Source organism: Tasmannia lanceolata, unplaced genomic scaffold, assembly GCF_043159265.1.
Source record: "Tasmannia lanceolata isolate RefF3 unplaced genomic scaffold, GAP_Taslan_0.1 ptg000026l, whole genome shotgun sequence".
NCBI lineage: Eukaryota > Viridiplantae > Streptophyta > Magnoliopsida > Canellales > Winteraceae > Tasmannia > Tasmannia lanceolata.
Window position 1 is genome coordinate 3,195,693 of NW_027518703.1, and position 72,089 is coordinate 3,267,781.

The 72,089-nt window shown below is 39.6% G+C and overlaps 4 protein-coding genes and 1 pseudogene across 6 annotated transcripts; 3 read left to right on the top strand and 2 right to left on the bottom strand.

Annotated features, from left to right (window-relative positions):
• The first annotated feature begins 730 nt into the window (after window positions 1–730).
• On the top strand, window positions 731–5,714 carry LOC143858664 ((3S,6E)-nerolidol synthase 2, chloroplastic/mitochondrial-like). Of its 3 annotated transcripts, none has more exons than XM_077369366.1 (4): window positions 731–1,089; window positions 3,961–4,225; window positions 4,809–5,180; window positions 5,263–5,714. In XM_077369366.1, exons 2-3 carry the CDS (start codon window positions 3,982–3,984, stop codon window positions 5,117–5,119), a joined length of 555 nt encoding a protein of 184 aa, XP_077225481.1. In that variant the 5' UTR covers window positions 731–1,089; window positions 3,961–3,981; the 3' UTR covers window positions 5,120–5,180; window positions 5,263–5,714. The 3 variants fall into 3 exon arrangements, with proteins under 3 accessions (XP_077225481.1, XP_077225483.1, XP_077225482.1); XM_077369368.1 differs by lacking the exon at window positions 731–1,089 and adding an exon at window positions 1,697–3,853; XM_077369367.1 differs by lacking the exon at window positions 731–1,089 and adding an exon at window positions 1,698–3,088.
• Window positions 5,715–6,451: 737 nt separating this feature from the next.
• On the top strand, window positions 6,452–7,604 carry LOC143858842 (protein FAR1-RELATED SEQUENCE 5-like; annotated as a pseudogene).
• A 10,011-nt stretch (window positions 7,605–17,615) lies between these two features.
• Window positions 17,616–18,269, bottom strand: LOC143858844 (2-alkenal reductase (NADP(+)-dependent)-like). The gene is made up of 2 exons (XM_077369553.1): window positions 18,169–18,269; window positions 17,616–17,991 (listed from the first exon to the last, which is right to left on the bottom strand). The coding sequence occupies exons 1-2, from the start codon at window positions 18,267–18,269 to the stop codon at window positions 17,616–17,618; spliced, it is 477 nt and encodes a 158-aa protein (XP_077225668.1).
• Window positions 18,270–42,263: 23,994 nt separating this feature from the next.
• Window positions 42,264–43,157, bottom strand: LOC143858845 (uncharacterized). The gene has a single exon (XM_077369555.1). The coding sequence runs from the start codon at window positions 43,155–43,157 to the stop codon at window positions 42,264–42,266; it is 894 nt and encodes a 297-aa protein (XP_077225670.1).
• Window positions 43,158–54,070: 10,913 nt separating this feature from the next.
• On the top strand, window positions 54,071–59,715 carry LOC143858523 (2-alkenal reductase (NADP(+)-dependent)-like). The gene is made up of 6 exons (XM_077369166.1): window positions 54,071–54,164; window positions 54,473–54,711; window positions 56,864–57,056; window positions 57,588–57,754; window positions 58,676–58,758; window positions 59,073–59,715. Exons 1-6 carry the CDS (start codon window positions 54,158–54,160, stop codon window positions 59,449–59,451), a joined length of 1,068 nt encoding a protein of 355 aa, XP_077225281.1. The 5' UTR covers window positions 54,071–54,157; the 3' UTR covers window positions 59,452–59,715.
• Window positions 59,716–72,089: the final 12,374 nt, after the last annotated feature.

Sequence of the window (72,089 nt, forward strand, 5' to 3'; positions counted from 1 at the left end):
AGCCTTACTGAGTGACATTCCTTCCAATAGAGCTATGAGCTCAACCATCATCACCATATTAAATGAAAACCCTTATATTTACTTTAAATCCCTCTTTTATGCCTATGGCATTCCCCACTTTGTTCATAAGATTCTTGTTGCATATAGTCACTCAATAGGTAAACCAAATAATATGGATGTTACTAAATTCTCCTTTTTAAACCTTACCTTGTGTAAATGTCCTGTTTCTATTTTAGAATGGTTTATTCATTATGTTAATTATGGCATTTTTTCCAATCATTCTCTTGTGAAAAATAGTCCAAGGTTTGATTTTACCTAATTTTCTTTTGCTTCTTTAGTTGGGGATTTCTAGAGTATATGCTTTGTATTTATATTGCAGGCTAATGGAGAATGTTGATTAATTCCTTCTTGAGGGGTGAGAATGATGATTGTTGCCATGAACCTTTGCGTGAATCATCTTCGAAATTAGATGATCCTGTTGAAGACACGGGGAAGCACTACAAGAAATATGATAATTTCCGACGTTCCAGTACCATCGTTCCAAAAAACCGTCCCTAATTTTGTATTTACACCCAAGGTCATAAAGTAGAGCGACGGTAAAGCGATTATCCCACGCAAGTAACTAATCCCGCCCAAAAATTTGGGCGTATTTATTTACAGACGTTTTATTAACGTCACTAAAAGTAAGTATTTACCTACGTTTCTAAATAAAACGCTGGGGATTAATTGGATAATCTTTGTTTATATTAAGCAACGGTCAGTGCGCGTCGGTGACTGGAACAACAAGCGGCATTTGTTTTCGGAACGTCGTTGAATTGGGGATGAAGAGCGCTCCCTACTTTTCCATGCCCCCGCTTTCTTAATCGTATAAGCTAAAAATCCTCTTGAAAACCAATCTTGTCGCCCTAGTTTTCCAAACCCTTAAGCCTTGTAAAACGTATCAGCTTATCCTCGATAAAAACCCATCTTTTCCCTTCTAAATAGAAACCCTCTAGAAATCGTTCCCTATTTTGTCGATCCCTATTTCCTGCAAAAAAACCCCATTAGAAAAGAAGAGTAAGAAGAAGAAGAAGAACAAGTAGAAGAAAGGCAAGCATTTTTTTTAGGGCAGCGATATTTTCCCCCTTCTGATGGATATTTTCCTCCCCTATAACAGAAATCGTTAACTTTTATTGCTTTTGGAGTTAACGGTGGCTCCTCCACCCTTTCATACGATATCTGCTGTTGAATTTTTTATTGTTTCTTAGTCAGAACCATCTGATCTTAATTTCACAATTATGGCATTTTAAATACTAATCGATACTCTTTTTTCCCCTTTTAATTTGATTGCGGGCGTTCCATCTGTTGATTGGTATCTGTATTTCCTTTTTTCCGCTTGAAGATGATGGCGATTGCCGATTAGGGTTTCAAAGTTCACTGTTTAAAATTTTAAATTTCTAATCCAAGCTGATGACATTACCCTCTGCACCTGAGTAATTTGAATTGTTTCATGTACCCTATTTAGATAAATTTATTGATGCCATGCCTTATAAACACGTCGGAGCATTGCCGTCTCAGATGAGTTTTGAATTCTCTAGCTGCAGTATGTCTCAGATTTCTTATAAGTCATGATACTGTTAAGCCTTAAAAAGACATCTTTTTTATTCTTAAATGTGTTAATAGGTCAATTGGAACCAGAGAGATGGGGGAAACATAGTGGCATTGATGAAATTTTGAGCAATTACTTGTTCTGGAGGGATTGGAATAACAATCCAAATAGGATCTGTAGATGCTATTTCATCTTATTTCCGTAGAAGATCACTTGTTTTTTTTTTTTTTTTTGGTCCTTTTTTGGCTCCTCGATATTTTTAAAAGGATCAGGTTGTTGATTGAATCAGGTTGTTGATTGATTAAATACTTGGGAGTCAGGGAGTCCCTTTTTGAGGATGTTTGCAATTATTAGCACAATGGTCAAAGAAACTCAAGTAGAAGCTATATAAGAAATGATGGAGTTCAGAGGGGATATCTTCTTTACAGAATTCAAAATCAGTTGTATAAGTAGAAGCTGCATAATAAGTGAATCCCTTGTTTTTATGCCTTGTGAAACTTGAAGTATTTAAAGGAGAAGAGAGAGAAGGCCTCATTTTTCACCCTTTTATCCCTGCATTATGGCAGAGCATGTAAGGCATAAGATGAAAACATTCTTAACTCTTCCTTGCACCTGGTTTTATTTTTGGGTTCCTGTACCCACAATGCCCATTATTGACTCGAATAGCCATGACTGGACAACAATCTTTGTTTGGCAAACTTATGGTGGAAGGTGACTCTAGGAACGTGATCATGTGGGCATTGAAGCTATTGCCAGGCCTGTTGAGACTTGCTCAATTCATTGGGTCTGCCCACTGAATGATCTTCATCATGTTTTCATTGTGTTGCAGAGTATTTTGTGTCAACAAAATGATTTTTGTTTAGAACTATAGGTCAACCCATTTACAGGTTTACGCTGTGTATACTTGTTAAATCCTTAGCATTGTGATTTTCATTGGGTACTTGGTGGTTATGAGTTACCAAACCATTCCTATTTGCGACATTGGGACTACACATTAAGTGATATTCATGGTACTGCCAATTCAATGTCATGAGCACTCACAAAACTTTGGACCTTGTTTTATTTCATTTTGGCTGTACAACTTGGAATGAATTTGAGATTTCCTAGGCTACACTTTAGTTTATGAACAAAAGAGGTTAAGAGGAGAGCAGTCTATTGTAGGGGTTTGGGTCATAAGTTGAGGGTATGATTTAACCCACTAGGACAATGGCATTGTGTGTAAATTGCCAAGCTAAAAGATTTTTTTTTAGGAAAGCAAAGCAGAGCACCTCCTTTCATTTTCCTTCAGGAATGTTTAGAAAAGTATCAGAGGTGCATATGAAGCCGTCCAACCTCTTTCCTCCTAAGATTTTTGGATCTTCAAATGACCCTCCTATTACAGCACCTAGAATCAAAAGTCATGGATGGAAAGAATCAGACCTGCAAAGAAAATGGTGTCCCAAAAGTCAACCAAGCATAAGAGGGCCCATGCCCTTCACGTGAACAGCATGGAGGGTTTGGGTTAGCTTCTTCTCTGTTTTCCTTCTTTGTCCAACTAATTTGTCCCTGGTTTTAGATCAGTTTACTGCCATTTTAGTTCGTTTTTTTGCTTGCATCTTCTGTTTTCGGCCAAGATCTGTTTGGATCAGTTTCCAAAGCACAGTTCAGTTCAGCTCAATCACAGTTTCTTACGATGGCTGCTATTGATGATCCTGCTCAAATCCTTCCTCATGCTGTTTCTATTGTTGTTCATGGTGACAATCCTGAAGATGCCACTCCTCAAGCTCTTGTGAATCATAATCATAATTCCTGTTTGGATTCGTCTTCCTGGCCTTCATTTGAAGTTTTGGAACCATCATTGCTTAAGTAGGATTGCAAGCTTGATAGGAACCCCGCTATACATGGACACTCACACCGCCGAGGCAACGAGACTCAATTTTGCAAGGATTTCCATTCAAGTAAAGGCTGGGCAGCAGCTGCCCGACTCTATAAATCTCAAAACCTCCAAGGGAGAAGAACTCCAAAGCATAGTTTATGAATGGAAGCCAAGGGCCTGTTCTTTTTGCAAGGATTTTAGTCATTCCTTTGAGGAGTGTTCTCATCATCCTTCTTATCCAGTGGGCGAAAGAATTAAAAAAGTTTGGAGGCCTATAAAAAAATCTAAGGTTGAAGATGGTATCAAGTTTACTCAAAAGGAAAATGTCATAGATTCTGTGATCCCTATAGCTGACCCCCCTTCTCCTTGCAATGGCAGTAGAGAAACATCCAGGAAAATGAGATAATACAGTTAATTTTATTTTTGGTTTTATTGTCCTTACTCTTCCTCTTCCATGTTTGATGATCAAAAGATTTAATATTCTGTTCTGTTTTCACTAACATTGTCACTCAAATAGGATGGCCTGCGCATCAAACAAATGGAGAAAGTGAAGGAAGTACGGCTTATGCTACGCGAAGCGGGTAACACGTTGGAGGGTATGATTATGATCGATTCTCTGCAACGCTTGGGCATCAATTACCACTTCCAGGAAGAGATCGAAGCCATTCTAGATTTCCATCATTGGAGTCTTGATGTTAGTACTGGTTTTACACATCGTAGCTTGTACGAAGTTCCGCTTTGCTTCCGATTGTTGCGCCAACATGGGTACTATGTATCCGCAGGTGGGTACTTCTATTGACATATCAATATATCACTAAAATTATAGTTAAAGATGAGAGATCAGTTGGATATTTTCAAAATGGCATTATTTTTAAAATATAAAAAATGGGTAAAAGTCTTTTGATTCAAAAGAAACTTAATTTATGAAAGGGTGCTTTTTTTATATTTAAAAAATACTTATTTTAAATGAAAGTATATCTTTCTGTGAAGGTGTGCCTTCATATCCTTTTACTTCCTATAAAAGAAGGCTTTAGTGTCTCATTTAAAAACAATCTCTTAGTAGCGTCTAGGACTCTAGGATTTTGGATTTGTATTCTTCCTTGTCCCTTTCAGTTCCAACTAAGTGGGGGCATACTAGTTCGGTGTTGGACTTTATTTTCATGTGGCCACTTGCAATAGTGGGGAAATAAAAGTCTTTAAAATAAAGCCTTAATAGGCTTGCCTTGCCTAATTTTTATTTATTTTTACCTCATTCCATTTGTCCCTATGTTTCCTAATTTGAACATTTGCATCTTCGTAATTTGATCATTCATCATACCAATTAGTCTCAACTAGATCTCCTACTGACTACTCTGCATGGAACAGATGTGTTTAAGAACTTCAAAGACGAGGAGGGGACATTTGGCCAATACGTAGGTAAAGCCATAAGGGGAATGATGGGTTTATATGAAGCTTCACACCTCAAAATAGATGGCGAGGATATACTTGATGACGCTTATGACTTCACCTCCAAGCACCTTAAGGCTTCGTTGACAGTTATGGAACCGGACCTCGCGGACCTAGTAAGACATACCTTGGAGCATCCTTTTCACAGACATTGCCAAGGTTCAATGCCAACTACTACCTCAAAAACTACCAAGGAGACAATGGGAGGACAGGAGTCTTACAAGAACTAGCAAAATTGGATTTCATCATCGTTCAGTCGTTGCACCAAGGAGAGCTTAGAACCATTCTAAAGTAAGCAATTCTGTTTCCAATTGAATTTTACTTCAGACTAATATCAGACTTTCTAACTTAATGACTTCTCCTTCCAAATCAGGTGGTGGAAAGACCTGGGTTTGTCGAAGGAATTATGTTTTGTTAGAGACCAACCAGTGAAATGGTTCTTGTGGCCCATGGCAATGCTCTCACACCCTCAATTCTCAAAGTACAGAGTCGACCTCACAAAACCCATATCGCTCGTTTACATAATTGGTGACATTTTTGATGTTTATGGGACACTTGATGAACTCATCCTCTTCACAGAAGCAGTCAATAGGTGAGTAAGAAAAAACCCATATCGCTCGTTTACATAATTGATGACATTTTCGATGTTTATGGGACACTTGATGAACTCATCCTCTTCACAGAAGCAGTTAATAGGTGTGTATACAGGTTCTATTAATAAAATTTGTGGATGTAGTTACTTGTACTTGTCAACAGGTTATGCATAATGTAATGGTTGTGTATCCAAACAAGTTGTGGATGTGGATATATTTATGTGGTTGTTTGCATTCAAATGTAAACAGGTGTACACCAGATTAACACATGTGTTGTAGTGTAAATGTACCGAAATTTAGGGAGAATTAAACAATCAGTGATTTAAAAAAAAAAAAAAAAAAACCAAGATTCACCGATGGTCATGTGAACGTCGCTGTATAGTGACGGACTCACATTTAGCGACGGTTATGACCATCGGTAATATTAACGACGGTTACTAAACCGTCGGAGGTTCAAACCATAAACCATAAAGCATCGGTGTAGTTGCCATTTCCGGCATTAGGAAAAAACAATTTGCGACGTTAATAAACGTCGGTAGAAATATATACACCGACGTTTGTTAGAAAGCGTCGGTAAATACCTTTAGGCACGGTTGAATTGGCAACAGTCCATGAAACCGTCGGTGCATCATATACCGACATTTTTTGGTATATACACCGACGGTGAAACTCATTTTTCTTGTAGTGAAGATAATTGAAGAACCACAAATTGGGATGGAATTTAGTTATGATGAGAGTGCGTTCAAATTATATAGTAATTATGGTGGGAAAATTGGTTTTAATGTTAGAAAACAAGTTGTGCATAAAGCCAAAAATGGATTTGTGAAGAGATGTTTTGTTTGTTCAAAGGAAGGATATAAAAAATTGGACAAACGGTGTGAAAAGGTTTTGTGTCGTCAGCAGGTTTCAAGAGTTGGTTGTAAGGCACACATGACTTGCCTACTTAAAAAAAGTGGTAAATATCGAATAATGTCATTTGATTCAAAGCATAATCATGAATTAGTTAGAACACCAATGAAACATATGGTAAGAATCAATCGGGGTATAACTGGGGTTCAAAAAGCAGAAGCAAATGATGCAAATAAGTCCGGAATCCCAATTAAAGCAACAGTAGAAATGTTGAGTAGAGAAATTGGAGGGTGTGAACACCTTGGATTTTCGTATGTGGATTATCGAAATTATATACATAGAAAACAGAAGATAGTAATGGAAAAGGAAAATGCTGGAGCTATATTACAATATTTTCAAAAAAATGCAATTATTGAACTCATCATACTTTTATTCAACACAACTTGATGAAGATGATATGATTATGAACATTGTTTGGGCTGATGCACGATCAATGAGTTATATTTGTCTTTTTGGAGATGTTGTATGTTTTGACACAACTTATCGAACAAATGATTATGGTCGGCCGTTTGCACCATTCATTGATATTAATCATCATAAGCAAACAGTGATATTTTGTGCAGCTTTGCTTTATGATGAAATCATAGATTCATTTAAGTGGTTGTTTGAGACTTTCCTAGGTGAGATGTCTGGAAAGCATCCGAAGACAATTCTAATAGATCAGTATGCTGCAATGGCCAGAGCAATATTTGAGGTGTTCCCTCAAACATGTCATCGACTTTGTGCGTGACACATTTACCAAAATGCCGCAAAGAAATTAAGCCACGCGGTTCATAGATCAAACAAATTTGTGCGTGATCTAAGTAATTTCATATATATATGATCATGAGGATGAAGATGAGTGGCTTTCAGCATGGAATAATATGCTTAAGAAGTACAATCTTATGGATAATAAGTAGTTAAAGGCAATGTTCAAATAGAGGGAAAATGAGCTTTGGTGTATGAGCGACATACTTTTACTGCGGATATAAAAAGCACACAACGAAGTGAAAGTATGAACAATGTGTTAAAAAAATATCTTAAGCCTAAGCACGATCTTCTACAATTCTTTGAACATTATGAAAGGGTTTTAACAAATATAAGATATGAAGAATTAACTACCAATTTCAAGATGAAGCAGACCACTCCTATATTATTCGTTGGTGCAGAGATTTTAAGGCATGGAGCAGAAGTTTACACCACAAAAGTATTTAAATTATTTCAAAAAGAGTAAACACATATACTTGATTACAATATAATAAAGTTGGTAAGTTTGGGACTACATCTGAGTACGAAGTATCTCATGTAGGTAAATCTACGAAGCATGTGGTTAAGTTTGATAGGTCGACAAATTCACTTGTGTGTAGTTTCATGAAATTTACTTTTGCTGGGATTCTATGATGCAAGCCTTTTCCAGGCTTCTTGGACTAAGGATCGGGAGAGTGACAGACACACACTCAAATGCTCAAGAATTCGGATTCAAGAAAAAGAGATTTGCGCAAGTTCGGTAAAATGAGCGTATCTCCCTCGATATAGGTCGGAATGACTTGATTCAAAAGCCAAAATTTTAAGGACTCAAAGATCTACAACTTTGCTGACAAACGTTTGTTCAGAAAAATACTGGAAAGGGCTTGAAATGGTGATGGAAGTGGATGAATGCTAATGGACATGTTTCTGGAAATAGAGCGGGGCAAAATAGAGAAAGATAACTTCAATGGCTACTCTTCTAGGTTGCCAAGGAAGATAGGTAACATTAATTCTTCTAGATTGATGGTTGCAACTCTTCAAGGATGCAAACAACAGGGGAAAGCTCCTACTCTTCAAGGAAGGAGTGAAACTCTTCTAGGTTTCAAGGAAGAACTCTTCAAGGTTCAAGAGAAAATGCACTAAGCAAATTTTCATTCAAATATTCAACTAACTCCATTACATATGTTTGATACTCTTTAAATAGAGAAATACATGAGAAAATTCGTTCAAACTAGTCCACTAACTAGTTTAGGGACTCACATACATCATTAATAGTTTAGGAACTCTAAACACATTAACTAGTCAAAGCTAGCAAACACAGTCTACCAAAATAGCCATAACGCTTCAACCACTGAGCCAAATTAGGACCATGAATATCTGTTGGAAAGATAATTCAAAGACCTACAACTTCCTAGTTAAGCATTTGCTCTGATTCGTCCATTTGGAGGTCCAAAAACGGACTCCAAAAAGTGGTCAGACTCATTAATGCGAGACTCCAGCTCGATCAGCGTGTCCATGGTGGTCTTTATGCTTAATGGATTCAAGTTGGACATGGGCCTTGTGTTGGGCTTGGATGCGGGCTGACCTTCTCACTTGCTTAGGATGGTTCATCTGGGCTTCAAACTTGTCAACCTCATGGGTGTGGGCTGCATCATTCCCCCATTGTTTGAAAGAATTCATCTCTGAATTCGAGGTATCATCATCAGTGGAATCTCCCATATAAGGAGTCAAATGGCGGACGTTAAACACATCATGTATCTTCATATGGGAAGGAAGCTTGAGACGATACGCATTGGGATTGATGCGTTCAAGTACTTCAAGTGGACCAAGCTTTCTATCACTAAGCTTGTTGTAGCTTCCAACGGGGTGACGTTCTGGTGGCAAGTAAGCCCAAACAAAATCTCCGGGTTCAAATATGACTTCACGACGCCTCTTATCAATAGCCTTCTTATAGGTCTTAGATTTACTTTCCAGCTTACGATGAACATCTTCATGTATAAGCTTCATTTGAGATACAAAATCTTCAACTTGGGCAATGGGCTTTTCAGCAAATGGAATAGGTGCAAGATCTAGTGCTGACTTGGGTTGTCGCCCATAGATAACCAAGAAAGGGCTGCAACCTGTAGAATGGTTCACCGAACTGTTATAAGCAAATTCTCCAAGTGATAGGCGGTCTTCCCAAGAACGGGGATTGTCATCAATCAAGGTTCTCAACAAATTTCCCAATGATCGGTTTACAACTTCGGTTTGCCCATCAGTTTGAGGGTGGAACACAGTGCTATACTGCAGTGTGGTCCCAATACTCTTCCATAATTGACGCCAAAAGTGACTAAGGAACTTCGTGTCTCGGTCTGAAGTGATGGTATTTGGTACTCCATGCATTCTGAAGATTTCTTTGAAAAATAAGCTAGCAATGCGTGAGGCATCCATAGTCTTTCGGCAAGGTATGAAATGTGCCATTTTGGAAAATCTATCAACGACCACAAATATGGAATCCATTCCTCGGTGTGTCCGTGGCAATCCAAGGACAAAATCCATGGATATATCCTCCCATGGTGCATGTGGTATAGGCAAAGGCAAATAGAGACCGGCATTTGTAGTTTGTCCCTTACCAATTTGGCAATTTCAGCATCTCATAACATATCGATGTACATCCTGTTTCTGATGTGGCCAAAAGTACTTTGCTGAAACAAGTTGGAGAGTTTTGTCACGACCGAAATGACCTTCATTATGTATCTCACCAATCACCTTTTGCCGAAGAGAGCAATCCGGTACACATAAGCGATTTCCTTTGAAGAGAAAACCATCACATAAGGTGAAATCAGCAAGCTTCTCATCTTGAGCATATGATATGAGTTTGGAGAAGTATTCATCCTCCATGTATAGCTGTTGGAATGAGTCAAAGCCGAGCACAGTAGTGCGCATGGTATTGAGCAAGTTTTTCTTTCGGCTGAGAGCATCGGCAACCTGATTTTGTACACCCGCCTTGTGCTTGATGTTGAAGGTGAAATCTTGAAGATATTCCGCCCATTTTGCACGCCGAGAATTTAGCTTTTGTTGACCTGAAATGTACTTCAATGCTTCATGGTCAGTGTACAAAATAAATTCTCTATGGATTAGGTATTGCCTCCAATGCTCAAGTGTGCGAAACAAGGCATAAAACTCCAAATCATAGGTACTATATTTGAGTTTGGCACCATTCAACTTCTCACTGAAGAATGCAATGGGACGTCCTCCTTGACTTAGAATTCCTCCTATGCCGGTTCCGGATGCATCACAATGAACCTCAAAAATGAGATCGAAGTTGGGAAGCGCAAGGACCAGGGCTGTACATAACTTTTCCTTGAGTTGTTCAAAGCTTCTTTGGGCTTCAATAGTCCACTCAAAAACACCTTTCTTCATACAAGAAGTGAGTGGGGCAGCAATAGAACTGAAGTGTGCAATGAATCGTCGGTAGAAGGAAGCTAGGCCATGAAAACTTCAAACTTCATGTAGGTTTATTGGGGTTGGCCATTCTTGGATCACCTTGATCTTGGCATTATCAACTGAAATCCCTTCTCTTGAAATGTTAAATCCAAGGAATAGGATTTGTGGCACCATGAAGTAACACTTTTCAGGGGATGCAAATAAGCGTGCTTGCCTTAGCAAGCGTAACACATCTTGAAGGTGCTGCAAGTGCTCATTAGTAGTCTTACTAAAAATCAAAATATCATCAAAATAAACAACCACAAAACGTCCAAGATACGGCTTTAGAACCTGTGTCATGAACCTCATGAAGGTGGAAGGTGCATTAGACAATCCAAATGGCATGACTAGCCACTCAAATAGTCCATCTTTGGTCTTGAACGCCGTCTTCCATTCATCTCCGGGCTTGATTCGGATTTGATGATATCCACTCTTTAAGTCTAACTTTGAGAAGATGGTGGCACCGGAAAGTTGGTCCAAGAGATCATCAAGACGAGGGATCGGAAAGCGGTATTTGATGGTGATTTTGTTGATGGCTCTACTATCAACACACATTCTCCAAGTGCCATTTTTCTTCGGCACCAAAAGGGCTGGAACGGCACATGGGCTGAGGCTCTCCCTTATGAAACCTTTGTTCAATAGTTCCATGATTTGCCGTTGTAGTTCTTCATGCTCCACTGGACTCATCCGATAGTGAGCTAGGTTGGGTAAAGATGCACAGGGCAGCAAGTCAATTTGGTGCTGAATGTCTCTCATGGGGGGAAGGCCAGAGGGAAGGTCTAATGGAAATATATCTTTAAATTCTTCCAAAAAAGGCTTGACTTGGTTCGGAATGATTGGTGCAACCACATCTCCAATATCGGACTTGTTAAGTAAGATGTATATAACACTAACCCCTTCCATAGCACTCTTTACATCTTTCATCACAAGAAAATTAGAGGATGGGGAGTTTTCAACCAAAGGAGTTTGAATTGGCTCTTTACTAGGTGCTAAAGTAATCTTCTTTCCTCGATAGTCAAAAGAGTAAGTGTTGCGATACCCGTCATGGATTGTTTTCTTATCAAATTGCCATGGACGGCCAAGGATGATATGACTACAATCCATAGGTATAACATCACACTATATCTTGTCAAAGTAGATGGAAGCAATAGAAAGATTGACAAGACAACGTTTGGAAACGGTTACCTCCATACCTCGCTTTAACCAAGACATCTTGTAAGGGGTTGGATGTTCTTTCAACTCCAATTTCAGCTTGCTTGCCGCCGCCCCAGAAATTACATTTTCACAACATCCGGAATCAATGACTAATCGACATACCTTTCCAGAAACGGTGCATGCCGAGTGGAAAATGTTGTTGCGCAACCAACGATTTCCAGCTTCTTGTTTTGGAGTTAGAAAAATTTTCCGCATCATAAGGAACTCACAGGTATCGGCATTAAGCACTTGCTCATCCTCCAAGTTACTCTCATCATCCTTTGGGTCAATAGCAGTGTCTTCCTCACCTGGATCATCAGATTCATTTTCCACAAGTAATGCTTTACCCGCTTATCGCTTCCGACAATTGCTAGCACGATGTCCTATCTCACCACATGAATAACAACGCATACCGGTTGTAGAGCTTTGACCGGTAGGAGGGGGTTGATTAGAACCCTTGGGTGGGGCAGAGGCTTTGTTGATGCTATTGGTGTGTGCACTTGTGTTTCCGACTTTGTTGGTGCCAACCGCACCTTGAACTGCTCGATTTGTGAAGGATGTGGATTGTTGCTTTCGAGAGCACGAACGCTCCACCTTGAGAGCTCTTTGGTGTGCATCTCCCAAATCCCAGATGTCAAGAACATCAAGGGTGTCTTGGATATGAAGTTGAAGGCCTCCCAAATACTTGTTCACGAGCATCTCCTCCGGATCTTGAATATTGTTGCGAATTACCAACTCATTGAATTCATTGGTGTATTGTTCCACCGATCATGTACCTTGCCTCAAATTTTGGTACCGTTGGTACAAATCCCTCTTATAACCTTTGGGAAGGAAATACTTACGGATCTTGTCCTCCATCTTTCTCCATCGAGTGATAGGATCATTACCGGCGGAGTGGCGGGTTTGCTTCTCACGTCTCCACCAAGCTATGGCCTTGCCTCGGAATCGCATGGCAATGATGCCAACACGACGCTCTTCCGGGACATTTCTATGATCAAAAACTTCATTCACAAGTGTTAACCAATCAATGATTTCATCAGGGGAATCAGTTCCTAGAAATTCTGGAATGTCTCTCTTGATTTCCTTTTCCCAATCCGGTTCACGAACACCTTGTCTGTGGGGTTGAGGGCGCCTACCTTGTCGCAATGATTGAACACTTTCTGAAGAGGAAGAATCACCATTGGTTCTTCCGGATCTGGAATGGGGTGGAGGATTGTGTGCTTCAGCACGAAGACGGTCAACTTCTCGAGTCAAATCATTGATTTGTTGTTGCATATGCTGCTGCAAGTTTTCAGCAAGTGTGTGTACTTCATTCAAGGGGATAGTTCTACCACCTCGACGTCAGGCTTGTCTTGGAGGCATTGTCCTCTCCTCCAAAGCTCTGATACCAAACTGATGCAAGCCTCTCCCAGGCTTCTTGGACTAAGGATCGGGAGAGTGACAGACACACACTCAAATGCTCAAGAATTTGGATTCAAGAAAAACAGATTTGTGCAAGTTCGGTAAAATAAGCGTATCTCCCTCGATATAGGTCGGAATGACTTGATTCAAAAGCCAAAATTTTAAGGACTCAAAGATCTACAACTTTACTGACAAAAGTTTGTTCAGAAAAATACTGGAAAGGGCTTGAAATGGTGATGGAAGTGGATGAATGCGAATGGACAGGTTTCTGAAAATAGAGCGGGGCAAAATAGAGAAAGATAACTTTAATGGCTACTCTTCTAGGTTGCCAAGGAAGATAGGTAACATCAATTCTTCTAGATTGATGGTTGCAACTCTTCAAGGATGCAAACAACAGGGGAAAGCTCCTACTCTTCAAGGAAGGAGTGAAACTCTTCTAGGTTTCAAGGAAGAACTCTTCAAGGTTCAAGAGAAAATGCACTAAGCAAATTTTCATTCAAATATTCAACTAACTCCATTACATATGTTTGATACTCTTTAAATAGAGAAATACATGAGAAAATTCGTTCAAACTAGTCCACTAACTAGTTTAGGGACTCACATACATCATTAATAGTTTAGGAACTCTAAACACATTAACTAGTCAAAGCTAGCAAACACAGTCTACCAAAATAGCCATAACGCTTCAACCACTGAGCCAAATTAGGACCATAAATATCTGTTGGAAAGATAATTCAAAGACCTACAACTTCCTAGTTAAGCATTTGCTCTGATTCGTCCATTTAGAGGTCCAAAAACGGACTCCAAAAAGTGGTCAGACTCATTAATGTGGGACTCCAGCTCGATCAGCGTGTCCATGGTGGTCTTTATGCTTAATGGATTCAAGTTGGACATGGGCCTTGTGTTGGGCTTGGATGCGAGCTGACCTTCTCACTTGCTTAGGATGGTTCATCTGGGCTTCAAACTTGTCAACCTCATGGGTGTGGGCTGCATCATTCTATGTTCTCATTAATTGAAAGTTCTGGACAAGAAGAATATGAAAATGATCCCACCTCAGTATATATTGAAAAGATGGACGACGAGATGTAAAATCTAGGAGTATCGCGGATTATCATAGAATTGAGATACATGAAAATCCTAAAGAGTCCATGGGAAAGCGTTATGGCCATTTGTGTCGCAATTTTCGTGAGATTGCATCATTTGCAGCAGATTATGAAAACTTATCCGCACGTGCACATAAACGTTCAGTCACCATGTTGCTAGTCAAAGAATTCAATACTTTGATGTTTCAACCTTTACTGGGTTCAATAGGCAGAATAATCAGTTCACTCAAGTAAGACACTCTTACATAATTGTCCATTTTCTTCGTATGTTACTAAAGAATTATATTGTGCTTCTTATATGGCAATGTCATTTTAACATCAAAGTTTTGCTAGCACAACTAGTTGGCCAGCCAATATGCCTTTCTCTCAATTACTTCAGGTAGATGATATATTTGACTATTGTTAAATCTTTGTTATATCCATTTCATTGTTTTAATATTTTGTTGGAAATGTTGTACGCGCAAAGTGAAGAGAAAGGACAACAGTTTTGGAATTGAATGCCATATATGAAAGAGCCTGTTAGGCTTAAAATCGGTAACAGATATGATAGTGACGTAAGAGCCGAGCTAGAGGACCCGAGAGACCGAGGTGAGGGAGCTGAGTAGCTGAGTCCTGCGTAAAGAGCAAACGAGGTCAGAAGACCAACCCGGAGTGTTACTCCGGACAGGCCCTTCGACACTCAAGTCAGTATGAGCAGGAGTGCAGAGCGAGTTTAAGAGTGGTGGGTGAGAAGTTATTACCCTTTTTATGAGCTTTGGAAACCCTTTTATAGAGGGAAAACTGGGGTAGTTGGGGAGTTATTACTCCAGGACAGGTGTCGGCCAGCTATAGGTTCGAGCTCACCTACTCTGCTGTAATTACCAAACTACCCCTGCTGACGCGGGGTCTGCGGTGGGCCATCCTCGGGCCACGTGTCGATAGCTAATGGGCTGCTGTTTTCATACCCCATTAGAGCCGAATATTATTGAAGGTAAGATACTAGTTAAAGGATATCAGTCAATTGCAAAGGATTTTGAAGAAAGGCTCTTAGACTTTTTATGCGATAATGAGAACAAAGCAAACTTGTTCTTGATGCTTAATAAGATGCGAGTGGCTGAAGATTCATTTTGGTCGTTGAAGAATCTTTTTTTGGTACATATTTACAATTCACGTTCGTTTTATCATCTTCTATTTAACGTCCTAGATGTTGAAATTTCTATAATGACATGAAAGTTATTTGGATTTTGTCCTTGCAGTATATCAAATAGCATGTATTCAATCTTGGTGCGTGGGCTTATTTTGAGGATATATTGTTTATTGACTTTGGAGTATACTTTTGCATTGTGTATGTTTGAAAATTGAATTTTCTTTTGTCTTGATTAGTTTAGAAGAAAAACAATTGTCATAGGCGGTTTCAGTCTGTTGGTATAATTCACAGCTGATAAACCTTCTTATCAATATGGATAGAATGAGTTAGTGAAGGTGACATTGATCTTGAAGACCATTTAACTGCATTAGAAATCTTTGTTTACATCTATTGGCATTAAATCCATTGACGATTTTATGTTGTTTCTTCAAATCATTTTCCTTTATTATTGAAGTTCGCCTTTTGATATCCATAGGGAAATGATAAAGGCACGACCATGTTTTAATAATTGCATAAACTCAGTTTGTGTTTCTTTTTAAATTGGCTTGTCAGAGCTTTATGGGAACTGTAATAACCTTTGGCAGCCCTCTCCATAAAAAGGCAAGACGAGTTAGTACAATTAATAAAACATGATTGCGCTGAATTATTTCCTTATCCATATCATTATATTTGTTATTTCAAATATAATGTGGTCGTGGTAATTTAATCACAAGAGTGAAGAATTGAAAGAAAAGGCCTCTAATGGTTTTCATTATTTTCTTCTATGTACTGTGTGATTAGGAAGGAAACAAAAATTCAGGGCAGACAAACCTGCTACCAATTAGTAGGATTTAAGATTCAAGGAAATTGTTGAACGCAAGCCAAATCTGAGAAACAAAATTTAGTGAAAATTTGTTCCTTGTAAAAGCTTTCTAGGTAAAAGAAAAATTCCTTAAAATTACTGTGATTTAGAAAAGAAAAAACAAGAATTCATTGTTAAAAAAAATTTATTGGTGGCCAAACATGCACATTGTGATTTACAAAAGAAAAACGAGAATTCATAAATTTGCGCCTTTTTGTCTTAGGCCATCCTCTTGCAGTGTAAAAGGGTAGTCATAGATACATTGGAGTGGACTGGCCCAAGGAAGAAAAGGGGGTAAATATATCATTACCCTTTTCAAAACTCACTTGCGCAAACTGTGTAAAAGTCTATTTTGGATGAACAATAATAAGGCAAGGGGTATTATCGTCCTCCTGATAGTTAAGTTTTTTCCGACTAAAGTGCAGGCTGCGTTAAAGGGTTCAGGGGTACTATTGTCCTCATGAAAGTTAAGTTTTTTTTTTTGCCTAAAAGTGTGGCTGCGTTAGAGGGCTTAGGGGTACTATCGTCCTCATGAAAGTTGAGTATTTTTTCCGTTAAAGAGTCCTCAACGTGGAAGAATCTTACTCGCCCACATTGAATTTCGCAGGAGTTTCCTCCTCAAAGTTGAGGAGCCAAGTTGAATAGCACTACAAAGTTGCCGATTCATTTTCAATCTTGAAATGACAGAATTCTACTCTATTTATAGAGCCTCTGGTTACTTTTCTATGTGAAAAGCACCTCTACATGACACCTTTCCATATTGAATTCCGATTGTTAGATTGTGGATGCGTAAGTGCGAAGTGCAAAGTGTGCCAAAAAGCGTCACTAGCACCCACGTCGCGCACGCGGTGCGATGGACCGTCTTGTGGTTCCACCTATGGCTAACCCATTGTGCAATAAAGAAAATAAAAGATGTTGGTCAAACTATATAAACTATCTCTTTCCTTTGCCACATCCGATGTGGGACTATTTTTCGCATTACACTTCTACATTCCTTTGCAAAAATTAACTTTTTCAAAGAAAAGTTTTTCTTTTTTCAAAACACTTTTGAAAAATATTTTCCAAACACGATGTTTTGAACAAAAAACACACGAACACAATCTCTAACAATTCACTTAATTCACCACAAAAGTGAACTGTGAAATGGCTTTCCGCAAAATTGCATAGCAAATCCCAAATCTAAAACACAAGGGACAAAAAAAAGTTGGCCTTGGGGGCACAAACATATAAACACCACTAAATGCTTATGCTCATCAGACTGAGATTTCATATGCCATTATTTGAATAGACAATCATGTAGACCACCTTCACTACAAAACAATATATAGATCTCCACATCACAAGAATGAAGGATCTGAGCCGTCCAAATCACTCACGCGCTACTACAACAACCTGTTTCCCGACCTTGCTTCCGGTGAAGAGTCCTATTAGAGCTGCAGGTGCTTGTTCGAGGCCCTCGACAGTATCTTCAACATAAAAAATCTTCCCTTCCTTGATATACTGATGGGTCAACTCCAAGAACTTGGGGTACAAGTGGTAGTAATCTAATACATTGAATTCCATTCGAATGCGCTTTGAAACGAGGCAGAACAAGTTTTGCACACCATCAGGTTTTTCAAGGTTGTATTGAGAGATCATCCCACACACCGCAATGCGGCCTTTGATTCTCATGTTCAAGAGAACTGCATCGAGCATCGGGCCACCCACATTCTCAAAGTAGATGTCAATGCCTTTGGGGAAATACCTGAAAGTAGTGACCTTGCACTTTTATCAAGCAAGCAAATGGAATAAACATGCAAGAGATGGGTGTAAGTGGTCTTCATAGAAAACAAGACTAAGCTGTTGTTTTCTGTAGTATCAAAACTGAAATTGTTTAAGAGAGGATAATGTTTAAGAATCACATATGAAAATATGTACAGACCTTTTCAAAGCCGCATTCAAGTGAGGCTCTTCTTTATAGTTGAAAGCCTCATCATATCCAAACTTGTTCTTCACTAGATTGACCTGAGTAGGCAATGACATTAGTGAGAAGCAGCAATCTAAATTAACACGAAGACAATGCTTCCTAAAAAATTACAGATCAGAAGTATACAGCAATACTTCTTCGAGAAAAGAACATTAATTTATCCACAACTACCGCAAGAAGTAACTTTTAACATTAATGATAAAAGGCAATTTGTGGGTTCTACCAAAAAGGGCATGTATGTGAAATCAAGAAGGTTGATCATGTAGATTATCATGAGATGACATGTATGGTCTTGTTCCTAAGGCTGCAACTCGAGCCGGGTTTTACCCGACCCGCATCGACCCGACCCGAAAATAGCCTGGGTTGGGTTCAGGTTTCATGGGTTTCGGGTCGAGCCGGGTTGGGCATTCAAAAGCCCGCATGAATCTCGGGTCGAGCCGGGTTTGAAGGGGCCCGACCCGACCCGACCCGAGTTACATAAGTTATAGTATGTACATTTTTTTCTATTGTTAGTTAAAAGTTAAAAGTGAAAACCCACGCACCCACTCTTATTGTGTGTGAGTGTAATTTCTGCTTCTATGAGTTGAGTTGATTCAAGTGTTTGATTCAGCGTTGTTTGATTGTAATTACAACATTGTTTGTTTATAGCATTGTTTGATTCAAGTGTAATGTGAGTGTAATTACATCATTGTTTGATTCAAGTGTAATGTGAGTGTAATTTCTGCTTCTATGAATTGAGTTGCCTTGCCAAACAAGAATTTTCCTTAAAAAATTGCGTCAACGTGAAAAAACCCGACTCAACCCGACCCGACCCGAGATTTATCATGGGTAGGGCCGGGTTTGGGAATCGTGGGTTTTCCGAAACCCGACCCGCCCAACCCGAGTTGCCACCCTACTTGTTCCCACTATAAATGCGTGTTTAGTTGGATGTAAATGCCTTTCCACATACAAAGATCGCTTTCCCCGAAAAGTCTTCTTTCATATAACTAGTGTTTGGTTCAACAAATATTAGAGCTGCCAACAGATTTATTCGAACAGTATTTTTGGTATATAGTAGTAATACTAATAACACATGGATATTAATTAATAATCTAATAGTGAGGCCAAGATGGAGGGTCCAATAATAGAAAACCAATTGGACATACGTGCGCACACACTCACCCACACAGATATAGTAACAAATTATATACTAATTCCAAAAACCAATGGACCACGCATGTGTAGCACTAAAAAAAATGGACTACGCATGTGTGAATGTATCCCAACATTTCTTTTCAAACTGTTAACTTATAAATGATAAATAATGCCTTTCTCCAGCAGCTTAAGCTTTTGGAGAAGTCGGTAAGTTAACATGGTATCAAAGCCAAAGGTCTCGAGTTCAAACCTCCCGGATAGCAAAAATCCACATGTGATAGTCAGCCCAAAGTGGGACCATATGTGCGTGTTTGCCAAGTGGGCCACAAGTGTGGGGGAGTGTTAAAGAATAAAAGATAAATAAAGAGTTTTAAAGTATAAAAGATAAATAACGCCTTTCTCCAACAGCTTAAGCTTTTGGAGAAGTCGGTAAGTTACCATAAACAAAAAGGAAAGACACATCTGAGGTTTTTAGATGACAAATTTTAAGACAAAAAATTGATGTTTTCCCTTTACAGCTGGAATGGTCTTTCCATCTTGAAAGTGTTACCTGGCCTAACCTACCTACCCGAAGGAAAATGATGAAAACTTGAAAATGGTTTTCCTTTCCACTAGCTTCCTTCACGTTCATGCCAACCAAACCGGGAACATCCCATGCATAAGATAAAAGAACAACAAAAATCAATGGTGTAGCCTTTCGTACCACAACCCCAAACAAGACATGTTGGATCAACGGATTTGATCATATAAACATAGAAGTAAGGTCCAATGAGTGCCTCTTAGAAAGGAGCATATAAGTGACTCCTTTAGTATTTTCCTAATTTATCTTATGTTTTATTTCAGTCTTATTTTTGCTAGGTCAGAAACTGGTTATTGGAATAGTGAGAGGCAAAATCGTTTGGATGGTTTGTCCCCATTTGTACTCCAGGCTGCTCAAATATTTCAAAGAGCAAAAATGATCATGCATCATATATGATACCGTTCGGATCGACGATCGCAATACTTAGGGTTGTGGAAAAAAAAATACAAGAAGTAGAACTCTTATTAAATGCTTAGAACCACATAGATGTGCCACATGGATGACAAATGGCATTAACCTACGGTGCCACTTGGATATGCCACTGCATCAATATAACATCTCTACTCTAAATATATTTCTATGTCTCATGCATCTATGGACTACTATTTTTATGAACATATCTAGGTGTCAAGGTTTTCAGTCAAGCAAATGACATCAAAATGCATGCTCATGTCTAAGTTACATATGGCATGCAAATGGTATGGGCATGTATAGGCAGGAACCACTTCATCGGTGGTCAGCTAATAGGAAAACGAAAACATGCTGGTGCGGAAAAGATGTAACATGCCATAAAATTTAGGCAATGCAGAAATTGATAAGAATCAAGAAAATCATTTCTACATAAGCTATATAAGAAAAATACATGTTTTTACAAAAACAGTTCCAACTACTCGGTTATGCAGTTTTCCACTTTGAAATCAATGACAAAGAATATATATTTTCAAACACTTGGTTTTGCATTTTTCCACTTGGAAATCAAATACTTAACAGTCTTCTCTGTGGCCAATTTCCAACCTTATTGGCAAGTAGCGTAACCCAAGGCGAACACTCGTTCGCAGGACTCACAGGTCCTAAAGCGCGCAATGTCACAATATCAATAGCCAGAGGACTCCCTACTGGCCGCCTGAGATCAACCTTACGGGCAAATAAACTCGACCGGTCTACGTGATCACGTCCAGTGTACTCACCCACTGGCAGGTTGGGCACTAGATCCCCACCAGAGATCAACCTTACTGGCGGAATCCATTCCATACAAAGACTGTATACAAATATAGAGAAAAGCAATTTAATATTTTCAATACCGTGCCATAAAATTTGAAGACGTTTCAAACCATTGGAGGCTCCCCCGTTCCAAACCATTGAAACCATATCATATATAGAATGCTTTTCAATAGTGTTTCATGAATTTGAGTTTCCAAAAACATGTTAGTCACAAAACTCTTTTTTGTATAAATAAGGAAGCATGTTAAGACTAAAAACATTTCATGGATAATGACAATTCAACCATTTAGTATGACATGCTAAAAGATATCAGTGAGAAACCTTTTCAAAACAAGTTCCATAAAATGAACTGTAATAAAAGCTTGCAACAAATCTAAATATATGTAAATATACGTAATACACTGACATAGGGTAGGATCACCTACCTTAAGCGCAATCTCCAATAATTACTTTGCAAGGTCAAGATTGATGCAGGTGTAACCACTAGCTCAGTTAATACCCAAGTCTAAGGAAGGATCAACTTCTTTAAGGAATTCCGTCGAACACCCTATGTAGCATCAAATTCCAATAAGGATTTTATTTTAGAAGATATCAACTAGTAAAAATCATTTAGGCCTCGGATATGGTTCAAATATGATCACCAAAACCACTAAGCTCCATAGTTTATGATAAAAGCCAAAGGTCAGACTAAGGAATTCAACTTCCTGGACATTTTAGTACCCATAGCTCAATTGGAGACATCATAACCAATGTTGGTTCTATTATTAGAGAATAGCCATAAGGCATAGCATGATGATCTGAACCGTCCAATTCATGCCTAGGGTAGCCAAATGCCTTATGGAGTGAAATTAATTCCCTTTTGGTTCCATTTATGAAAACTTAATGATCAGCTATAGTGGAAATTGAGAGGGCTTTTACAATCAATTTGTACTGTCCAAAGAAGACATTTAAATTAAAATGCCGCCTTTAAACAATGGCTAGGGATTTGTTAATTTTTAAGACAAATTACATTTTTTGAAGCTAAGTCTCAAGATTAACAAAAAGATCCCCCCTAAAGCATAGAGAGATGAGAAAGAGGTTGGTGGATGAAATGAAACCTAGAGTTATCAGACTGTTGGGGTGGAAGGTTACTCACCTCTCGCTGCAAAGACCAAGCAATAGTAGGCTTTTTCCCGGTTGAGAAGGAACGGCGACAACCAATTGTGGTCGTGTCAAAGGCGACTACAAGTATGAGATGGAGGGTCCAGAGACAACAAGCTTCCTCTTGCACTTTCCACCAAGACGACACAGAACTTCCAAGGTATTTCAAAACCCCAAGAAATGAGGCTAAATAATGCAAATGAATGGCGGACGGGGCTGAAACAACTAGCAATAGGGGCTGCTAGTATTGAATTAGAATCCATTGGCATTGATTTTAGGGGATGTTTTAGATGAGGGCACAAATACAAAGTGGTTGTTGTCATTCAAGGAAGAGGGGAAAAATGATGCCTTGAAAGAGAACTAATTTAGTCTCTGATATTATCTTCAATTGAGAGAAAAGACCAACAATGGTCTCTCTTGTCCAAAGTCAATCCTCTTCATACATGCTAGGTGACTCATTTTTCCATAAGGCTTGATTTGTAAGAAAGGCAACTGCCTTGATCGACCATGCAACAATTAAATTTGATTTGGCAAAATTTCCTTCCTTGCATATGACAAAAAGGTAAGCAATTTAATTGGGTTAGGTAACTTGCCTTCCTTGCCCATGACCAACCCAACACACCAATCCAAATTGCCTTGCTTGCCCACCATGCTATATTTAGTTAAGAAATTAATTGGCTATTCTTATGGCAACAAATCATGGCCATCCAAAATTCAAAGAAGGCACTAACGGATTTGGTCATCTCTCCTACTTTCCCTTTATAAACAAGATTGATATGGGAATATCATTCTTTACACTTTCCTTTAAGAACTTCTATTTAGGATCCTACAGTACCTTACTAGTCCAATAATCATCATGGCCTTTAAAAATTAAAACACTTCTAATTCAATTTCTAGTCACCGAAATTGAAATCCCTAATGAGCACACAAAAATCTTGTCCTTACTTTATTTATGGCATTTGCTTAAAAGCATAGCTACTTTTAATAAAACATCAAATACCTGATTTTGATAATGACACCCTATTAAAAAAAACTACCACTTTTAAAATTACCTTATTCTAGAGGCATGAGTTTTGGTAGGGACACTCATTTCCAAGCAAATATTCCTAATTTTGATTTTACTAACGACACTCATTCTAAGGAAATTAATCATAAGTCCATTTGATAATAACACCCATTACAAGTAGTTAAAACATGTTCAAGCATTGGGGCTGGGTGTTACAATACTGATCTATTAGAATTGTCTTCGGATGCTTTCCAGACATCTCACCTAGGAAAGTCTCAAACAACCACTTAAATGAATCTATGATTTCATCATAAAGCAAAGCTGCACAAAATATCACTGTTTGCTTATGATGATTAATATCAATAAATGGTGCAAACGGCCGACCATAATCATTTGTTCGATAAGTTGTGTCAAAACATACAACATCCCCAAAAAGGCAAATATAACCCATTGATCGTGCATCAGCCCAAAAATGTTCATAATCATATCATCTTCATCAAGTTGTGTTGAATAAAAGTAAGATGAGTTCAATAATTGCATTTTTTTGAAAATATTGTAATATAGCTCCAGCGTTTTCCTTTTCCATTACTATCTTCTGTTTTCTATGTATATAATTTCGATAATCCACATACAAAAATCCAAGGTGTTCACACCCTCCAATTTCTCTTCTCAACATTTCTACTATTGCTTTAATTGGGATTTCAGACTTATTTGCATCATTTGCTTCTGCTTTTTGAACCCCAGTTATACCCCGATTGATTCTTACCATATGTTTCATTGGTGTTCTAACTAATTCATGATTATGCTTTGAATCAAATGACACTATTCGATATTTACCACTTTTTTTAAGTAGGCAAGTCATGTGTGCCATACAATTTTTTATATCCTTCTTTTGAACAAACAAAACATCTCTTCACAATCCATTTTTGGCTTTATGCACAACTTGTTTTCTAACATTAAAACCAATTTTCCCACCATAATTACTATATAATTTGAACGCACTCTCATCATAACTAAATTCCATCCCAATTTGTGGTTCTTCAATTATCTTCCCTATGTCTTCAACAGGATCATCTAATTTCGAAGATGATTCACGCATAGGTAGGCAACAATCATCATTCTCACCCCTCAAGAAGGAATTAATCAACATTCTCCATTAGCCTGCACTATAAATACAAAGCATATACTCTAGAAATCCCCAACTAAAGAAGCAAAAGAAAATTAGGTAAAATCAAACCTTGGACTATTTTTCACAAGAGAATGATTGGAAAAAATGCCATAATTAACATAATGAATAAACCATTCTCAAATAGAAACAGGACATTTACACAAGGTAAGGTTTAGAAAGGAGAATTTAGTAACATCCATATTACTTGGTTTACCTATTGAGAGACTATATGCAACAAGAATCTTATGAACCAAGTGGGGAATGCCATAGGCATAAAAGAGGGATTTAAAGAAAATATAAGGGTTTTCATTTAATATGGTGATGATGGTTGAGCTCATAGCTCTATTGGAAGGAATGTCACTCGGTAAGGCTAGCCTGCATGTAATGCAAAAGGAAACACAACATCTACAACCCTTAAACCAGCTCCTCCATCTACAGTTTTTACACACAATAGGTATGGAGCTGAAAATCTAATTTGACGTGTCCAAAACCTAGGTTACACACTCAGCCCAACGGCCATGGAGGCAAAAATCTTGCAGAGTGAGAAAACCCACTAGTTAAAGCCCTTTTTAACACATCAGATCTAATTTACACTATTAGTTTCAAAAGATGTATAGTGAAAGGGATAATACCCAGAAACATGATCCCTTGTAAAAGGAACATTGCATTCAAAAGGCAAACACTTAATTTGTGTTTAAAATGCATTTATTTTTTACTAAATAAAACTCAAATATCCACATTCAACCAAAACTTCAAAGAAAAAAAAGTTAAATATGAATGTAGGTGACATATATACCAATATGGAGTGCTACTTGAAAAAGTGAGAGGTTTTAGCGATAAAATTTTCATCAAGGGTATCGGCTTGGAGCATCTAGAAGGTTCAAAAGAAAAGAAGATATGTTATTTTCTGTATAGAATTCCATACAAACCTATGTTTACATTTATCTATACCATATAAGGAAAAATGACTTCATTTTTAGGAAAAAACAAAGGGGGTGAAAATATCAATTTCAATATGTATATATATTAAGAATAGACCAAAAGAGGGACACAATATCTGTCTTTAATATTTGATGTAAATAAAATAGTAATCAAAGCTCTTGCATTAGATGTAGATATAAATTGCTAATCCTATATAAATTTAAATTAAGAGAGATTGGGTGAAGAAGGCTCCGAAAACCCTAGCCCTAATAAAAAAAGAAAACAAAATTCTGCTTTTGTTGCTGTAATGGTACCTTTTTAATGGAACCTTAGTTTTCCTTTCTGAGAGGTGAGAAATTGAAGGTTGAAGAGTCTGAGAGGTGAAGAGATTGAAGGTCAGAGAGGAGAAAGATTGAATCGAAGAGGAATCGAGAAGGAAGTAAAAAAGAAGGCGTAGAAAGAAGGTATAATAGGGCAAAGGGTACGATTGTCCTATAATAGGGCAAAGGGTACGATTGTCCTAAAAAAGTTTAGTTTTTTTCATCTAAAGAGTGTACACTGCGTTCAAGGGTTTAGGGGTACTATTGTCCTCGTGAAATTTAAGTTTTTTTTGCCTAAAAGTGTGGATGCATTAAAGGGTTTAGGGGTACTAGCGTCCTCATGAAAGTTGAGTATTTTTTCCGTTAAAGAGTCCTTGGCGTGGAAGAATCTTACTCGCCCACGTTGAATTTACACACTTCTACTCTCTTTCAAAATCCCCTAAGTCTTTTACGTACTGTTTTATTCTTTTTAGTGTTATAGATATTGTTATTTTGAAGAAACAATATCTAGAAATTTCTCTAATGCTTGAAATTTCTGAAGGGCGTTTTGGGTTTGACTCCGCTTGTGCTGGGTTTAGGGGTCCTAGCGCACTCATGAAAGTTGGGTATTTTTTCCGTTAAAGAGTCCTCAACATGGAAGAATCTTACTCGCCCACGTTGAATTGCACAACAGTTTCCTCCTCAACGTTGAGGAACCAAGTTTTGTTCATCCTCACTGATTCAGTACACACATCTACTCCCTTTCAAAATCTCCTAAGTCTTTTACATACTATTTTATTCTTTTTAGTATTCTAGATATTGTTATTTTGAAGAAACAGTATCTGGAAATTTCTCTAAGGGTTGAAATTTTGAAGGGCGTTTTGGGTTTGACTCCGCTTGTGCGAGGTGTTGTCAAACATTATTAGAATTTTCCTACTAGGCTTCATTGCATCTTGGAGGCAATTCACGGAATCCCCTCTGCACACTTCTAGTGCGGGTGGAATTTGTCTTAATGAAAGTGATATCACAACTTGAAGCGATTATGTTTATGATTTTCATGATCAACAGTACCATCATCTCCAACATGAATAAGACAAAATCACTAAAAAGTGAGCCTGTGTGCCAGCAGCGAAATTGCCTAGCAAATCCCGGTTTGGCTTTATATGAAGTATGCAGTTCATGTGGACGGTACATAATTTTTTAAAATTTATAGTAGTACATATAAATACATCATTACGGAACTATAATTTTTTAAAATTTAAAGTAGTACATATAAATACATCATTACGGTACTATAATTTTTAAAAATTTATAGTAGTACATATAAATACATCATTAAAAAAACGTCAACCTGGGGGCTCTATCGTGGAAAATACAGCAGTGAAAATAGCAAAAATATTTTTATTTAAGAATTAAATTTTCAAATAAATTCTATCAAATGACCAAATAGTTCTTATTTTAAATTGAAAGATTTTGCGGTGCTAGAAAATCCAATTCTCATATAGTGAAACCAAAGTTTACACTAGCCCAAGATCCACAACCAAAGCAAGATGTATCCCTTATATGATATAGAAGAACAGCGTACAAGATAATTAAGAGAAGAAAGCTTCAAAATATGGAGAAAATAGGGCAAGTTAGCTCTTTCCTTCAATCACAAGCTTGCACACAAGAGATCTTCAATGGAGATCGTGCTAGAGGAGAATCTCTACAAGAATGAGTAAATGAAGATAGACTTAATCATTGGAAAGTGCAGAATAAATTGCTCTGGTAAGTGGTACTAGGTATGGGAAAGTGGAGACTTACGGGCACATTTGGATCGCCGGATTTGGAATCAAGAATCGACGTATGATTCCTTTCACACCATTTCCAGCATTTGGATATTCACATATGGGCGGAAACTGAAGACCCAAGCGTCATCTTTGGCGGAAAACGAAACCTCCCAAGGGAGGTGGATTCGTTGATTCCATCTTCTCTCTCTCTCTCTCTCTCTCTCTCTCTCTCTCTCTCTCAACCCAAACAAAAATTGTTTTCTCATCTAGAATAGAATACTCTCGTATGTGGACTAAAAAGCTAGGGTTCTGCTCTCTCATTTGGGTTTTTTGTTCGTTTGTTTGTTTGTTTTCAGCCATTGTTTTCATTTTTTTTGCAGTCATTTTGGTTAGGGAGGTACTCATTTCTCTGAAATCTTTCTTGTTTCAATTTCTCCTTTCTTTTGATGGATTTCTAAAGTGGGTTTTCTTTTTCTTTTGATTTTCTACTCCATTCAATTTATCTAGATGAAGTTTTCTGGGTGCCTTGAGGGCGAGGAAGAGGGTTTGGAGTTTCTGTTACATTCAATATATCTCCATGGCTTTATTTAAGTTTATTTACATCCTATCTCACCAGAGTTCCTAAAAGAGGGTTTTCGTTGAATTTTGATGTACATAAAAAATCATCAAATTCCAAAAGTTCAAACCAAACGCTAGTATTTCCTTTACCGTGGGGATCAGAATAGGTATGGAATGTGATGAATATTCCCATTCCTAATTCTGGCAATCCGAACGCAGCCTAAATGCTTAAGGATGTGGTGGTAGGTTTAGAGTTCCAAGTGAAGTTTGAATTTGAAATAGGCAGGAAGTGGGAAAAGATGGAGCAAATATGTGTTTTTCACACATTGCAACCTAGGAAAAGTGACCAAAATGCCCTTGAACACAAAATACATTTTTGTCCTCACTACATCTCTTAAAATAAAATAAAATAAAAACCAAACAAAATTAGTTTCCAAAAAACACAAATTTAAAATTTAACACTCCCCCTTAAAGTTACTTTTTGAAAATAAGTCTAACATTACCACTTAGTAGTTCAAACCGTCCTTTGGAAAGTGATTTGGTAAAGATGTCGGCAGTATTCTCTGTCCTCCTCACTACCGCTACACCAATTCTCCCATATAGTACCTTTTCACGAATGAAAATAATGCTTTGTTCTTGCGTGACAAACCGGATTTGTGGCAAGTTTAAGTACACTTTGGTTGTCTTGAAGAATAGTAGTTGATGAATATCTTCAATCGAGCATCGCAACTAATGCATTGTTAAGAAGTAAGAGCGGCGGCCTTATATTCCGCTTCTGTTGTTAAAAGAGACACCGAATCTTGTTTCTTACTACACCAAGAAACACCCATCGATCCATACAAAAAACATAACTGGAAGTGAATCTCAAATCATCCAAGTCCCCTCCATAATCGTCATCGATAAATCCATTTAACATAAAATCAACTCCTCTCTTGCAAAGCTATCCCAAGTCAAGAATAGAGTTTGCATGCTTCAAAATTCTCTTTGCCTCTTCTAAGTGTGGTTTCCGTGGTGCTTACGTATAGCGACTAATAATCCCAATGGAGAAAGAAATATCCGATCTTGTGGATGAGTATATCTAAAAGAGCACAATATGGCCGGCGATCAGAAAGAAGCTTTCCTTCTTCTTGCCTTTTCTTTAAGTTGGCATCAAGAGGAGTGGAGGATCTGTTACCATGACTCATCCCAAATCTTCTAACAAATACGCTACCCTTCAAGGTTTTTACCTCCAAGCCAAGAAAGTGAATTAGCTCTCTCAAATTCTTCATCTAAAAACGATTAGATAGCTTCGCCCTTTACATCGCAACCACCTCTACATCATTATTGCTGGTAAGTATCATATCATCAACATAAAGAAGTACAATAACAAGCAAGCCCTTCAATTTCTTCAAAAATAAATTAGAATTGGAATTGAAAGCCAAATAACAAAAAATTATAAGCATTCGGCAATCTTAACATTCAACGCCCTTGGAGTTTGCTTTAACCCATAAAGAGCTTTCTTGAGCTTGGAAACCTATATCGGATGATCACTTAAAGTGTAACTCCGTGGTTGCTCCATATTGATGTCTATGTCAATCTCTCCATCCAAAAAAGCATTTTTAACATCAAGTTGAAACATTCTCCAACTATGACAAGCGGCGAATGAAATTACAACCCATTCTCTCTATTTCACCCCTTTCTTTTAGCAACTCAACATTATAATCTAGCATTGTTCTCTTCCTTTCCTCTCGCCCTCCGTTCCGCTCACCTCTCTTCCGCTAATTTCTTCTAAAATTTATCTTTTTAATGCCATTTTCTTCTACAATTTGTATTTCCCTACATCGATCTGCTTTTCCCTAGGACTTGAAAGATAACAGCCTCCCTTCACCCTATCAAACCGCACAAATCTCTCACTTTTAGTAAAGTCCTAGTTGCTTTTATGAGACTAAAAAAGCTGTTTGAGATTGAACTCTCTCCTCTGAGAAAGGAAAGTAGATGACTGGTATTAGAACTACCTTATTTTGATAGTGGCACCCAACTTTTAAAGAGAAACTGCATCGTGACAGCAAAAATTAAAGCAAGGTCTACCACTTTGGTAATCCGAATTCTTTTTATTTTTTATTTTTGATAAGTGAGCTGGAGTTAGGCAGGACCCCTAGCAGATTCATTAGAATAAAAAGAGATTACAACTACGAGCTCAAAAGCCAAAATTCTTAGGATTAATAACCCAGCAGCCACAAAACAGAAGCAAATATAATGGATGTGCCAATGTGCCATAGGGCAACCATCTATATGATACTTTTTACACGAGTCACTTTACAGCCTAGAATGCCACATTGGTTCCGTCCATTCATGTTTGAACAACTGAGAAATTATGTAGTGGCCGACTGTGAAGTCACGTCAAGGGAGTAGGTGGCCGACCGTGAAGTCCCATCAATGTGCGAAGTTAATTCATTTTACACCGTACAATGTTCAAAATTATAGGAAATTTGACACAGGGGGACTAATAAAAGACATAATATCAGAGGGGTCAAGTGTTTGTTGGAAATGACAGAAGGGGGTCAAAATTTGGATTTCAAAATTTCGAATGACGAAAATGCCCCTCTGGCAGAAACAGTGAAATGACTTAGAAAAATTTAAAAAAAAAACATTTACGTTTTCCCTCTTCTCTCTTCCCTCTTCTCTCCTCTCGTCTCTGTTAATTTTTTTTCGTCCTCTCCTCCCTCCGGCGATCTCTACGGCAATCACTCCGGCGATCTCGACGGCGATCTCGACCAAGGTGAAGTACGTATCAAACCTCGCATTTGAAGGAAACCCTACCTGGTACGTCGTTTCCTTCCCTTCCTTTATTCAATCTCATTTTTATTTATTTTTGAAGAGGAAAATCAGGTTGAGAGAGATGCAAAAGGGGGGGGGGGAAATCCTTTTTCATGCTATATGTTTTTTATTTTTTTCAGTTCATATACATGTCAGTTACTGCATTTCCTCCTACAGAGTAAAATAGTTGTAAATGCTTTTAAATGTTGTTTGTTGCTGCTAGGGTTTTATGTTTTACATTAATTTGTGAAATGGAGAAACGTTCTGCTGTTTATTTATTCTAGGGTTTTATTTTGTACATTAATTTGTGAAATGGAGAGATGGGATTTCATTTCATATATGCGTATCCACCTACAGAGTAAAATAGAGTTGCATGCTACGGTATTTGTTGATGCTAGGGTTTAATTTTTGACGTTAATTTGTGGAATGGAGAAATGCAATTTCGTTTCATGTACATATGTTAATGCTAGGCTTTTAATTTTACAATTTGTGGAGTGGAGAAATGGGATTTCAAAAACACCTTCTTGAAAACCATGTAGACCTCCCCTATATTGGCCTTGAAAACCCTCTTTTGGTACTAGTAGCTGGAAACCCTTTTCTGTGAACTTGGGGACCATGTTGGGCAGTTGATGGCCCCTCTATGGCGACTTCTTCTAGGTACTATTAACCCCTTTTTTGTAGCTGAAAACCCATGACTTTCAACTTGACGACCATCTTCTGGATTTGATGGACCCTCCAAGGGTACTTCTTTTACCCCATTTGAGGGCCCATAATCCCTTCTCTAATACTATGCATAGCTCCCCTCTATTGCCCTTGAGAAGCCCCCCTTAGGTACTAATAACCCCCTTTTTTGTAGCTGAAAACCCATGACTTTCAACTTCAGGACTTTCTTCTGGATTTGATGGACCCTCCAAGGGTACTTCTCCTACCCCATTTGAGTGCCCATAATCCCTTCTCTAATACCATGCATAGCTCCCCTCGGTTGCCCTTGAGAAGCCCCCCTTAGGTACTAATAACCCCTTCTTTGTAACTGAAACCCCATGCCTTTCAACTTGAGCACCATCTTTGGATTTGCTGCACCCTCCAAGGGTACTTCTCCTACCCCATTTGAGGGCCCATAATCCCTTCTCTAATACCATCCATAGGTCCCCTCTATTGACCTTGAGAAGCCCCCCTTAGGTACTAATAACCCCTTCTTTGTAGCTGAAAACCCATGCCTTTGAACTTGAGGACCTTCTTCTGGATTTGATGGACCCTCCGAGGGTACTTCTTCTACCCCATTTGAGGGCCCATAATCCCTTCTCTAATACCATCCATAGGTCCCCTCTGTTGCCCTTGAGAAGCCCCCCTTAGGTACTAATAACCCCTTCTTTGTAGCTGAAAACCCATGACTTTGAACTTCAGGACCATCTTCTGGATTTGATGGACCCTCCAAGGGTACTTCTTCTACCCCATTTGAGGGCCCATAATCCCTTCTCTAATACCATCCATAGGTCCCCTCTGTTGCCCTTGAGAAGCCCCCCTTAGGTACTAATAACCCCTTCTTTGTAGCTGAAAACCCATGCCTTTGAACTTGAGGACCTTCTTCTGGATTTGATGGACCCTCCGAGGGTACTTCTTCTACCCCATTTGAGGGCCCATAATCCCTTCTCTAATACCATCCATAGGTCCCCTCTGTTTCCCTTGAGAAGCCCCCCTTAGGTACTAATAACCCCTTCTTTGTAGCTGAAAACCCATGACTTTGAACTTCAGGACCATCTTCTGGATTTGATGGACCCTCCAAGGGTACTTCTTCTACCCCATTTGAGGGCCCATAATCCCTTCTCTAATACCATCCATAGGTCCCCTCTGTTGCCCTTGAGAAGCCCCCCTTAGGTACTAATAATCCCTTCTTTGTAGCTGAAAACCCATGCCTTTCAACTTGAGCACCATCTTTGGATTTGCTGCACCCTCCAAGGGTACTTCTCCTACCCCATTTGAGGGCCCATAATCCCTTCTCTAATACCATCCATAGGTCCCCTCTATTGGCCTTGAGAAGCCCCCCTTAGGTACTAATAACCCCTTCTTTGTAGCTGAAAACCCATGCCTTTCACCTTGAGGACCTTCTTCTGGATTTGATGGACCCTCCGAGGGTACTTCTCCTACCCCATTTGAGTGCCCATAATCCCTTCTCTAATACCATCCATAGGTCCCCACTATTGGCCTTGAGAAGCCCCCCTTAGGTACTAATAACCCCTTCTTTGTAGCTGAAAACCCATGCCTTTGAACTTGAGGACCTTCTTCTGGATTTGATGGACCCTCCGAGGGTACTTCTTCTACCCCATTTGAGGGCCCATAATCCCTTCTCTAATACCATCCATAGGTCCCCTCTGTTGCCCTTGAGAAGCCCCCCTTAGGTACTAATAACCCCTTCTTTGTAGCTGAAAACCCATGACTTTGAACTTCAGGACCATCTTCTAGATTTGATGGACCCTCCAAGGGTACTTCTTCTACCCCATTTGAGTGCCCATAATCCCTTCTCTAATACCATGCATAGCTCCCCTCGGTTGGCCTTGAGAAGCCCCCCGTAGGTACTAATAACCCTTTCTTTGTAGCTGAAAACCCATGCCTTTCACCTTGAGGACCTTCTTCTGGATTTGATGGACCCTCCGAGGGTACTTCTCCTACCCCATTTGAGTGCCCATAATCCCTTCTCTAATACCATCCATAGGTCCCCTCTATTGCCCTTGAGAAGCCCCCCTTACATACTAATAACCCCTTTTTTGTAGCTGAAAACCCATGACTTTCATCTTCAGGACTTTCTTCTGGATTTGATGGACCCTCCAAGGGTACTTCTACCCCATTTGAGTGCCCATAATCCCTTCTCTAATACCATGCATAGCTCCCCTCCGTTGCCCTTGAGAAGCCCCCCTTAGGTACTAATAACCCCTTTTTTGTAGCTGAAAACCCATGACTTTCAACTTCACGACCATCTTCTGGATTTCATGGACCCTCCAAGGGTACTTCTTCTACCCCATTTGAGGGCCCATAATCCCTTCTCTAATACCATCCATAGGTCCCCTCTGTTGCCCTTGAGAAGCCCCCCTTAGGTACTAATAACCCCTTCTTTGTAGCTGAAAACCCATGCCTTTCACCTTGAGGACCATCTTCTGGATTTGATGGACCCTCCAAGGGTACTTCTTCTATCCCATTTGAGGGCCCATAATCCCTTCTCTAATACCCCTCTATTGCCCTTGAGAAGCCCCCCTTAGGTACTAATAACCCCTTCTTTGTAGCTGAAAACCCATGCCTTTCAACTTGAGCACCATCTTTGGATTTGCTGCACCCTCCAAGGTTACTTCTCCTACCCCATTTGAGGGCCCATAATCCCTTCTCTAATACCATGCATAGGTCCCCTCTATTGCCCTTGAGAAGCCCCCCTTACGTACTAATAACCCCTTTTTTGTAGCTGAAATAGAGTTGACTTTCAACTTCATGACCTTCTTCTGCATTTATGCTAGGTTTTATTTTTTACGTTAATTTTTGGAATGGAGAAATGCGATTTCATTTCATGTACATATCAGTTACCGCATTTCCACCTACGGAGTAAAATAAATGCAAATGGTCGTCTGCTATTTGTTTATGCTAGGCTTTTATTTTTACAATAGGTGGAGTGGAGAAATGGGTTTTCAAAAACACCTTCTTCAATACCATGTAGAGGGCACAATTTATAGTTGCTGGGCCTTCTTTAATACCATGTGGAGACCCATGTTCATTGTTGAAGCAGTCATGGTTCACTTGTTTTATCTTCGATTTCATTTATTAAATTATTGGTCCAATGGTGGTCATTGAATTCCAATACCTAGTGCTTATCTGCTTTGTTTCTCAAAAGGTCTGATGCTATAAGTTTTTTTTAAATGCATGTGAGCTAATACTCGCCTGATGCCCATGTGGATGAGAATTTTAACAGACCTCCTAATCTGTTTTGGGGGTTTGTCCTTGTTGTTGTGCTTTCAGAAAATTCATATAGAACACTGATCGTTGCACTTATTGGTTAGCTCTTTTATTTCTTGTTTGCTTTGCTTCATATCTAAGAAGCCAGACCTTAGAGGTTACAGACATGATACATATTTTCAGGTAAGTATGAGAATTGTAATAATTGTTGGTTTGCTTGGTAGCTTTTCTTCTCTTCGTACTGATTGGGAATATGAGTTTATGCTATGGGTTGGATTTTATTGATTTTCTTGGTAATTTATTTTAGAGATGATGAGGACGAGATTTTTAATGATTGTCAATATAACTGAGTTTTTGGGTTATGAATTGATCTCGGTGATTTTGATTTGGTTGTTCATTGTTATACAGTTTTTATCCGGTCAGGAGCCATTCAAAGCCTTGAAAGATGGTGATGCGAAAAAGTGATAGAGTGAAAGTAACAAAGCCTCCAAGAAGGACAGAAAGGAGTTTAGAAGGGGAGGAGACGAAAACTGCAGCTGTGAAGAAGAGAGGAACATATGTAAGTGTGTATGTTGTTAATTGTATCAATCATAGTAAGTTAATTCATTTACCACATATATTTTGGCGATGTAATTTGTTTTGCAGGCTCCATACGTCCCAGCACGATGTTCTCCAGCTTCTTTCAAATCGGCAATGGACAGGATAAAGTTCAAGCCAGTCCATTTTCATGCCATAGAAAAGACTCATTTCCGACATCTGTTTGGCATGGAGGACATTATCATGCACAAGCCTCTCATAAGAGCTATCCACGATAAGTGGACTCCCGGCACTAACACGTTCACGTTAGGGAGTATAAATGTCCCCTTCCTTCCAAGAGATGTGGCATTGGCATTAGGACTGCCACTTAGTGGAGAGCGAATGGACGTGGTGAGGGTTCTGTCATTTGACAGGACAAAACCGCAACCTAAAGTGCCTGGCTGGCCATTTCCAGAGGCCAACGTCAAGCCATCGGTTATTGAGAATGAAATTACAGCATTAGTTAGAGAACGCAATAAAGTTTCGATAGAGAAGACAGTGAAATATTTTCTCCCGCATCTTTTTGCCTCTGTCCTTTTCACAAAAAGCGCACATCGAGCTGACGAGCTCTTCTGGCCCTACATCGACGACATAGGAAACATTGGCAACTATAACTGGGCGATGGCAGTGTATGACTGGCTTGTAGATTACCTAGACAGAGTCAGCAAGGGTGGCATGTACCTTGGTGGCTGCTCGTTGGTAATTCAGGTAATTTGGACTCATGACATTTAATATTCTAACCGTGCTGTTTATAGTTTGATTAACATGGTGTTTCGTATGTATGCAGGTATGGTTATACGAGCATACCACATTTTGGATTCCCACCAATCCAACTGCTCGTCCACGTGTCCTTAAATGGGACTGGAAAGCAAACGAATGAAAGACATATCGATTAGTGGAGCAGAAGCAGATAAAGAAATCGGAGGTGAGATATGAAAAATTTGTTAACGTATATATCAATACTAGTATCTTGATAACTGACTATGTTTTCCAAAAATTCAGGTGGTGGTGACATTGAAAGTATCTCTGTTAGAGAAGTCACAGTACCTACAGGATGAGGTAATGCAGTCGAGCAGGACTATGTTGCGTACGTTATTTTATTTTACTTATTGATTTTTTAAATTTGATCATTGACTGTCATGTTTAAACATTAGGATGTTGATGAGACAATGGAAGTCGATAAGGAACAGTTGGAATCCGAGGGGATAGTTTTGGGAGTAGAAAGTGAAATGGAGAAAAGAAGTAGTGAAGATGAGTCGAAGCATATAAAATTTTTGGCGAGAGAGGGAGATGTAATTGATAGACAGTGGCAGATGATTACAGCAGCATGGGAAGAAATAAGAAAAAGAGAGGAAGATGTTGGAAAAAGAGAGGAAGATGTTAGAAAGAAAGAGGAGGATTTGAAAAAAGGATGGGAGCGTATGCGGAGAACAAATGAAGAGACTGGGGGAAGAATGGAGGGGGTTGAGGAGGAGAGGAAGGGCGAAAATGCATCTCAAGGTGCACGATTATCTTCGCAGCTGTGCGAGGATTGGACGGATTTAGCTGACCTTGGATGTGACATGGATGCAGCCGCCACCCTAATAGATGTATCGGCTCAGAACCCCAAGTCACATGAAGAAATATTCGGCACCACAGACGGGGTGATCCTTAACCCTTTACAACGATTGTTCGAAATGGAGGTGACCAAGGAAGAGGCACCATCTACTGAAGTTGAGATGAAAGTGAGTGGTGTAAGGGATGAGATGGTGGATTCCGAATTAGGGAGCATTGTGAGGGGTGTGAAGATGGATGGAAGGAGTACGAAACCTGGGAGAGCCAGAAAAAGCCCCTACTATTCAGGGAAGACCCGAAAGAGGAGGCAGAAGGAAGGGAAGAAACAGGGGGAGGACCCCAACATACCTAAACCACCGCCCAAGAAGAAAGGGGATGACGGGAAGATGCGTAAGGGAAGGAGAACAGCTCTGATAGAGAGACTTCTAAAGCATGATAAAAGGCAAGTAGATGTGAATTATATTATACCATGATTTAAGTTGATCAGAATTGAAAATTATTAACTAACAATTTAATACAATTTTGCAGTGATATCCTCATGGAAACGGATGATGTACACCTAATAGCTGAAGACCTACAACATCTTTGGAATGTCAGACAATACCTGACTGGCACTGTAAGTGTCATTTTTATCATTAATTTCTACATTACTGTAGGGAATAATGTACATCTGACATTTACTTCTCTTCCTTGAAGATTGTCGATATATATGGGAAGCACGTGCAGTCCTCCAACGACGATGGGTTAGCAGATCCTACAATGGGGGGAATTGTCTTCGTTCCATCGGTGGTACATGTAAGTGTTATTTCTATCATCCCACATTGAGGTTTACATAAGATTTTATCTGTAGTATCCCATTGAATTCCTTTTTTTTATAGGGAACTCTTACTGCAGTAGGGACCGAAGTCACTGAGGTCCAGAGGGTAGAAAAGTGGAGGACAGCGAAAGACGCTCTGCACAGTAGACTTATAAACCACCACCTCGAAGCAGTAAAAATGGTACTATTACCATTATGTGAAGACAACCTTTGGGTTCTCCTCATTGTCGATATGGTCAACAAAATCTTCCACGAATGCAATTCCTGTAAAGGAATGGAGTTCCAGGAAAGAGCAGGATTGACCGTAAGTGGGTTAGCATCTTTAATGTTTTCCTACTTATAAATCTATACGTATAACACTTATGTTTCCTAAACCTGTCAATGTTAACCACTTGCAGGTTGTGTTGTTGAAGGAGTACTTAAAGGAAAGGGGCTGTGATATAGACCACTTTCAATATGCGCAGATGGAAAATTTCCCACAACAGGCCAATGGGTCAGTATATTAGTATATTTAAATGTTTATTTTTCTAGGCTATGATTTTGATTCGCTCAATACAACTGTTGTTATGCAGGTTCGACTGTGGTTTGTTCGTGCTTAAAGCGATCGACCATCTGTATGCAAATGATCCATTTACTTTCAGCAAGTCTGACATTTCCGCTTATCGGCTGCAGCTGTGCAAAAGATTCTTGCGCGGAGAGTTTGGGGACTGTGGTGATTTCCTTAAGGGGGATATATGACTGAAAAATGAAGAACCTCTCTTCAAGTTCTGATGGATGTTGTAAACATGGTGGACATTGATGGTCTTTCCAGTGAAGTTTTTTGTGTATTTGTAAGCAAAATAGGATAAAATGAGCTAAATTTATTTGTAATTGTTGGGCGCATATGTGTAGGATAGAAAGCAGGGTGTAGAGACACAGAGGGAGGGTTTGTTTGTATCTCAGCATACTGACAACTATGTATTTGTAATGAAAAATCAAGTTCTGTGAAGTGATGGTGGTTGTGGCATTGGGTTCATTGCGAAATATGGTAAAGGTCTTTGAAAATCATCAAATATTTGTTCATAAAGTTTTGGGGGAATTTATATTTCTATTGGATGGAAATATGATTTATTTGTAATTGTGGTTATTCTCTCTACTTTATATTTTCATCGTCATAGTTGGCAATGGGACCCCTGTTTTTTGTGCTTTTCCGGTTTTGTTTGGTTGGTTGAACTGTTGGGAAGAAAAAAATTCTTCCTCAAAGTTGTTCATAAATTCCACACTTAATTTCTTACAACAGCCACCCTCTTCTTTCCAAATGGACTTTCCACCCCACACCATAGGATGATCCATAACGTCCATTTGATGGGCCACAATTTCAATAGTTTGTGTAGCAAAAGACAATTCATACAAAATAAAAATATAAAATAAATGGGTTAGCAGATCCTAAAGTGGAACCTCCAACGATTCTCGGAACTCCGAGATTTCCGCGACGTTATTCTCGGAGCTCCGAGATATTTTCTCGGAACTCTGAGATTCGGTCCAGTATAATATGAAAAAACCCGTCTATTCTCGGAGCTCCGAGAAATTTTCTCGGAACTCCGAGATTCGTTCCAGTAGCATATCCAAAAAACATGTATATTCTCGGAGCTCCGAGAACATTTCTCGGAACTCCGAGATTCCTTCCAGTAGCATATCCAAAAAACCTGTATATTCTCGGAGCTCCGAGAACATTTCTCGGAGCCCCGAGAACATTTCTCGGAACTCCGAGATTCGTTCCAGTAGCATATACAAAAAACCGTAAATTCTCGGAGCTCCGAGAGTAATTCTCGGAACTCCGAGATTCGGGCAATGGAAATTTTTTTTTTTCCTTTTGTTCTCGGAACTCCGACACAGTGTCTCGGAACTCCGAGAATCGGCCCAGGAGCTTCATAACCCTGGACCCGGTTCCTTTTTTTTACTTTACTTTTCTTCTCTTCTTTCCCTATACCTAAACCACTTCTCTTGAAACCCTAAGTCCACTTTTTCTTTCGTTCCGTCATTTTCTCCCTACATCTTCCTCCAAAACCCTCTTCTCCCTTCCAAATCCCTCTCTTCTTCCTAAAACCCTAGCATTTCACCCCTTTTTCGTTTTTTCTTTCTTCCCTTATCTATTTCTCTTTTTGGCCTCCATTTTAGGGCTATTTCTCTTCTTCTTTACATATCACTTTTCTCTCCACCCATATTTCCTCTCACCATGCCTCCTAAAACCAAAAATCTCAACATCGGAGGCTCCTCCCAAGTTGAAGACCCCGAATACGTTCGTGAAGAAGTTCCCGACGAAGAAGGGCCTTCACGGAAGAAGTCCAAGGCCAAGGCTGTGGCTGCCGAGGTTGTGGCCAAGTCCTATTTCACTGGGGATAAGGCGAAGAAACTTTGGGACGACGTCGGCACTAGGCGCGTCCTGACCGGTAGGTACATTGATCCCCCTGTCCTTGAAAATTTTGATTTAAAGGCCAAATTTGATGCTCTTCATTGGACACCCATCCTTCACATTAACGAACCTGTTTACCCTCGATTGGTGCGTCTCTTCTATGCCAATCTCACCATTTCCCCTTCCTTCTTCAAAATCGAATCTAAGGTCAAGAAAACTGTCATCAAACTCACCTATCAGACTTTTGCCACAATATTTGGGATTAGCCATGAGGGCCTCTTACACTATTTTTGGCCGGACGATGGGACGCATGAACTTGATGATATTGATCATGACACTGTCTATGGGCGGATAACACGGCGCTACCACCCTAATATGCCCGTACAATCTGCCGACCTCATTCCGGTTGCGCTTGCTCCATAACTTCATGTACCACATCTTCATACCTCGTGGTGGGATGCGTGAAGCCGTAAGACCCTTAGAGGCATATATTATCTACAGCATCCTAGAGGGCCGCCAGCTTTGTCTGCCATATATCATGTTTCGCTTCATGTTTCAGACCCCTGAACGCTACCGATCTTCCTTGCCATATGGCATGATTCTCACCCGTGTCTTCCGGCACTTCGGCATCACCTTGGATGGAGAGATGACCATGACTCCTACTGCCCCGTTTGATGTTCCGACCTTTAACCGCATGGCTCTTAATGAAGCAGCGATTGACATCGATGTTCACGATGGAGGAGGCTACGAAGCCGAGGACCAGCCTGCACCGGCACCTCAGCCTTCAGAAGATACATCTCAGTTCTGCACTCGCCAGGATTTAGCTCACATGCAGGAGGCCATTGAGCGATCCATGGCCTCTCAGTTTCAGCAGTTGTCTACCCATGTCGACTCTGCGATTTCGACTCGCTTCCACACCATGACTTCCCACTTTGATGACCAGTGGGCCGCCTATTATCGCTACATCTCCAATGGTCAGTGGGGCCAGGCGCCGGGCAGTTCTTCTCATCACCCACCGCCTCCTTCGGAGCAGTAGATGGCTCTAGTTCTCTGATGATGGATCCTGTCTTGTTCAGATTTTTTTTTATATTAGCCTTATCTATATGTTTCTATAGTGTTTGGATTATCAGTTGGTTGTATGGATCATATTTAGGTAGTTGCTTGGATAGTCAGTTGGATCTTTTTGGGATGTATTCCGTTTTATATAATTCTGTCATTGTTATGATGTGTCGTGGATGCTATGTCCTTTGAGTGGTTGTATGCACTTTCATTGGCTCACACCTACTCTCTTTCCTTTTGTTCCACCTTTTTTGGTGATGACAAAAGGGGGAGAATATTTGAGCTCCCAAGTCATAATAATATGCATATATTAAGGGGGAGTAAAGCTCTATGCTCCATTTTTTTGGGACATCAATGCCCATGAAACGAACAAAAAGGTCAATAAATAAAGGTTGCAAAATGACAAACTTTATTTCGCCCTTTCTTACCAACAGGGAAAAGCTTTTTGCAAACTTTTTGCAAAATGAACAAAAAGGTCATATATATATATACAACCAATTTAATTTTCCAGTTCTTGAATTTTCTTACCAGCAGGGAAAAGCTTATTTTAACAATGCTTGCAAGGTAGAACTCATTCGAGCTTCAGAAAACTGGGCAGCCTTCAACTATGACAACCCATTCCACCTTAAGAAAACAGGGTTTTCCTCCAAAAATTACAGTATACCAGTAATTACAGTATACCATTAATTACAGTATAACAAAGAATACAGTATTCCACCTTCAAAAAATTGGGTTTCCCTCATAAAACTGGGCAGCCTTCAACTATGCACACCACTAATTACAGTATACCATTAATTACAGTATAACAAAAAATAGAGTATTCCACCTTCAGAAAATTGGGTTTCCCTCATAAAACTGGGCAGCCTTCAACTATGCACACCACTAATTACAGTATACCATTAATTACAGTATAACAAAAAATAGAGTATTCCACCTTCAAAAAATTAGGTTCTCCTCAGAAAACTTGCCAGCCTTCAACTATGCACACCACTAATTACAGTATACCAAAAAAGGGTTTCCCTCAAAAATTTATTATATACAGCAACTAATTACTGTGCACACTTTCAATTAATCCACTTCTCCTCCTTCATCCAACTGGAGCCTCCAATGCATTCTCCGCGGAATAATTACGTGAAAAAAGGAGCTGCACAAGGTACACCTGACCTACAACACCACCACCACACCGAATAAGTATGGAATCGGGGATGTTCTATACTACTTATTGACCTCAATATATTACGTATCATGTACCTATTGAAAACGGGGGCAGAGGGTCCAATGGAAGATTCATCAGGGAGTTGTCTCTCCATGGGAGGTTCTCTGCAAGTCCTTTTGTTGTGGCCTAGTTTTCCACAGATCGTACATTTGCGATGCACTCCACTCTGCAATTCGCGGTCAGATCTTCTCGTTCGCGGCCGTCCAGGTGGTCTTTTCGCTATTGGAGGTAATACAGTCTGCAGAGGTTCTGGAGGCAGTTCCCATTGAGTGCGATCTACTGTAGGGTGAAGCACCTCACAGTACGTTTCCCGATACATCTCTATACGAAACCATTTATGGCAATAATCGTACTCATCAAAATCTGTGATGGCAATGGCTGCCATGGCATGTCCGCACGGAAGGCCAAGCGTTTGGAACTCACGACATGTACAGGTTTGTTGCAGCAAGTTTACGACATCATGATGATCACGGGACCTTACTTCAAATTCGTGCACACCTACTCGATAAGCAGTATATCCGCGACCCTGTTCCCTGGCCAGTCCCAAATATTTTTCTGCATAATGCGTGCACTTTGTTTCCCATTGAAGGCCCATCGCTTGACGTTTCTGTATGTATTCGGAGCTCTTAAAACGAGTCAGCTCCACCGCAGCTGCAATCGGCAATTTTCTGGCATCCTTTAGCACTGCATTGTAACACTCCGATCTATTGGTGGTCAACACATCATATCTTTCCCCTTTGAAGTAGAAACTAGCCCAGTTTTCCTTCGGAATAGCGGTTATCCAGTTGTGTGCATTTTCATTCATCGCCTTAATTTTTTCCATTGTGTCTATGAAAACACTCTCTCAAAGCCCTAGCAGCTCTCCAGAACAATTTCTTAAGTAAAGGGTCTTTGAAGTCGGTGTACAGATTGGCGGCGAGGTGACACATGCAGTAGCTATGGTTTGCAATAGGCATTACTTTAGGCACTGCTTGCATCAACCCCTTTTGTCGATCGGAGCACAGGGTCAATGCGCCTATCCCCTCAGGCAATACGTGCCGCTTCACCAAATAGAGGAACCAGCACCAGCTATCTTCGTTCTCAGTCTCGACAACACCAAAAGCTAATGGAACTAAGCCGTTGTTCCCGTCTACCCCAACTGCGATCAGTAAGATTCCAAGATACTTTCCACGTAGATGCGTCCCATCGACCAAAACTATCGATCTGAGTGTTCGTTGGAAAGAACGTATGCTGGGACCAAATGCCCAGAATAAGCGAGCAAATTTATCATCTCCCCCTGGACGTAGATCTCTCGCTCGAAAAACACGCATGTAGGTGCCCGGGTTTGTTCTCATCATCTCAACTATCAGTGCAGGGAGCAAGCGGTACGAGTCCTCCACATTTCCACACTTTATTTCAAGGATGATGTTCATCGCAAGGTGTGCTCTACGGTAGGTCATGGTTATACCCCAGTGCGACTTCATGTACTGTCTTATGATCCTTGTCCCCACATCTTCTGGACGGTCAAATAGGGGTAAGCATGTCTCGGCAACCCATGTGGATGTAGCTAGATGATTATCATTGCCCTTTAAGTGAGATGTACACGTATGGTCGCTCACAAACTTCTTCACTAACACATAAGTCATACGGCTAATGCCTGATATACGCCACTTGCAACCTGGTTCCTTGCATACAACGGCATACTTCTTGGGAGTTGACCGTGACTTCTTGAACATGAATCGCTGCCGAATTGCATACTCCTTAACGGCCTTCTTGAACTGCTTCATATTTGGATACATAGCCCCAACAGTTAACTCATCGAACTGAAGATTATCTGCATCTACCTCATCAGCCCCAACATACATGTCGTCTACTTCCAGTGGCCGACTTGTGCCAGCAGGTAGAAATGGCCAACCATTGGCGGTAGGGGGAGCCACTTCAGGATCATGGGCGGCCTCATCACCCTCCTCATCCTGAACCTCAGCCTCATCCTCGTCATCATCCTCATCATCATCCTCTGCAGGATCATCATCATTGTCATCTTCAGTTCTAAATTCTTCGAAATCACAACCGAAGACATGAAAATCATCCTCCAAAACGTTAATATGCTCCAACGGCACATCTGCATCATTCCCGGGGACAATGATATCTTCGGAGGTAGGGTTCTCATACATATCGTCCGAGAAGTTTTCATTTTGGCCAACTCGTACCCTACACAGTTCAACAATATAAAATTAGGATAGTAGATTGAGTACTTCAATATAAATAAAATTGTACAAGACATACCTTGAACTAAATTGTGCCGAGTCACCTCCTATGCTTGTATTACCCAATTCTGTTTCATATTCTCTTTCTAAGTCTACTTCAAAACGAGAGTCGGGAGTGACAGTTACTTGTTCCGATGGATATCTTAGGTGTCGAATCGGTGGAACGGAAGTAGGAGGTATGCATGCATTATGAGAGGGATTTTGAGAGGGAATCGGTGGTACAGAAGTCAAACGTATGGGCAGGTTATGAGAGGGATTTCGAGGTGAAAAGGAAGTAGAAGGTATGACATTGTTTGTGGGCAGAATTGAAGAATAAGATGAATTTAGGCCATTGTCAATTTTTGTTATGTATAGCATCACAGAGTTGAAATTATCTTTCTCAAGCACCTTAACCAACGATTGGAAGATTTCATCGCTATCGACGTCGATTAGAGTGCTTATATATGGATCAACAACATATCGACATTTGATGGATAGTGACACCCCTCCTCTAATACTCCCAATTCGACTGTGGATTAGAGCCTCCAATTCTTTAAGATTCATTCGGGGACTTACCAATAACAATTTCTTACTCCCACCAACATATTCCCAATTAACTTCATCCTTCAGTATGCCATCATAGTGTAACAGCAGAGAAAGCATTGTGCGTGCCAGTTTACGAAGACCTGCAAAGGGCAGACAAGATATGATAAGAACCAGTACGTAAAGGGGGCTTCTCAAGGCGAATAAGTAGAGGCCGACATAAGCAAAACCTTCGGAGGCACACGTTGAAAGAAGAAAATATGACCTTCCTGATTGAAAACTTGTCTGCAAAAGGAGTATATGATATGGTTAAGACTTAAACATGAGAAGAAGATGATAACATATTTTTTCTCAGTACATTTAATACCAGACTGAAGCATGGAAATAATTTAACATAAGTGAACATTGCATTTCAAGTACACAGGTCACAGTACGAAATCTAGTTTAAAGACGAAATCTACGAGAAATTAGTTTAACATGTTACATCTGGCAAGGATATAATATTTTCTTAATTAAATTACAGCAGAAGGGATTATGGGCACTCAAATGGGGTAGAAGAAGTACCCTTGGATGGTCCATCAAATCCAGAAGAAAGTCCTGAAGTTGAAAGTCATGGGTTTTCAGCTACAAAAAGGGGTTATTAGTACCTAAGGGGGGCTTCTCAAGGCCAATAGAGGGGACCTATGGATGGTATTAGAGAAGGGATTATGGGCCCTCAAATGGGGTAGGAGAAGTACCCTTGGAGGGTGCAGCAAATCCAAAGATGGTGCTCAAGTTGAAAGGCATGGGTTTTCAGCTACAAAGAAGGAGTTATTAGTACCTAAGGGGGGCTTCTCAAGGGCAACAGAGGGGACCTATGGATGGTATTAGAGAAGGGATTATGGGCCCTCAAATGGGGTAGAAGAAGTACCCTCGGAGGGTCCATCAAATCCAGAAGATGGTCGTTAAGTTGAAAGTCATGGGTTTTCAGCTACAAAAAAGGGGTTACTAGTACCTAAGGGGGGCTTCTCAAGGGCAATAGAGGGGACCTATGTATGGTATTAGAGAAGGGATTATGGGTACTCAAATGGGGTAGGAGAAGTACCCTCGGAGGGTCCATCAAATCCAGAAGAAGGTCCTCAAGTTTAAAGTCATGGGTTTTCAGCTACAAAGAAGGGGTTATTAGTACCTAAGGGGGGCTTCTCAAGGGCAACCGAGGGGAGCTATGCATGGTATTAGAGAAGGGATTATGGGCACTCAAATGGGGTAGAAGAAGTACCCTTGGAGGGTCCATCAAATCCAGAAGAAAGTCCTGAAGTTGAAAGTCATGGGTTTTCAGCTACAAAAAGGGGTTATTAGTACGTAAGGGGGGCTTCTCAAGGGCAATAGAGGGGAGCTATGCATGGTATTAGACAAGGGATTATGGGCCCTCAAATGGGGTAGAAGAAGTACCCTTGGAGGGTCCATCAAATCCAGAAGAAAGTCCTGAAGTTGAAAGTCATGGGTTTTCAGCTACAAAAAAGGGGTTATTTGTACCTAAGGGGGGCTTCTCAGGGGCAATAGAGGGGAGCTATGCATGGTATTAGAGAAGGGATTATGGGCCCTCAAATGGGGTAGAAGAAGTACCCTTGGAGGGTCCATCAAATCCAGAAGAAAGTCCTGAAGTTGATAGTCATGGGTTTTCAGCTACAAAAAGGGGTTATTAGTACCTAAGGGGGGCTTCTCAAGGGCAATAGAGGGGACCTATGGATGGTATTAGAGAAGAGATTATGGGCACTCAAATGGGGTAGGAGAAGTACCCTCGGAGGGTCCATCAAATCTAGAAGAAGGTCCTCAAGTTGAAAGTCATGGGTTTTCAGCTACAAAGAAGGGGTTATTAGTACCTAAGGGGGCTTCTCAAGGGCAACCGAGGGGAGCTATGCATGGTATTAGAGAAGGGATTATGGGCAGTCAAATGGGGTAGAAGTACCCTTGGAGGGTCCATCAAATCCAGAAGAAAGTCCTGAAGTTGAAAGTCATGGGTTTTCAGCTACAAAAAGGGGTTATTAGTACCTAAGGGGGGCTTCTCAAGGGCAATAGAGGGGAGCTATGCATGGTATTAGAGAAGGGATTATGGGCCCTCAAATGGGGTAGAAGAAGTACCCTTGGAGGGTCCATCAAATCCAGAAGATGATCGTCAAGTTGAAAGTCATGGGTTTTCAGCTACAAAAAAGGGGTTATTAGTACCTAAGGGGGGCTTCTCAAGGGCAACCGAGGGGAGCTATGCATGGTATTAGAGAAGGGATTATGGGCCCTCAAATGGGGTAGAAGAAGCACCCTTGGAGGGTCCATCAAATCCAGAAGAAAGTCCTGAAGTTGATAGTCATGGGTTTTCAGCTACAAAAAAGGGGTTATTAGTACCTAAGGGGGGCTTCTCAAGGGCAATAGAGGGGACCTATGGATGGTATTAGAGAAGAGATTATGGGCACTCAAATGGGGTAGGAGAAGTACCCTCGGAGGGTCCATCAAATCTAGAAGAAGGTCCTCAAGTTGAAAGTCATGGGTTTTCAGCTACAAAGAAGGGGTTATTAGTACCTAAGGGGGGCTTCTCAAGGGCAACCGAGGGGAGCTATGCATGGTATTAGAGAAGGGATTATGGGCACTCAAATGGGGTAGAAGAAGTACCCTTGGAGGGTCCATCAAATCCAGAAGAAAGTCATGAAGTTGAAAGTCATGGGTTTTCAGCTACAAAAAGGGGTTATTAGTACGTAAGGGGGGCTTCTCAAGGGCAATAGAGGGGAGCTATGCATGGTATTAGAGAAGGGATTATGGGCCCTCAAATGGGGTAGAAGAAGTACCCTTGGAGGGTCCATCAAATCCAGAAGAAAGTCCTGAAGTTGAAAGTCATGGGTTTTCAGCTACAAAAAAGGGGTTATTTGTACCTAAGGGGGGCTTCTCAGGGGCAATAGAGGGGAGCTATGCATGGTATTAGAGAAGGGATTATGGGCCCTCAAATGGGGTAGAAGAAGTACCCTTGGAGGGTCCATCAAATCCAGAAGATGGTCGTGAAGTTGAAAGTCATGGGTTTTCAGCTACAAAAAGGGGTTATTAGTACCTAAGGAGGGCTTCTCAAGGGCAATAGAGGGGAGCTATGCATAGTATTAGAGAAGGGATTATGGGCCCTCAAAAATTCAATCCCTACACTCTTCAAACTCATGTCTGTCTTCTTTTCGCAAGCACTTTCACATTTAACACCAAAGCTAAATGGGATAGCATGAGTTTTGATATACTAATAATAGCAATATCTTATGGAGCACAACCACCATTTGCGCATTATCATATCACACTGCCACATTTCTCTTAAATAAAATCTTTGCAAATTATTTCTTTCAGATAGTAAAGAAAATAATATGAAAGATAACAAGGGGGTGAAGGCAATGGAGAAAGATATGTGATTGTATAAGAATGCCATCTGGAAACATGTACCCCAACTGTAAGAACGGTGTGTTTGCCACAAATGGTTTATTTTTTCTCTAAATATACACTCAACTCCTATTGTTAAAGCATCAATTTCTTTAATGTTTATCTTTTCAAGAATTTGTTGCTCAAAATAAATGGATGTTAAGAAAGCTTTTATTCATGGAAAGTTCAAAAGCATAAATGTAGTTCAAAAGCATAAATGTAGTTCAAAAGCTTTTAGTATGAGAGGTGAGACTACAAACTACATCTACATCTCTACTATGACAGGTGAGAATACAAATTTGTCAACTGACTACAAACTACATCTCTACTTCGTACTCACACCGAAGACAAATCATGAAAAATAAACTGAGACCAGGTAGGGTTTACTGTTTTCCAGGTTTCATACGTGCTTCACCTTCGTCGAGATCGCCGGAGAGATTGCCTACGGCTCTGTTTGGTTGTCAAAAATCAGGCATCTCATTAGAATTTCGTGGGAATTTTAGATGCCGGCACGTCGTTTGGTTGTGTTTTTCAAACCCGATGGTCAAAACACCCACAACAATGTCGGGATACGGTCGGCCCACGTGGCTCTCCAATGAGAACCGAATGGCAAACCCCCAAAACCGAGTTTATGTATTAGAATTTCAACAGGAATGGCCTTCTCAAACGACGGATGAGGCTCCACGCACTGCTTCGTCGCATATCTTCCGCTAAATTCTTGTAACCAAATGGCATTTGGGAATTTAGTTCCAACAAAATCCTAGTAAGCATCCCTACAACCAAACGTTACTTCAAAACCCCACCCACATAAGGTCCTTTCATTGCCATTCTGCACAAATCCCCTTTCACTCCCCCTTCCCGCCGAGATTCACGAACCAAACAGACCCGTAGAGATCGCCGGAGAAAAGGACGGAAAAAAAAAAAAACACAGACGGGAGGAGAGAAGAGGGAAGAGAAAGAGAGGGAAACTGAAATGCTTTTTATTTCTTAAAAGTCATATCACCTATTTCTGCCACAAGGGCATTCTCGTCATTGAAAATTTAGAAAACCAAATTTTGACCCCCTTATGTCATTTTTGCTATAGCTAGGCCCCTGTGTCATTATACGATTTATTTGACCCCCCTACGTCAAATCTTCAAAATTATATAGTGGCGGACTGTGAAGTCACGTCAAGGGAGTAGGTGGCCGACCGTGAAGTCCCATCAATGTGCGAAGTTAATTCATTTGACATCCTACATGCTACATTGGTTCGGCCCATTTATGTTTGAACAACTAAGAAATTATAAGGTGGCCGACCGTGAAGTCCCATCAAGGTGGTGCATCAAATGTACCACCCTTGATATTTGATCCAACAGCAGCATCTTAAAAGTGCGCTGCTGTTGGATCAAATATCAAGGGTGGTACCGTTTTGACATTACTTACCGTAGGGCACCATATTTTCTCTGAACAACTACAGGTTTTTATCCTTTTCAAGTACATTGGGTTTATCAACACAGGTTTTCCTTATGAAAGTGATATTCCCCAGGTCTCTACAGCCGAGTACAACCACTCCACAGCCCCCTCTCTCTCCCCGTTGGTGGGCCCAACAATTAATTTGTTGAAATCTTTGAACAAGATAGGCCCTACACATATTTTTAAAAATGAACAGCGCAGCCCACACCATAGGATGTTCCAAACCGTCTATTTGATGGGCCACAACACAGATAGGTTGTGATTGAAAGGTTGCGATCATCTCATGGAAAAGATTTTTGGGCGCAACCCATTTACGCTATGGCCCATCAAATGGCTGGTTTGGATAATCCTATGGTGTGGGTGGTACAGTAACATTAAGGCCCATGCATATTTTTTCAAAATGAAGTGTACGGTCAAGGCTTGGGTCATCCTATGGTGTGGGTCGTACAATAACATTAAGGCCCAATTGATGAATTGTACGGTCCACACCATAGGATGATCATTGCCGTCCATTTAATGGGCCGCAACGTAAATAGGTTGTGCCCCCAAAATCATTTGCATAGGATGATCCCAGGGTTGGGATCATCCTATGGAAATGATTTTTTAGGCACAATATATTTACATGGACAGTTTGGATCATCCTATAGTGTGATCTGTACAGTACTTTTTGAAAAAAAAAAAAAAAAGAAGAAGAAGAAGGGACTATAAGTGCTTACACCATATAAAAACTTGTTTCGTTTCGTTTGTTTGAAGCTAGTCTCCACAACCCAGTTTTGAAATCTTTTCCGGTATGCCTTTTTCCGTTATTATGGCACCACACATTTTGTTCAAATAAGTGACAGAGGGATTGATTTTGGGAGTTTTTATATGCCTGACCTTGAAAACAGCGCCACCCTTGATATTTGATCCAACAACAGCCCCCTTTATCATCTTTTGAAGGGGGCAACTGATGGATCAAACATCAAGGGTGGCGCTTTTTTTAAGGTCATGCCTGAACGGGCATCATACAATTTCTCTGATTTTGGTGATGACAAAATGCTATAAATAGCCATAGAGAGAGATAGCTAATAAGAGAGAGCATTACTTGTAATCTTTAGTTACAGAATTCTTGAGTTTCCCAAAGATAGTAAAAATTTAAGGCCTTCGATTTTGGCAGAGAGAGAGAAGGAAACAATGGCTGAGGTAGATGAAGTGAACAACAAGCAGATAATCTTGAGAGATTACGTGACGGGATTTCCTAAAGAATCGGACATGATTTTGGGCTCAACCAAAATCCAATTAAAGGTTCCTGAGGGATCCAAATCAGTCCTCGTAAAGAATCTTTACCCCTCTTGCGATCCTTATTTGCGAGGTCGGATGAATCGGATTCCACTTCGCAATATTCCTTCCTTCACGCCAGGATCGGTAATTTTTTTTCCACTTGGAATTTTCATTTCTTCATTTTGTTAGGGTTTTTATTTCTATGGTCATGGAAATTCGTTTATTTTGTAAGTTTGGGAAGACACGAGAGCAATTTTTTTTGTTTTTTCCTTGAAATCTGCTTAGGAAGAATTTAATGAGATTTCATATGACCGTATTTTTTCAAAAATGTACGGTATGCCCCACACCATGGGATGATCCAAACCGCTCACTTGCTGGGCGTAAATAGGTTTGTGCCCCAAAATCATTTCCATAGAATGATTCTAACCCTCTGATCTATAGAAGTTTCCATAATGTGCAGTCCCTCTATAGATCGGACGGTTAGGATCATCACAACCTATTTACACCCAATGGATGGACTGTTTGGATCATCCCATGGAGTGGGTCCTACTGTACTTTTTGAAAAGTACGAGTTTAGGATGAAATACATTTGACGAGGGAAACAAAGACAAAGTAACACATGGAATTTAGGGCCAGTTTGGTTCAGGCTTTTGTTAGGAATATAGATACCATTTGAGGAAATTTTATATGGTGTAAGCAAGGTTTTAAATTTCGGTTTCGTTACCTATTTCGGACCCCACCGAAATCCGAAATTTGGTATTAAGTTTCGAAATTTGGGACTGAAATTCTGAAATTTTGTAACACTTTTTTTTTTTTTTTTTTAAATGCCATTTTCTAAAAATTTCGAACCGAAATTCCGAAATTTCAGGAAATTTCAGTTTCGGTCGAAATTTAAAACCATGAGTGTAAGCCCTTATATTCCCATATTTTTAAAAAGTACTGTACATACCACATCATAAGATGATCCAAACCGTCCATGAGGATCATCATAAATTGTGGTCCTGTACAGTACTTTTTGAAAAATAAGGGACTATAAGGGCTTACACCATATAAAAACTCTCATTTGAGAATGAGAATAAAATGGTTGGGAGTTGTGTTCTTTTATTTCTCAAAAACCATGGACGGTATTTTTAGTGTTTAATATACACCATATTATGTTATAGTAGATGGTCCATATGTAGGGAATTTAACCGGGTAGAACTCACACCTAAAAAGCTAGCTGTTAGAGGGTGGGTTGCACATTTCCTCATAACCCATCCTCATCCATTTCACTTATCCGATGTGGGACTATTTGCTTTTGTGTGGAACCCCAACAATCTCCCCCTCCATGCAGAAGCAACGTGGACAATCTCGCCCCTTCATGCAGCAGCAAAATGGAAACCACGAGATACTACATCGAGGTTTCCGAGATCTTGCCCGAGGGACATTTTCCCGCCCTCGGAGGCCCATAACGTAACTCAACTCAACTCAACAAAGCCTTTGTCCCAAATTAGTTGGGGTCGGCTAAATGAATCCTTTAGAAAAATTTCATGAAGAAGGTGAAAGGAATCTATCCGGCTCTAATTTTGGCTCTAGTTGGGTTCTTCTACGTGGATCATTTTTTTTCCATTCTATCCTATTGAAGGTCATGTTCTTTGTTATGCTTCTAGCTATCAAGTCTTTCCTCACTGTTTCTACCCAAGTTGTTTTCGGTTTGCCCCTCCTTAACACTTTTTCAACAATTTTGTGATCATCTAATTTTCCTCCATAAGTTCTTATTTGATTTATAATAGAAGTCACTCTAAAGAAAAAAAACTTGAATTGATTCAGAATTTTTCATAATCAAATTCTCAAATCATGACGAAGGGTTTCTAACTTAATAGAAATTACCTTCTTAGTACCTTGGTATTCTTCTTTAAGCAAATCCCATGCTTCCTTTGATGTAGTTGCAGCCATAATCCTTGAAAATATTGGTTCATCCATGGCTTGTGTGCTGAGGTAAAAAGCCCTTGCGTCTTTCTTTTTGCTCTCCTTTAATTCTTTCTTTTGTACCATGGTCAATCTTTCATGTTCTGCAAAATTTTCGTACCCATTCTCTACCAAGTCCCATAATTCATAAGACATAAATAACGTCTTCAAGTTAATTGACCAAAATTGAAAATTATCATCTTTAAATAAAGGAACTCTTTGCTGAAAATATGAAGAATTGGTGTTACCTGCTATGTTGCGAACTTACCGAACCCTTGCCGGTGTTTTCTTGAATTCGCCCTAGCTTTTCTGCTTTATGGAAATCCCAAGATCTGCTTCTCTGATACCACTTTGTCGAATTTAAGTACCAAAATATATAACACAAGAAGAGAGTAAGCGAGTTTTTTTTTAATAAAATATAAGAATAGTAGAATATGGAGGCCGTTCTTTTCTTCACACTACTTTTTCATCGTTTTTTTATTCCATATCAAAATAACCCAAACTAGCCTTTTAATAGACTATTCTATCCGTCCAAATTACTCACACGTTTCCATCTCTTTTATTCCTGGTCAAACTCTACTACATGACCCTAAAAGATAAACTCTTATTCCTGTAAAATATCTACTGACTTTATCTCACGAAAATATTAACTAACCGATAACTATTCTAGAAACAGTAAGAAACCTCCAATTGTTCAACTCTAATACAAATAGGACTCATAGTTTCTAGAGTACGAGATAAGCATGGCTTTATGTGGGCCCCACCAGGCAACCACCGTATAAATAGAATATAGTCATGGTGATAGCATTTCCCTTTAAAAAATCAAAAAAGACAATGAGCGCGCCCTTTCATGGTGCATAAGTCTAGCATTCCTCCAAGGAAAATACTTCTAAAATGAACTCCGTGGTTAAAATAAAGCAAGAGGTGGGAAAAAAACTAAGATCTTGGAACTTTCACAATGAAAAGTAAGATCTTGGAACTTTCACAATGTTCATTGCGTTAATGGGATTGGTGTTATCTTCTTTATTTTATTCACTTATTGCCCAAGTGTCACTATTGTAATTATCGTCAATTTTGTTTTCCCAAGGAAAATGGATTTTTTTTCAAAGTTATGGTGCCATTCGATCGTTTACTTCTTATGTCCAAAAAATGCTATAAATAGTTGTAGCCCTCATAGATGTAGGGAACAAGAAGAAGCTATAGTTCTAATCTTAGTGAGAGTTAGCTAGAGTTTCCATAAGATAGTAAAAATTTAAGAGCTTTGATTTCACAGTGGAAAATATGGCCAAGGGAGATGAAGTTAGCAACCAGCAAATCATCTTCAGAGATTTCGTGACGGGATTTCCAAAAGAGTCAGACATGATTTTGAGCTCAAGCAAAATCCGATTGGAGGTTCTTGAGGGATCTAAAGCAATCCTCGTCAAGAATCTCTACCTCTCCTGCGATCCCTATTTGCGAAGTCGGATGAATCGGATTCCACCAGGCTATATTCCTTCTTTCACACCAGGATCGGTAATTTTTTTCCCGGTTTGAATTTTCCTGTTTAAGTACAAATGATTAAATAACACTAACTCTAACTGATTAAGCTTTTAGAGTAATTGGTTGTTTCACATGTTATAGAGCATTTGCCACATGGCACATCCTGTGTTCAAAATCCAACAACTCCTTATAAAATCTAGGTGTACAATGAATTCAAAAGAGGGGTCACATGTGCCATGTGTACGGCCAACCACCCAACAAAAAGAGTGTCACTCGTGAGGGGAGTGTTGAAGAATAAATGATTAAATAACACCAATTTCGCATTTTCTTTCTGCATGTTGTTGGCGGTTTTCTATTGTCATGGAAATTAGTTGAATTTGTAAGTTTTGGGAGAGACGATCAATTATTATTTTTCCCTTGAAATCCGCTAGGAAGAATTTATATTGACTGTAGGAAATACAAAAAATGAAATTTGGGAAACTCAATAAGAAGAAACCCTGGAGCTTCAGGACAATTTGCAAACAAACGCTTCTGGGTACTTCAATTTGAAAAAGAAGTCTTGTACTTTGCACATAAAGAGAAGTTTGACAATTTGCAAATAGAATCATCACGTTTCAGTGAATTTTGCAAGTCAGGTCATGCCATGGTAAAAAAAAATTTTAATTCAATGAAAAAGACCAAAAATGTCTTAATACATCAAAAGACAAAAAATTACCTAGTAAAAACACCAAAATACCCATGACAATCAATTACAAGTTTGAATAAAGGATATGAGAATATCATTTCTATATACTAGCTAGCTTTCATATACATGGGTGTAAAAAAAATGGGCTCACCCCATAAAAAATGAGGCAAAATGGTGGGCTCCACCATATGCATGGATTTGAATTGAGTTGGTGGGACGCACCCTATCAAAACATGTCACCGACCATTACCACCATTTTGGTCTTTTACAAGGTAATTTTTACCTTTTCACATAGAAGAATGCTAGATTCACAGATGCGCGCTTGAAAAAAAGGGGCAAAGGCCGCCCCCGTTGGTCAAATTCCATTTAAGATGGCACAGAAAATTACAATCAAAACTGTCTTAAATGGAATTTGACCAATAGGGGAGCCCTCTGCAACCCTTTTTGCAAGGGCGACTGTGAATTTAGCATTCCCCTATCACATACAAGGACATTTTGGACTTTTAATAGTAAAAAAAAATCTACCATGGATATTTTGGTCCCAAATTATTGGCATGATTGGATTTGCAAGTCTCTCAAACGGGATGACTCTATTTGCCTAAAGTAGAAGACTGTTTTTCCAAATAAAGTGGAGGACTTCTTTTGCAGAATACCCTTTCTCAAATTGGGGGACAGCGATGTAGATATGGCAAATATTAGACACTTAAAAAAAATGGAAGTGATATATCCGCCGCTTTTGATTACTTGGGATACCCAGCAGCAGTGTATCAATGATTGCAAAGGGGCTGATGTACTTCACGTCAGAAGGATTCAATGGGGCTGATTGCCACGTACACTGCTGCTGGCTCTCCCAAGTAATCAAAAGCGGCGGATATATCACTTCCCTAAAGTAAATCCATTTAGTGTTTAATATACTGTCAAACCATAAAGGCATTTTTAGTGTTTAAATATACACCATATTATGTTATAGTAGATGGCCCATTTTCAAATGCCCAAATAGGTTGGTAAGATTGCGGATCCTAGTTTGCTTTAAAATATTTGGTAATTTGGCTAATTGCTTGTAAAGTCCGTTTGTTAGGAGAATTTGCCCTAGGGGAAACCGATTTGACATGGCTGAGTCAATGATTGATACATTCAGACTGGAATGAGAACTCGGCCGAGGTAAAACCTAGTTGACTCAGTTGAGTCTATGATTGACTTGTGGAGTTTTAAAACAATGGCTTTTTTGTCTGACGAAAAGATCAGAAATACTGATTTGTTAGCTAGGGTCAATCTATACTTCACAAGGCACTTGATCTGGAATGATAAGAACTGCATTGAATGCTTGACAAACTCAAAAAATCAAATTCTTCTTTAAAAGTAAAAAAGCATGATCAAATACTTAACCAAGTGCCTAGACAACTTGGCTTGAGCTATGACAAAGTCCTATTCAAGTTGGAAAACTTGGAGCCTTTTCTTATGGTGTCCTAAACTTGTGTTTGTTACTTTTTTATTATGCAGCCCTTACAAGGCTTTGGTGTATCTAAAATTATAGACTCTGGACATCCGGAATTCAAGGAAGGGGAATTGGTGTGGGGGGTCACTGGATGGGAAGAGTACAGTCTCTTAACGTTGATCGATGGTGATAAGCTTTCTACACTGTTTAAGATCAAATACACCGATGTGCCCCTTTCTTTCTACACAGGCCTCCTCGGTGAGTTGGACCTCTACAATTTGTACACAAATCTGTAAGTTGTAGCTAATGAAAACATATGAAGCTATAAGTTACAAATATTGTTCTCAAGAATTTCTCGGAAAGGGAAACTCTTGGGATATATATTAATTTTTTTATGTTTCAGGTTTATATTGAAAAATCGATAAAAATAAAATTATTTAAATATATGAAAATTAACAAAAATATATCATGATATAAATATTATCGTGGTAAATGAAAATGCCACTATATTTTTTTAATTCTAGGGATTATTTTAGGATTTTGTAGTTTAATCAAAATTTCGCAATAAAATCGCTATATTTTGAAAATCTCGGAGGTATTGTATACTTCCACCTTAAATTGAAATCTTATCTACCATCTGATTGAGTTCATAAAATCACATTCAGTCCACATCTCCACAGTAATTGCAATTCTTCCAAGATTGCAAATTAGCATTCTGCTTTCATTTTTAGTTTCGTCTTAGTAAAGCTTTTGGCACTTCAAGTTCTAACCATAGGACATTGTTTGTAGGTATGGCTGGTTTCTCAGCTTATGCTGGATTTCATGAGATGTGTGCTCCAAAGAAAGGGGATTATGTCTACGTATCAGCGGCATCTGGTGGAGTTGGTCAACTTGTTGGGCAATTTGCTAAGCTAATGGGTTGCTACGTGGTTGGTAGCGCTGGCTCCAATGAAAAGGTGACTTTCAACTTAAGATAAAATGTGAAAGGTTTTTCCTCAAATGATGAAAGATAATCAGATTAAAAGAATGCTGTGGCCATGTCCCACATGGACATTTAAATTGTGAACGGATTTCGAAAAAAAATGTTTCGTATGGGACGCTCCAGTGGACCACTCCCATCGTTTGTCTATGTCGCACTCCTAGCGACCCAAATCATTTGGATCCATCGGGCCATCCAGGTCCGTTGATAGCTCTAATATTATAAGTAGTCTCATAATAGATAGTGACTGTTTACAGCTACCAAAATGCAGTTACATAAGATCTCAAGCGAAGTCCTCATTCAAGTCGTTTCTTCCCTATATCCGCGCCATCTTTTGCCAATTTATTCGCATCTTCATTAGTTGATCTGTGCATGTGCTGAAACTTTGCGTAAATTAATGCCATTAGATCTCGAATTTCTAAGATTACATTTGCAAGAGCCCAAGGCCCCACCACTTTGCCAGTAGCACAGGTTATAACATTTGATGAATCCCCTTTGATGATTAGGAGCCCTACACCATTGGTTACGAACCACTTTAACCCCCATAGGAGCGCCAAGCTTCCACTTCATTTGAATCACAAATGCCGACTGGCCCGGAGTAGGATAATATAGTTCACCCATCTGAATCTCTGAGTGGTCCTCCAATACCCACTCGCTCCTGATTTATATTTGAGCTTCCATCAAAGTTTAATTTGGTCCATCCCATAGTCGGCGAGCCCCACCTTAGTTTCACTTTGTCTTTCTTTTTCTTCTTCTCCAATTCTTAGAATTTTATGAACACTTTAAACTTTTCCAATATAATCTATGTCTACTTCTGATCTGTAATTTTTTAAGGAAGTGTAGTATTGTTCGTTTTAATTTAGATTGATGCTTATCACTAATCTCAATGCCTACTCAGGTCAATCTGTTGAAGAACAAATTTGGATATGACGAGGCTTTCAACTATAAAGAAGAGTACGACTTGAACGAGGCTTTGAAGAGGTATATACATATTTTCATATAATATTCTTAAAGATCATCATCTTAAATAATTTCAATTTCATACCATAAAAGAGAGCAAGTGTGTCAGGTTTCTTTTCTTTTATACCTGAAAAAGAGTGTGGCCCCGGGGTGCACCTCTAAAATGCATAAAAGATAATGGAATTACAAGATAGCCCTGACAAAGAACAAGGCCAATAAGCATTAGGAGCTAGACGGGAGACGAAGTGTCATATTTTAAGGCCATTTATATCCATCTTTTCAATGATTTTTTGCCTTTAATTGCGTGATAACAATGCTAGGTCACTCTACTTCAGGTATTTTCCCGAAGGCATTGACATCTACTTTGAGAATGTGGGTGGCAAGATGCTTGATGCGGTTCTCCCGAACATGAGAGACCATGGTCGCATTGTGGTGTGCGGTATGATCTCCCAATACAACCTTGAAAAACCTGAGGGTGTTCACAACTTGTTCTCCATCCTTGTGAAGCGGGTTCGAATGGAGGGATTCATGGTATTCGAGCACTACCACTTGTACCCTCAGTTCTTGGAGTTGACCCATCAGTACATCAAGGAAGGGAAGATTTTTTACGTTGAAGATACAGTCGAAGGCCTCGAAAAAGGACCGGAAGCTCTAATAGGACTCTTCACCGGAAGCAACATCGGGAAACAGGTAGTTGTAGTAGCACATGAGTGATTCAGACGGCTCAGATCCTTCGTTCGTGTGTCGTGGATTAAGCATTTATGTCGTGGACTCATTTCCCTATAGATGATTGTCAATTCAAATAATGGCATGTGCAGTTCGTTGAGATTAAGCATTTATGTCAGTCTCATGAAATAACCCATGTTCTATAAGTGGTGGGCAATGTCATTATCAAAATGCTGAATGCATATTAGTTCCCATCATTTATATATGAATCATTATTAATAATAGAATATTTAAATAGTGTCATTATCAAAATATGGTTGTGCCAATATCAGATTCCTTTATTTATGATTAATTATTAACATAGAATTATTTGCATAATGTATTCCTTGTCTTAGTTTGCTTGCTTCCATAACTATTCTATTATATGAGAACCAATCAGCATCCTTAGTATAACTTTATTACTATGGTAATTTTGGAAATGTAATGGACTACTATTGACTTGAAGGTTGAGATTAATAAACCTTCTGATTTTTGCATCATGCAAACTACTCTCTCTCTCTCTCTCTCTCTCAATTCTGTTTCCGAGAAAAACTCCCACCTTTTACCATTACCAAGACCGTAGCTTTTCCAATTTCACAAGTCTTAAGGTTTTTTTGGGTTCCTGACATCTCTGTTCTCAAATTTAGGTTTTTGATTTCGCAAACGTTAGGTTCTTTTTCGGGTTCTTGATATCTCTGTTTTCTAATTTAGTCGACTAGCTTTTCCAATTTTGCAAATCTTTCAATGGAATAAACTTAGTTTCTGTTTTTATCTTCTTGTGGATTCGAGGGTTCCTTTTATCAAAGGAGAGACACTGTTCTGGCTTTCTTTTTTCACACGAGATGGTGGTCTTCTTGAAGATGACGATCTTCATCTTTTTTCCACTCACTTCTTCTGCACCAAGTGGGATGAGTGAAGTTTCTTCTCGGATCGAACTAGATTGTCAAACACCATCAACCGATTACAAACCTTTCCTAACTGAGACTCCAAGAACACCAAGAAATACCAAAAGCCATCCTTCATCCTACCTTCCCCTTTTCTATTCCTGAGAAAAAGCCCCATACAAGCCCCATAACCCTCTCTCGTACACCTTTCTTTCCTCTGATCTGAAACCCCTTCCTGAATATCTAAAGTGGCCCTTTCACCCCTCCTTTTATACATTTTTGGTATCTGCCCAAAATCTTTCAATCGAAAACCCCCTCACAAAAAAAGCTTTATATCCCTATTTTAGTTCACACCCTCTTTTTAGCTAGCCACAGTATATGCTTTTCATTGTTGTTTTTTTACCCGAAACTCATAGTTTCAGCTAACCCGAAATCCCCTTTTCATTGGCCACAAGTTATTACTTTTGGGACACTTTACCAATCTTCTATCCTAACAGACCAATCCCTTCTTGCCCTTAATCCTTTATTTTGACCACCTATAAAAGAACATCCCTTATAACCCTTTTTACATCTAAAGTGCCCCATTTCAAAATAAAAAAAAAAAAAATGCACACTCCTTTACCCATCTACACTGTTTATCCTACCCTTAAGTCACCAACATAGATCATACTACATTCATTATTTAGTCCATCTCCCTTTCATTCATAGTTCAAGCCAATCAGCCAAAGATGAGCATAATTTCACACATGGACCTATCATTTATCCCGCCTTTCTTTTGATAAGGTGATATATTTTGATTAAAAAAGCATTAAAAATGTATATCTAACGAAATTCGTGTTCAATATATTTTGGTTAAAAAAGCATTAAAAATTTATACCTAAAATCACAGTCATAAATATCTTCAATTTTTTTTAGAAAATATCACGATATTTTATAATTTTTTTGATAAAATATTATAATCCAAAATTTTTCTCTAGAAATTTAAAAATTTATCGAGATGTCTTCATATTTTACTTTTTCTCCAGCGATTAGAGATTTTTTTTTCCATGTGGAATCAGAAGACCACCTCCTTGTGCTAGTGACATAATCCGCCCAAAATTTTGGCATTATTTCCTCCTTGCTTCTCCCATCCATGGTAATGTGCTTGATTCCGGCAATTAAAATGGGCCCTGAGTTAAAATCAAAGGAACAGGGGTATTAATGTATTGCCCCTCTCGGAGGTAAACTGGTCATTTACAAAATACAGAAATGAAAAGTGAAATGATATATCCGCCCCTTTTGATCACCAGGAACACCTATCAACGACTAAATTCTTCTGACAAAAGTACAACAGCCCCTCTTTAGTCATTGATACACTGACAGGGGGTGTTCCTGGGGATTAAAAGGGGCGGATATATCACTTCCTAATGAAAAGTTAAAGGGAAATGATGTCAGCACAACCATGTTTTGATAATTGCAGTCACCCCTCTTGTATTTTATTATTTAAAGAGCTGTCAAGGGTTATTACAATTCCTAAAATGCTATGACATGCCAAATAAAATTGAAAAGACAAGCTGAGTTTGTGCAGCTATTAAAGCATGGTTTTGCTGATATCATTTCCAGTTAAATACGTTTAATATCTCCAAAATATCTTTTTAATGGCATGGGCGGTTAGCTCCTAGCCTCCTACACATACTGAGAAGGGTTTTGCTAACAAAGGAATTTTCCATTCATTTTTCACGTCGTTTGAGTATTTTACGAGGGAGATGATATCAGCAAAACCATGTTTTGTTAAAAGTTGTTAAAAGACCTCATGTGCATGTCTTGTTAGTATTTAAGTGGCAGTCAAGAGATCATTACACTTCCCAAAAAGCTCTTACAAGCCACTTAAATACTAAAAGACAAGATACATGGGCATCTTTTGACAAAACATAGTTGTGATGATATCATTTCCCTTTACAAATGTTTTGAGAATGTAAAATTCCTTTCTCGAATGCCAAAGCACTTTTGAAACCTTTTCTCTTTCTCTTTTTTTTTGTTGTTTTGATGACGTAGGGTGTCCCCACCCCACTTTGTAGAGTGGGACTAATTCCCTCCGGATGCGCGCAATCACCCGTAAACTACACGCATCGGGTAAGCCCAGGGGCATTTGAACTCTCATCTCTGGGTAGCATACCCAAGACTTTATTTTTGGCACCTCACGTTTTGATCCAATAAGTGATAATGTCATTGATTTTGCTTCATCACCTCCAACCAATGCTATAGATAGCCATAGATAGACAGCGAATAGGAAAAAGCATTATTTGTAATCTTTAGTTACAAAATTCGAGTGTTTCCCAAATATATAGTAAAAATTTAAGAGCTTTGATTTGGCAGAGAGAGAAAAAATGGCTGAGGTAGATGAAGTGAATAACAAGCAGATTATCTTCAGAGACTACGTGACGGGATTTCCGAAACAATCGGACATGATGTTGAGCTCAACCAAAATCCGATTGAAGGTTTCTGAGGGATCCAAATCGGTCCTCTTGAAGAATCTCTATCTCTCTTGCGATCGGTATATGCGAGGTCGGATGAATAGGATTTCACCAGGCTATGTTTCTTCCTTCACTCCAGGATGGGCAACTTTTTTTTACCAGGTTTGAATTTTCTTTCTGCATGTTTGTTTGGGTTTTTTTTTCTATTTTCATGGAAATTCTAGCTAAAAGTATAAAAGATTAAATAGGGCAGTGATAAATTCACCCCATTCTAGGATGAATTCACCCAGTATTTTTCAAAATGGACTGTACAGTCCACACCGTAAGATGATCCAAACCACCCATTTGATAGGCCACAACGTAAATAGGTTGTGCCCAAAAAATCATTTCCATTGGATGATTCTAACCCTCTGATCTAAAGACGGACTCACATTATGGAAACTTCTATAGATCAGACGATTGGGATGATCCTTCGGAAATGATCTTTGGGGCACAACCTATTTACATTGTAGCCCATCCTATTTGAAAAATACGGGGTGAATTTATCACCGGCCATTAAATAATTCCATCTCCAATAACTTAAGCTTTTGTAGTATTTGGTCGTTTCACATTGTATCGGAGAAGAGATCCTGAGTTCAAAACCCCTTGGCATTAAAAATCCACATGTAATGGCAAACCCAAAAGAGGGGCCATGTGCCAGTATGTGTTAGAGTAGGTGCCCTAAAACTTAGTATATTTCGCATGTTAATCAATAAAAGTTTTTTTTCAAGATAATTTATGGGTAATAAAAGTTGAATATGTGTGACACGCTACTTGTTATTAACACATATTTGTCCTTAGGTAGCAAAGTAGGAAACCCATGCTTATGGATTCACAGATCTTAGGGGGCAAGGAGATATGGGATTCCGGTTCTTTGTAGACCTTAATAATTCTTAGTTGGGGTTGATGTTGGACATCTCCTCTTGTATACAACTAGCATCTATCTTGCTAACATGCATGAGATGTAGAGTGACTTATCTCAATCACCGGGTAGTGGACCCTAAGCAAGATAGAATGGGTACGACAATGAGATTCCGTACTGAATAGGATCACATTAGAATAGCTTGTGGACAGGAGATAGTTAGCTATTCTACCAGACAGGACCCTTTACATGTCATTTGACTTGAGGGGTCATATTGGTCTGTTGGAGAGTCTATCATTCGTGGTCTATCTAACCGTGATTCTCTTAGAGTCACCAGAGGGTAGTACTGGAGTCTGGACAAACCTTCGAGGTCAATAGTGATATCCAACATGGAATTCTTCACCTATTTCATAGGATAACATCTACGGTTTTGGTCAGAGCAGTAGGCTTAGAAAAATACCTGGCCAGGTTGATTTGATAAAGTATATATCAAAAAGGATTTCACAAAATAAGTTTTAAAATGATTTTAGCAAATGCATTTGCTGGCCAACATTGCTTGACTAAAAGGTATACCATGAGTTGAGTCCACCCCCGTAGGACTCAACTCAGTAGATGTGGACTTTGAGAAATGACATGCACATTTGATGTGATTAGGGGTATGATGATTTGACGGTTATCTTAAGGGTTACGTCTCGATGGAGGCCACTGACTCAATACGATTGTAGCATTGGCTACAGAGCAATAATCGCAGTGGGACCCACTTATGGGTTCTGCAGGATTTACAGTTGAATCCCTGCTACGATCCTACTCACTATTCGATTGACCTATTATAATCTATTAGATAGAGGTCCCGCATTTATTTATTTTCTTACACGAACTACTTTTGTGGCATTAGATGCATTGAAAGGATATACACAATGTATATAGTGTATATGCACTATGTGATACATTGGGAATACCAAATTGGTTAAGTATTAACCATAAGGGTATTTTGGGAATATCATAAATTATATTGGAGCTTTAATCCTATTGGATAGGATTTGATTGCATAATTTAATTGGGAATTAAATGTGAAATGCAATGGGAATTTGAATTGGATAAGTGGACCCACATGGGACGAATTTGGGTGGGACCCATTGCCACAAGTCCCATGTGCTGTGCCATTATCAATTTAGAATTTAAATAATATTTAGAATATTATTGCTTGATTTGTTTACTTAAATTAAAGCAACACATGTGAAATTGGAAAGAGAGAGAGAGAGAAAGAAGAAAAAAACCAAATTTGAAACTTGGATGGGCAACTAAGGGTTGCTTGCAAAGCAAACAAACCCTCGTTGGACGTCCCATGTGGGTTGCCATAATGGGGTTGGCTTGCCTTGCCCAACTGGAGATTCCAATTGTGGCTAGTTTTCATATTTTTTGAGATTTCTCTAGAAACTTTGAATTGTGCATATGGAAATTGAGAACTATATAAATACAAGACATATGACTGGAGTTTTCAATAGCTCTTTCATAATTTCATGTGCTGAAAATTGGTAGAGACACCCAAAAGTCTTTCTTTTTTTCTTCTTCTCCTTCAATTCCATCAACTAGTTTTGTCTTTTCTAGATCAAAGACAAACATCTAACCAAGCTCCATTGATCTAAATACATATTTCCACATTATAATCTGATTTAGATCAGGTTATGAAGTGAAAAAAGAGTTGTACACAAGATCCTTTACACAGCAAAAAGAATCCATCGATCCAACTTGCGGTTTCGCGTCGATTAGACCACTGACTAATTTTCGAGGAGTAGATGAAGCAGACGAGATCTTTTCTAAAGGTATTTATATTTAGGTTTATTAAATCAATAAAAATCAATTAGTCCCTAGAAATCCTGGGTTAGAGCAAAACTTTTGTTCTACACGGTTTATTCTTCCGCAATGTCTAGCGATTTTGCTCGTGGTTTTACAACCAATCTAACATTGTGTAGTTGGAGAAATTGGTTGTTTTACATCCTAAGGTCAAAACCCAAATATCCACATATAATGGCAGACCCCAAAAAGGGCAACCCTTAGGGGGAGTGTTAAATGTAAAAGCATAAAAGATTGAATAATGCCATCTCCAACAACTTCAACTTTTGGAGTCTTTGGTCATTTGACAAATCTTACAATTTTCAGACGAAACGAGAGCAATTTTTTTCTTGGAATCTGCTAGGAAGAATTTGTATTGACTGCAAGGAAAACAAGGACGAAATTTGGATAGTTCCTCTAGGCCCTGTTTGGATTACGAGAAAAGCATTTCTGATGGCAAAAATTGTCAAGAAATTTTTTTATTTCCACGATTTAGAGGCAAATGATATGATTTTGGTTAATTCGGATGGATGTTATAATAAAATGAAGGTCCCCCTAGTACAAATTTCACAGGGTTGGTTCAAGTTATCATTCTTCACCTGTCAAAAACGAGAAATGATATCAGCACAACTATGTTTTAATAATTGCACAAATGCAGCTTGTCTTTTCTATAGTAATTGGCTTTTGAGAGCGTTTTGGGAACTATAATAACTTTTGATAGCTCTCTAAATAATAAAAAACGAAGAGTTAGTGCAATTACTAAAACCAAGGCTTTAAATGTCGTTTTTGGCCGCCACTGAAATGAATTTTTTTTTGGTTTCACCCACCACCGCCGAAATTTCAGCTGGAATCATGTAAAATTTGGTAAAAAAAATTAGTTATTTTTAAAAAAATTAGTAGAAATTTCGGTAATTTTGGCAATTTCGGTGATATCTAAAAATTTCGGTCTTGCTGAAATCCTATAAAAAACTGATTCAATGTACTTCATTTTCAGTCCAAACCAAAACCAAATTATTTTGGCCGAAATTTAAAAATTAAAACTATGATTAAAAAAACTGTGCTGATATCATTTCCTGTTAAAAAATAGGAATTTTGAAATATTTTTCCTTTCCTAACATTTTTCACAAAATTCTTGCACTCCAAACAGGGCCTTGGGGTGAAATACTTCTGACAACTCACTGACGAGGGAAAAAGAAAGAAAGAAAGAAAACCCAAGAAGTTTAGGGCTAGTTTGGTTCTGGCTTTTGTTAGGAATGCAGGTTCCATTTGAGAATGGGAATAAAATGGCTGGGAACTGTGTTCTTTCATTTCTCAAATGGGGGCCAGATATGTAGATATGGTGTACCTAAAGAAAATCCATTTTAATGTTTAATAAACGGCAAAACTGCAAGAGGCATTTTTTAGTGTTTAAAATGCACCATATTATCTTGGGATTTGCTAGGGTCCATTGCAAAAGGCATTTCGTTGCTATCGCATGTCAGACCGGCCACCTCGTGAATGGAAACAAAAGTTGTTTGCAAAATGCCTTTTGCCATGGGCGCTAGCAAATATGGGCCATTTGCGGATGCCCAAACAGGTTGGCTCCAAAATAATTATAATGGCAACATATCAAAGAATCCCAATCCTCGTTTGCTTTAAAATATTTGGAAATATTATTCAATGTTTGAACTCAATTTCTTAGATGAACTTGGTCCAAGGTAGAACCACAGTAGCTTTACTGTAGCGGTGGCCGACAAGGAGAATCAAACAAGGAAAGTGGGTGGAGCCACCACCGTGATTCAAGGAAGAAAAGGAAGAGGTGGGTGGAGCCACCACCGTGATTCCTGGTTCAAGGAAGAAAAGGTAGGGGTGGGTGGAGCCACCACCGTGAGAAAAGGTAGAGGTGGGTGGGTTGATGGAGTCCACCTCCGATCCTGGTTCTGGCACTCTTCGAGAGAGCTTTCTTCCTCCTTGGGATCCTCCGGATCCAGGTATACCTTCGGCTGAAGAGATTCGAGGACGACTTTGGTCTTCGCCCTCCATTTCTCCCCTTTCTGAGTCTTCCTCCTCCCTCCCTGGAAAAGTGCCCCAAGATCCTTTGGGCCTTGAGGAGGATATTGGGTTTGATAATCTTAAGGGTACGGATTCCCTGCAGGAAGTATCTGTAGGTTGGCCGATGCTAGCTTCTCCGGTTCCAAGCGTCCCTAAATCCTCCGCTTCCTCTGGAGATTACCCGTCTCTTGCTGGTCGTCATCTTGGCTTGGAGTTTTCCCCCTCCCGTTCTCCCCTCCCCCTTCTTCCTCCAGTTCCCCCCCCTGCAAAAAGACCTTCCCTTTTTTCCCCCTCAGACTTTGAGTTTGCCATCCCCACTCATGCCAAAAAGGGTACCCGTACTCACAAAATCTTTCCTAAATCTCCCCGCTTGGCTCCCCTAGCAGAAAAAAAGAAAAAGAAAAGTCTACCTGCTTCATTGGGAAAACCTCCCCTCCCTCATGATCCAAAACTTCTGATTGAATTCAAACCTCCCCCACCGCCTTCCCTAGGCCATCTCCTCCCCCCTGTTACCTCTCTCTGCTCCATCAGAGAAGAAGACTTCCCTTCTAGTTTTCCTCTTTTGGAAATTCGAAATATCCCCTTTGAACCCGTAACTGCAAATGATAATCTCGGTTCGTCCTCTTACCCTTCGATCATTAACCAGGAAAAAGTCTCTTCCTTTCCTACCCTGTCAGCTGAAAGGTCTCCATCCACTCTGAAGAGTCAGGACTTTCCCCATCTTCGTCTATCTTCTGACCCCCCGCATCCTTCGGGTCATAGTCCGCCTCAAAGCCCGAGTCCCCCTCTTAATCTCAAACTTGCAGCAGCAGGAAAAATTGAAAAATATCTTGGCCCCTCTCTGAAAATTCAATATTCAAATCCCGTCTTTCTCAGAGAAACGGGATCTGCCTCCTCTCTTGCAGTCTCTTCCTTGAACCCCTCCTCATTTCATAATTCAATTTCGGAATCTCCCGACCTTCCCGCCCTCCGCCCCATTGCTGGCCCATTCTTATGCCCCCATCCCCTTCAAGAAGCTTCAACCCCTTCTCAGGCATTCCCGTCAGCCACTTCCCAAAGCCCCTTTCCAGAAAGCCGTGACAGCCTTAAGAGCTGGAGAGGTCTTTTCAATGAGAATAAATCCTCGAATTTAGCTGAAAGCACTGAGCTCGACCATTTCCCAGAATGTCTCTCTGAAGATCCTAATTTCACGAAAGTTCACCTCCAGGAAGAAGACCTTCAAGAAGCAAAATCAAAATGGACGAATTGCCTTCTAGGCTACCTCCTGGGAAAAAAACCGTACTTCAAAGCTCTCCATGATCATCTCGTCAGAAGCTGGAAAACAAAAGGCTCCCTCCACATCCTCCCCATGGCAAAAAATTTCTTCCTCATCAAGTTTTCCTGTGCTGAAGACTGTAAAAATGCTCTTGAAAGTCAGGTTCTGAATGTAAGTGGTAGACCCCTAATACTTCAGAAATGGGTTCCTGGATGTTCTCTGGAGAAGCTCAAACTCTCAAATATACCTCTCTGGATTAAGCTCCCAGGTCTCCAACTTCAATTCTGGTCCAGAAGAGGTCTCAGTAAAATCGTTAAGTTCTATAGGGAAACCCCTCTACATGGATTCCAAAACAGCCGAAGGGACAAGACTGGGCTTCGCCAGAGTATGTGTGGAAGTTGATGCAGCGACGAAGCTCCCCGATTTTATCCATATTCACACCCCCCTAGATTCCTATCCCCAACTGGTGGAATACGATTGGAAGCCGATAGCCTGCCAAACCTGCAAAGATTATTCTCACTCCCCTGATAGATGTCTGATTGTCCATCTAGCCCCTGGTCATATTCCGCCCCCTTTGATCTCTCAGAAACCTCTGGCCAAAAGATGGGTTGCCAAACTCACCCCTTCTGCAGACCTGCCAGCAACCCAAGAAAATCCCATTCCTTCTGAACCTGAAATCTTAGATCCCTCTTCAGTTGTTAATGCAACCTTATCCATTGATTCTTCATTTCTTAGAACCTCCGCCCTCTTCCCTGCTGCTAACTCAGATCCCCCCATAGTTGCCCTCTCTCCTCCATCTCCACTACCCCCCCCTCCATCATCCAATTCCATTACCCTTGATCTTTCTTTGATTTCCACAAATAACAAATTTTCAGTCTTAGAATTTGACTCTGAACCTCCTCCTATAGAAGCTGATATTGATTCCATAACCATTGATAATTCTGATATTGATTCCGTTGCTTCATTTTTTTCCCCAGACCCGGGTCTCTCCTTACCTAATTCAGCAAGGAATTCTGAGTCCCTTCCTCAGATTTTTCTGGAATCCTTATCAGAAACCCATTCTGATCCCCTTCCTCTCCTTAGAACTACTGTGGATGTAGCCCCTGTTTCTCCTTCCACCTTGTCAAATGATTAAACTCGGTATGTGGAATATCAGAGGCCTTGGTACCTCAAACAAGAGAAAAGAGGTACGAGAATTGATTCAAAAAGAAAATTTTCCTTTCTTAGGCCTCATCGAAACCCATGCCCCTGAGAATAAAATGCAGAAATATGTTAATGAAATTTGTGATGGCTGGGATCATTTCTCCAACTATTCCTCTTCCATTAGAGGAAGAATTTGGCTTCTTTGGAATCCGCTGGTGATCAAGGTTACAGTTCTTCAGGAAAACGAGCAATTTATCCTCTCTCAAATCAGATGCCTTCAAACCAACACCAGCTGCTCTGTCATCACTGTTTATGCTCTGAACAAAGGTATTGATCGTAGATCTCTATGGTCTCATCTCTCCCAAATAGCTTCGAACATTTCACACCCCTTGCTCATATTTGGAGATTTCAATATCATTCGATATGAAGAGGAAAAATGGGGCGGGGTTGGGCCCTCCAGAAGTGATATGGCAGACTTCAACAGTTGTATAGATGATAACTCCCTTTCCGACCTGCGATCCTTTGGCCAACCCTTATCTTGGAACAACAAATCCTTAACTGGAAATCTGAAACTTAGAAGGCTGGATAGAGCTTTAGTGAATGAAGAATGGCTATTCAATTTCCCTGCTTCTTTTGTTACTTACCTCCTCCCTGGCCTCTCTGATCATGCCCCAATTGTTGCCCAACTCTTTAGACCAACTCCAAACCTGAAAAAACCTTTCAAATTCTTTTCAATGTGGCTTGAAGATCTATCATTATATCCAGTGGTGGAAAATGCCTGGAAAAAGGAGGTTGTTGGTACCCCCCTTTTCAGAGTTACACAAAAACTCAAAGAAGTCAAAGCTTGTATCAGAATATGGAATCAAAATGTCTTTGGGAGGATCGATATCCAAGCCCCTATGAAGAGGCAGAATCTAGCTTCTATTCAATCCCTTATTGCAGCCTCTCCTATGGATCTATCTCTCCGAAATGCAGAACAACTCCTGAAAGATGAATATGTCAAGACTGCTAACAAAGAGGAGCAATTTTACAGGCAGAAATCCAGAAATAGCTGGCTGAATTTGGGTGACTCCAATACCTCCTACTTTCATTCCGCAGTAAAAGCTAGATTCAATAAGCTTAGTATCCAAGGTTCTACCTATCCTGATGGGAGTACCACCACCAATCCGGATGAAGTCGCTCGTCTCATGACTACTTTCTTTGATAATCTGCTCAATAATCAAAATTGCTCGAGAATCATCGATCCTGACCAGATTCCCAATCCTCTTAGAGTTCTTTCCCAAAATGAAGCATCTTCCTTAATCAGAGAGTGTTCCCCTGAGGAAATTTGGCAGACTATCAATATCGCTGATGGTAATAAGGCCCCCGGCCCTGATGGATTTAATGGAGACTTCTTCAAAGCTTTCTGGTACTTAGTAGGCAATGATGTTACAACTGCAATCCAATCTTTTTTCCTTAAAGATAAAATTCTTCCGCAGCTCAATACCACCTTCATTTGTCTAATCCCGAAATGCCCCGAAGCCTCCACCCCGGAAAATTACAGGCCCATAGCCCTCTGCAATTTTCTTTATAAAACCATCACCAAAATCATGGCTAATAGACTCAAACCCCTTATGAACTCTCTCATTTCGCCTTTCCAATCAGCCTTCATCTCTGGTAGGAGCATTCACGATAACATTCTGATAGCTCATGACCTATGCCACAATTTCCATAGGAAGAATCCAGTAAAAGCAATGTGCATCAAAATGGATCTGAAAAAAGCTTTTGATAGTGTAAACCATTCCTCCCTTCTCCTCTTTATGGAAAAAATGGGCTTTCCTAGTAAATGGTGTAAATGGGTCCATCAGTGCATCTCTACTGCATCTTTTTCTGTCATCTTAAATGGCTCTCCCCATGGCTTCTTTAAATCCACTAATGGTCTCCGACAAGGAGATCCCCTCTCTCCCCTTCTGTTTTGTTTTGTCATGGATATGCTCTCCTCTCTCATTCAATCCCATCTAGCAAAAGGCTCTATTTCCTCCCCTTTCTCTAAGGGAGACTTATCCATCTCTCACACTTTCTTCGCTGACGATGTCATGATATATGCTAACCCAAACCCTAGCTCTGCCACAGGTATTTTGAAGTGTCTGGAGTCATTCAAACTCTGT

Coding starts and splice junctions, on each gene's coding strand:
- LOC143858523 (XM_077369166.1), top strand. Junction 57,057..57,587: donor TTTCTACACAGGCCTCCTCG/GTGAGTTGGACC, acceptor CATTGTTTGTAG/GTATGGCTGGTTTCTCAGCT. Junction 57,755..58,675: donor GCGCTGGCTCCAATGAAAAG/GTGACTTTCAAC, acceptor ATGCCTACTCAG/GTCAATCTGTTGAAGAACAA.
- LOC143858844 (XM_077369553.1), bottom strand. CDS start 18,269: ATGTCATTGCCTACTCAGGTCAATCTAGTGAAGAACAAGTTTGGATAT. Junction 17,992..18,168: donor TTGAATGCGGCTTTGAAAAG/GTCTGTACATAT, acceptor CACTACTTTCAG/GTATTTCCCCAAAGGCATTG.
- LOC143858664 (XM_077369366.1), top strand. CDS start 3,982: ATGGAGAAAGTGAAGGAAGTACGGCTTATGCTACGCGAAGCGGGTAAC. Junction 4,226..4,808: donor TGGGTACTATGTATCCGCAG/GTGGGTACTTCT, acceptor TGCATGGAACAG/ATGTGTTTAAGAACTTCAAA.
- LOC143858845 (XM_077369555.1), bottom strand. CDS start 43,157: ATGAATGAAAATGCACACAACTGGATAACCGCTATTCCGAAGGAAAAC.